The sequence below is a fragment of the Podarcis muralis genome, chromosome 18 (assembly GCF_964188315.1).
Source record: "Podarcis muralis chromosome 18, rPodMur119.hap1.1, whole genome shotgun sequence".
Lineage (NCBI taxonomy): Eukaryota > Metazoa > Chordata > Lepidosauria > Squamata > Lacertidae > Podarcis > Podarcis muralis.
Window position 1 is genome coordinate 10681311 of NC_135672.1, and position 70259 is coordinate 10751569.

At 50.1% G+C, this 70259-nt stretch overlaps 2 protein-coding genes across 3 annotated transcripts; one reads left to right on the forward strand and one right to left on the reverse strand.

Moving 5' to 3' along the window:
* Positions 1–11788: 11788 nt before the first annotated feature.
* ATP5F1D (ATP synthase F1 subunit delta) lies at positions 11789–21588 on the reverse strand. The gene is made up of 5 exons (XM_077922056.1): positions 21265–21588; positions 18766–18919; positions 15793–15881; positions 13975–14102; positions 11789–11931 (listed from the first exon to the last, which is right to left on the reverse strand). The coding sequence occupies exons 1-4, from the start codon at positions 21571–21573 to the stop codon at positions 13980–13982; spliced, it is 675 nt and encodes a 224-aa protein (XP_077778182.1). The 5' UTR covers positions 21574–21588; the 3' UTR covers positions 11789–11931; positions 13975–13979.
* A 401-nt stretch (positions 21589–21989) lies between these two features.
* Positions 21990–27250, forward strand: FAM174C (family with sequence similarity 174 member C). Of its 2 annotated transcripts, XM_077922057.1 has the most exons (4): positions 21994–22299; positions 23658–23774; positions 24361–24404; positions 25479–27250. In XM_077922057.1, exons 1-3 carry the CDS (start codon positions 22034–22036, stop codon positions 24371–24373), a joined length of 396 nt encoding a protein of 131 aa, XP_077778183.1. In that variant the 5' UTR covers positions 21994–22033; the 3' UTR covers positions 24374–24404; positions 25479–27250. The 2 variants fall into 2 exon arrangements, with proteins under 2 accessions (XP_077778184.1, XP_077778183.1); XM_077922058.1 differs by lacking the exon at positions 24361–24404 and having other exon boundaries at positions 21990–22299.
* The last annotated feature ends 43009 nt before the right edge of the window (positions 27251–70259 follow it).

Consider the following 70259-nt stretch of genomic DNA (forward strand, 5'->3'; position numbering starts at 1 on the left):
AGCAACCCTGGCTGGGGAAAAAGGGAAACCGCGTCCGGAGGAGAGGGAGTGGGGATATTTTGGATGGGCGAATACAAAGGCCCCTTTCAAGCCCTCCCCCAGAGAGGAATTTTGGGTGGTGGCGGTGGGGAGAGTGCTGAGTTCAGGAACCGCAGGCTGCCCTTTACGGCTGTCTATTTATATCTGCCCTTCTGGTCCCATCCCCTCCTGGCAAACAGAAGGGGAAGAAATGGAGGCAGTGAGAAATTTTACTTTCTTGGGCTCCATGATCACTGCAGATGGTGACAGCAGCCACGAAATTAAAAGACGCCTGCTTCTTGGGAGAAAAGCAATGACAAACCTAGACAGCATCTTAAAAAGCAGAGACATCACCTTGCCAACAAAGGTCCGTATAGTAAAAGCTCTGGTTTTCCCAGTAGTGATGTATGGAAGTGAGAGCTGGACCATCAAGAATGGATGCTTTTGAATTCTGGTGCTGGAGGAGACTCTTGAGAGTCCCATGGACTGCAAGAAGATCAAACCTTTCCGTTCTGAAGGAAATCAGCCCTGAGTGCTCCCTGGAAGGACAGATCCTGAAGCTGAGGCTCCAAGACTTTGGCCACCTCATGAGAAGAGAAGACTCCCTGGAAAAGACCCTGATGCTGGGAAAGATGGAGGGCACAAGGAGAAGGGGACGACAGAGGACGAGATGGTGGGACAGTGTTCTCGAAGCTACTAGCATGAGTTTGACCAAACTGGCAGTGGAAGACAGGAGGGCCTGGCGTGCTCTGGTCCAGGGGGTCACGAAGAGGCGGACACGACTAAACGACTCAACAACAACAACATTTATATCTGCTGATGGCTGGGGAGAAGGAAGGTCTTGTGGCCTTTGTAGCAGAAAAATATCCTGCACCATATGGCAATTCTATAGGGTGCCCCACACCCCGCCTGCCCCCAAACCTTCTCGGGTCGGCCTTCTTGGATCGCAGGCTGGGTGCGGTAGGTGGAAGGAGAGGAAGAGAAAAAGAACTGGCTGTAAAATGAACAGCCTTGGCATCTTGCCTGCGGGGAACAGGATCCGCCTAAACCCGTCGCTGGCCCGGAGGCCGGCTGCCAGTTTGGGCTGGACGCCCCAGAGAGGCGTTCGGGTGCGCCAAATCTCTGCTTGCCCTGAGAAGCTGAGCTATACCTCTTGGGGTGCGCCTAGTTCAGTGATGCCAACACTGGCCGGCAGCCGCCACACAGGGTTGCCGGCGGAGGCGATGCCAGTCTTCCTTGGCAGGTGCAAAGCCAGCGCCCCGTCGCTGCCCTTCCCTTGAAAACAAAGGTTGTAAACCTCATGACCGGGAGGACTGATTGAGACACAGAATGGCAGGATTGTAGAGTCGGAAGAGACCCCGAGGGTCATCTAGTCCAACCCCCTGCAATGCAGGAATCTTTCGTCCGGGGTAGGACTCGAACCCGTGACCTCGAGAGTCTCGACCAACGGAAGCTGCCATAATAAGCGTTCTCACCCTTGAATTACGGGCCTTAAAAGCAGAGCAGGTTTCTAGTCCTCATGAGGCTGGCGGAAAGTTTGATTTGTGTACGAAGCTGACATATGCACAAAGTCCATCTAATATCGGCCGCTCTGACCGGCAGCAGCTCTCTGGGGTTCCAGGCCGGGACGTTTGCAAAAGTGGGTGCGCCTTCTATTCGACCCATCCCTCAAATCAAGACTGTAGTCCTCATGGTTGAGAACAAAGGGCTGATCTATTAAACAGGGAGCTGCCTTATGCTGAGACAGTCCCACCGCCTGCACTGACTGGCAGCATCAACTAGGCAGCGTTTCCCCTGCGCCACCTGCCGGAAATCAAACCCATGCCCTGCTGCAGCCAAGTCATATTTTGGGGTGCGACTGCAGGTCTCGCTCAAACGCTGTGGCGCCTTTCCTAGAGCGACGTTCGCACTTTAATTCGGCATGCGCAAGGAAGCAGACCTAAAAGGGCCTCTGCACACGAGAATGCAATGGCCCATCAAGCCGTCGCTGCCTACTGTGCCAGGGAGTTCCACATGCGCCGCCGCGAACCCCACAAAGGGGGTTGCGCTAAAGGACTGGTCCCTTCCCACTCTGACGATGCTACAATTCCGCTGAATAAATAGCAAGGAATCAAAGCTATGCGCACCTTTCCCTCTCTCTCTGCAATGCGCAGACCCGCCACCCTGTCCTCGAACGCACAACACTGCCCTTCCCTGGTGTGGGGGTTGCGCATTCCTCCCTGTGCCCGTTTCTCCCCCACAAGCGCACGGCTGCGCCTCCCCCCCTCTCTGTTTCCACTGCGCACACCTGGGCCCGGCCTCCCTCCTGCGCACTCCCGAATGTGGCAGCCGGCCAGTTGCCGCGGCAACCGCCGCCAGCCCGGGATGCCTCTGTGGGAACCTGGCCTGTGGCCAAAGACTCCATGCGCCACCCTCCCGTCTGTGGCAGGCTGTCAAGAAAGGAGGAGAGGCCATGGCAGAGATGTTCCCCACACACCTCTCTCCTCCAAAGCCTGCCGTTTGCGCCTCCGCCGTGTGCCTCCAACGCCCTCCCCTCGAGGTAGGCCCTGCGCAAGTGGCGTCGGCTGCGCGTCTCCGCCTGCCCTATCTGGGGCCTGATCTGGCCCCCCTCTCGCTCCTGCTCTTAATGAGGGATCTGCGCCGGGTGTGCTCCCATTCCCACTCCCTCGCGCCTGGTACCGGCTGGGCACAGCCCTGCCAGCCGCTACCAACGCCACGCCAACCGGGCGCCATGCGCGGCACACCCAGGCCCGGCCTAGGCGGGCGGCGACTTCAGAGGCTGCCCTCGCCCGGCCCGGCGGGTCCCACGATCCGGCCTGGGCCTTCGGGGAACGAAGCGGAGCCAAAAAACCCAGTTTCGTTTGTGCCCGACGAAGCTTGCGCGCTCGCGGTGGCTTTTCGGCGCACGGCAGCCCTGCGGGGTAAGCCCATAGAGAGAAAAAGAACGTGTTGGTGAATTCGAACCCGGGTCCCTCTCGGGTCTAACCGCTGGTGGGCCGCGCGACAGCCCCGCGGGGTAAGCCGATAGAGAGAAAAAGAACGTGCGAATGAATTCGAACCCGGGTCCCCCTCGGGTTGAACCGCTGGTTGGAATCACAGAATTGGAAGGGACCCAAGGGTCATCTAGTCCAACCCCTGCAACGCTCAATGTGGGGTTCGGACCCACGACCCAGAGATTAATAGGTTTATGCTCTGTCCCGCACAGGGCCTATAAAGCCCGTATTTTAAGGCCGGAACACAAGCCTGGGTTGCTATGAAGCAGATTGTACAGTAGAAAGTTCCTCTGGGCATACGCAGAGAGCATTTTCATATCCCTCCCCCCCCTTCCCAAGGCTCCTGTGTCCTTCCTGTCTGTGCAACAGGCAGGGATTGAAACGGCGACTCCCTGGAAAACATCGAGGTGCGTCCAGGAAAGCTGCACCAGTTGGATTCCTGCCTGTTTCCTCTTTTTTATTTTTTTATTTTATCTTTTTTTGGGTGTGTTTTGCCTGCAGACGAGGAGATCGAGAGGTGATATGATGCCCATCTTCAGATACCTGAAGAGCAAGCTTGTTTCTTGCTGCCCCAGAGGGCAGGGCCCGATCCGGTGGATTCAAACGACCAAAAAGCGAGATTCCGGCTGAAAATCAGGAGTGACTTAAAAGTCTGGCATTTTGGCAGCGGAGCGGACTCCCTCGGGAGGTGGCGGGTTCTCCTTACTTTAAGCAGAGCTTGGATGGGCCATCGGTCATGGATACTTGAGCTGATATTCCTGCATTTCAGAGGGTTGGGATGGATGGCCTTCGGAGGGTCCCGTCGAACTCCACAATTCTATGAAAATGGGCCAATTTTGCGGGGGAATTTGCAACATCTGGATAGCGGAGCCACGGAGGGCTAGCTTTGCCCTGAAGCGACAGACCCTGGAAGGTATAGAACCGTAGAATCATAGAATTGTGGAATTGGAAAGGGACCACGTGGGTCATCTAGTCTCACCCCGCGCAATGCGGGGTTTTATTTTACCCAAACTGGGGTCTGAACCCACAACCCTGTGATTAAGAGCCTCACGCTCTATCGACTGAGCTATCCCAGCGAATTATCGAGCCGGAATGCAGGAGCCGTAAAGAATCGTAGGGTTGCGGAATCGGAAAGGGCCCTCCAGCGCTCATCTAGCCGAACCCACAGGCCTGCGATGCAGGCGTAACCAAGATTCTTCCACGACCTCTTGCGAGGCCGGAAAGAGGTGCAAAAAAACTGAAGCGTATGTAACCCGACGTACCACTGTATTATTATTATTATTATTATTATTATTATTATTATTATTATGTTTGTCATAAATGTGGAAAATTAATTTAAAAAATTGGGGGAAAAACCACTCCATCTACTGGGTGATTTGGGGTTGGGACAACCAGGCTCACACAGACCAGGAGGGAAAATTTGCTGAGAAAGAATGCAAACGGGTGACTTTGCGGGTCATGCGTTCTGCTTTTACACACGAGCCGCCACCTCTTCCTTTGGTCTGGCAAAAGACACAGCGGATCGAGGCCGAATAGCCGGTTCTAGCCAGAGGCTGCAGGGGCCCTGGTGGGAATGAGGTTATCTAAGCCCAAGGGCAACAGGGCGCAGGATAATGTCCTTTCCGCCCCCGCGGGAAACTGCGGGCAGAGGCAAGGGGCGGTGGGAAGTTGCGCGATCGGAACAATTAGCAAAGCCAAGGGTTACTCATTAAAAGCTGGGAATAACAGGAGGGAGGAGGAAGAGGAAGGGAGGGGGTGGGTGGGAAATGTCCTTCAGAGGCCCTGCAAGGTTGGCTTTCCTGCTCGGACCTGAGCAAAAGTTTGCCCCAGGGCAAAATTCGGCCAAATGTGGCCCTCGGGGCCTCTCTCCCCGGCCCCCGGAACCTTCCACAGGCTCTCTAGACTGTCTCTGTGTGTTCTGGCCTGGCTAGGATGCAGTAAGAGATTTTACTTTCTTGGGCTCCATGATCACTGCAGATGGTGACAGCAGTCACGGAATTAAAAGACGCTTGCTTCTTGGGAGAAAAGCAATGGCAAACCTAGACAGCATCTTAAAAAGCAGAGACATCACCTTGCCAACAAAGGTCCGTATAGTGAAAGCCATGGTTTTCCCAGTAGTGATGTATGGAAGTGAGAGCTGGACCATAAAGAAGGCTGATCGCCGAAGAATAGATGCTTTTGAGTTATGGTGCTGGAGGAGACTCTTGAGAGTCCCACGGACTGCAAGAAGATCCAACCTCTCCATTCTGAAGGAAATCAGCCCTGAGTGCTCACTGGAAGGACAGATCCTGAAGCTGAGGCTCCAAGACTTTGGCCGCCTCATGAGAAGAGAAGACTCCCTGGAAAAGACCCTGATGTTGGGAAAGATGGAGGGCACAAGGAGAAGGGGACGACAGAGGACGAGATGGTGGGACAGTGTTCTGGAAGCTACCAGCACGAGTTTGACCAAACTGCGGGAGGCAGTGGAAGACAGGAGGGCCTGGCGTGCTCTGGTCCAGGGGGTCACAAAGAGGCGGACACGACTAAGCGACTAAACAACAACGACCTGACTGGAAGAATCCACGACCAGAAGGAAGAGGAGATACAAGAGGATCGGAAGAAATTGAAAGAATATTTAGCTCAATATTGCGACATAAGATAAATAGAAAATTATTGGAAATAATAAATAGGCTTAGGGGATACAACAAGAATATACGATAGTAAACATTAAGGATTAAAATATTAATAAAGGAGAAGAGGTTAGTAAATGAAAGGAGTTAATGTTATTAGAAATATGAATTTGGAGAACTGTTACATAGGTGATATAATGAAATTCAGTTTGAGGGGATTCGAGGAAGTCTGTTACCAATGTAACATTTTTTTCTGTGTTTAGTTTATTGTTGTGTAATGCGTTTGTCTTTGTTGTGTGTTTTGTTATGTCATTTTTGCGATAAATGTGGAAAATCAATTTTAAAAATGGGGGGGGGGGGAGAATAGCATTAGCCTTTTTCGCTGCTGCATCACCCTGTGGGCTCATGGCCTACCGAGACCCCCAGATCCTTTCCGCATGTCCTGCCAGTAAGCCAGGTGTCCCCCAAAATCTTATATCTGTGCATCCGGTTCTTCCTGAATTAAGTGCAGAACCTGACATTTTGCCCCGGCTGAAATTCATCTTCTGAGCTTGGGCCCGGTTCTGCGATTTGCACAGGTCATTTCAAATCTCCGGCAGCGTTTGCTCCCCCCCCCCCACATCAAAAAACCGCAGATGTGTACAGCTTCCCCCCCCTCTCTCTTGGCTCCCCACCCGAAAGCCTCCTGTTTTGTCCAGCGGCCAGGAAGCCGAAATCCTAGCCCACCCTGCGACGTCCCGGCCAAGCGCTACCCCCCCCCGCGCGTACCCGCAATGCACACAGACGCATTCCTGCGCAAACGTGAATTTGCCAGTCCGCCCCACAAGATGATGGGGCTCCTTCTCTGCAAAGAAGATAGGCCAAGCCAGAGAGGCAGGGAGAGGACGCCTTAAAAGGAAAAGGAGAGGGGTGTTTTTGAGCGTGTGGGGCTTGGAAGAAGCTGCTGTTTCCAGGCCCCATCCGGCCTCTCGGCCCCCCCCCGCCACAGCCGCCCACATTCCAAACTTCATACCTCATTAGCCGGAGAAAAGCCATCTTAGATCAGCTGAAGGGTGTGGGGAGGGGAGAGCCTGATTCCTGGAAAGATATTCTGGGTGGGGGGCTCTGTGGGGCAGAGGCTCAGTCTGGACCGGGGCTCCTTTTGTGAGTCGTGGCGCTGTGGGTTAAACCACAGCACCTAGGGCTTGCCGATCAGAAGGTTGGCGGTTCGAATCCCCGTGAGTCGTTTGGTCCCTGCTCCTGCCAACCTAGCAGTTCGGAAGCACAAAGTGCAAGTAGATAAATAGGTCCCGCTCCGGCAGGAAGGTAAACAGCGTTTCCGTGCGCTGCTCTGGTTCGCCAGAAGCGGCTTAGTCCTGCTGGCCACATGACCCGGAAGCTGTACGCCGGCTCCCTTGGCCAGTAAAGCGAGATGAGCGCCGCAACTCCAGAGTCGGTCACGACTGGACCTAATGGTCAGGGGTTCCTTTACCTTTAGGGTCGCCTTAAAATTCCAATCCTATTAGTCTAACAAAATTTGAGCTCTTCGTAGGATATAAACGGTAGGATATCCATAGAAAACAACTTTAGGTAGATGTAACCCCATTCAGATCTATTTTATTTCACGGCGGCAGAACTGTGTCTAGACTCACTGAGATCTTGGGGGGACAAACACGATCAAATTCTTCCATGTGGAGACGGAGGGGAGAACCCTCGCTCCTGGAAACATAGCTCCTCAAGGATGCCGGGCAGAGACCCTAGCTTTCAAACGCAGAGGTACCCTCTGAATATATTTCCCGCGTTCCTGATTTCACCGCTCCATCTTCTTGCAAACTGCTTTGAGGGTCGTCGTCCAGTTTTGCAATTGAGCGGCGTATAAATTTTACGGATCGGACAAACGAATTATTTCGAGTGGCGTAGCGGGTAGGAAAACCCTCGCTTCTGGAAATGTAGCGTGTCAAGGAGGAAGGATGGGCAGGAATCTTTCTCCGGCAGCTTTGCAAAACCAAGGTGCGCAATCTGCGGTTGACAGAACTGTACGGGGACCCCAAGCGCTCATCTAGTCTGACCCCGCCCCCCGGGCCGCCAGTTTCTTCAAATTGCAGAGGAGAGATGCAGAATTTCAGAACCTCGCTTCTGGTTTAGGGAAAAACGGCGCCTCCCTTCTAAGTTTAGGAAAGCTGGGTTTTCCCCTTCTACCCTTATGGTTTGGCCGGCTTATGGCTTCCTTGTTGTCGTCGTTTAAATAAACCCCCCCCCCCCAAAACACATTGACAGCAAAACCCGCATGTGGGAAGTACAAGGGAGAAAAGGGGTGCTTTTCTTTGCTGGGGGGGCCAGACAGGGGTCTGTTGCTGGTTATTCCTGCGGATGCTTAAATTAGTCCCAGCTCCAATCCTGGCTCCATTGCACGCTGCAGGACCTGACCTTTAAAGAAGATGGAAAAGACCAGAGTGGATAGCTGGGTTTTTTTTCCTCCCCCCCCCCTTGGTGTGGGGTGGAAGTGAGAGGAGGGAGGGCGAAGGAAGCAGCCGCAATGCTTCCCATAACCATTCAGAGGCTATTAATAAACTTTAAAGCAAGGAAGCTGGTTTTTTTTTTATTGTGTCTTTTAACGCCGGGGAATCTATTTTTTGATCGCCGGCGATAAAAAGAGAGTTGGGTGGGGGTGGGGTGGGGGGGACTGCTTGGCACCGAAAGCGGCAAAGACGACATCCTGGGTGGCGAAGGCTCAAAATATCCCACACGGAGCCTGGGATGACGTGGGGAAGGCGTCACGGAGGGAGGAGAGAAGGCGAAGAGCCGAGTTTGGATCATGGGCAGGTGGAAGAGGAGGAGAGGGGGAAGAGCAGGAGGATGGGAGGCCCCCGAGTCGCTTCCCTGCGTGATCAAGGCGCATGGCCTCGGTTTGCCCGGCTGCGAAATGGGTGCTTTGAAGAGCAGGCCAGTAGCTCACATGGTAGAGCTCCTGCTCTGCAGGCGGGAATGTCCCATGGGTAGGGCTGTACGCTGAAGAGCAAGGGGGGGGGGTGCAATGGTCTCTGCCTCAGCCTGCCAGGATTGCGGTTGATTCCTAAGACAGAAGTGCTCTTTCAGGGCTGGCAGGTGTGGGGGATTCCCTGGCCCTGAATGGGGTGGCTGTGCCCCCGAAGGACCCGGTGTGCAGCCTGGGAGTCATTTTGGACTCACAGCTGTCCATGGAGGTGCAGGTCAGTTCTGCGTCCAGGGCAGCTCCATCTGGTACGCAGGATGAGACCCTCCCTGCCCACAGACGGTCTGGCCAGAGTGGTGCATGCTCTGGTTGTCTCCCGCTTGGACTACAGCCCTGCGCTCTCCGTGGGGCTGCCTTTGAAGGTGACCCGGAAACTGCAACTAATCCAGATTGCGGCTGCTGAACTGGTGACTGGGAGCGGCAGCCGGGACAATATAACACCGGTCCTAAAGGCTCCCAGGACGTTTCCGAGCACAATTCAAAGTGTTGGTGCTGACCTTGAAAGCCCTAAATGGCCCAGTATCCCTGAAGGAGCGTCTCCACCCCCATCGTCCAACCTGGACACTGAGGTCCAGCTCCGAGGGCCTTCTGGCGGTTCCCTCCCTGCGAGAAGCGAGGTTACAGGGAACCAGGCAGAGGGCCTTCTCGGTGGTGGCGCCCGCCCTGTGGAACGCCCTCCCGCCAGATGTCAAGATTTTTTCCCAGACTTTTAGAAGACATTTGCACAGGGAAGTTTTTAAGGTAGAGCAACAGAATTGTAGAGCTGTCATCTAGTCCAAACCCACAGGGGTCCTTTTGCCGAATGAGGCGCTCAAACGCATGACCCTGAGATTAAGAGTCTATTATTATTATTATTATTATTATTATTAGGCTGGAAGCCGCCCAGCGTGGCTGGAGCAACCGTCAGATAAATATGATTATTATCATTAGTGCCGGTGTTGCGTACACTTGCATACTCCCAGAAAAAGCACTGGTTGTTGTTGTTGCTATTATTATTTTCCAAATTAAACCAGCCCTGAATTCAGAACCATGAGGCCTGGGATCTTGTAGGAAGCTTTAGGGGGAGAGGTGCAGCTGGAAGATATGAGATCTTACAGTGGTGCCTCGCAAGACGAAATTAATTCGTTCCGCAAGTTTTTTCTTCTTGCGAGTTTTTCGTCTTGCGAAGCACGGTTTCCCATAGGAATGCATTGAAAATCAATTAATGCGTTCCTAGGGAAACCGACTTCAGACCAGGTCCGGGGACAATCTGTCCCCCGACCTCTTCTGAAGGCTGGGGGGGGGGGAACAAGGGCTTTTCCTCCCACCCCCAGCATTTTAAAAAACCCCGGGACAGCGGAGGGCTTCTCCGCTGTCCGGGGCGATCTTAAAATGCTGGCGGGCGGCATTTTAACATCGCCCCGGGACAGCGGAGGACTTCTCCGTTGTCCGGGGCGATTTAAAAGCCCCTGGGAAGGCAGGTAGGGGGGACAAAGACTTTTGCCCCCCGCCAGCCTTCAGAAGAGGTCCTTTCGGCCCCCGCCAGCCTTCCTGGACCTCTTCTGAAGGCCGGAGGGGGGGGGAAAGGCTTTGCTCCCCACCGCTAGCATTTAAAAGAGGTCCCCGGAGATTTCCCTATGGGCTTTCATCTTGCGAAGCAAGCCCATAGGGAAATTTGTTTTGCGAAGCGCCTCCAAAACGGAAAACCCTTTCGTCTAGCAGGTTTTCCGTCTTGCGAGGCGTTCGTCTTGCGGGGTACCACTGTATTTTGTTTCCAAGGAAAAGAGTGCTTTGTGGGTAAGGCCGGGGCGGAAAGCTCCCAATCTAGCAACCATCGCTGAAGGTCAGTGAAGGAAACATTGAGCAACCGTACACTGCAGCAGAAGCAGCCTTCCCATGCGCCTGACTCAGCCTGGCTGCTCTGAAGCAACGTTTAACGAGCTGCGGCCTTATTGGATCGTGAAATCTAGCAGTAGCCGGGAGCTAGGCTGCGTGGGGGGAAAGAGGTCCGAAAACAGCCTCGCCAGCCAAGTTCCTAGTCCACAACCCTTTACAACGCCGCTCCGTAATTAGTTAGTTAAACGCGGTGCCAGGGACGGGCTGATTAAAAAACCCCGAACACACCTCTGTGCATTTTCACGCAGAAAGTCCACCGTTTTAAACTTCAAGGGCAATTAAAGAAGCATTCCAGCGTAGCGCAGCAGCAAATCAAAACGATTTTAAGTTTTATCTGCAGAATACGGACAGGTGCTTTTTTTGAAATGGGGGGAAAGCGATGCCCGGTGCAAGGAATGCACTGCTATTTCTTGCTTCCTTTACTGATGCCTCCCTTTGCGTTGAAAAATTCGGCGCGGCGCGGGGGTGTTTTTTGTTCTGAAAGCGTGGCCCAGGGAAACAAGTTGGGTGATGGGCCCCAGACTGGGGGACGCTGCGGCCTGAGAGTGGGTGGGTATGAAAGAGGCTAGGGGCTTCCAGATGGCTAGGATACAGAGCTGAAGGCTACCCAAAGAAACTTGAGTGGGTGTGGGGAGCCTGATTTGCTGAACTACAACTCCCAAGCTCCCTTGTTACGGATATATCTATCTATCTCTATATCTCTATATCTCATCTATCTATCTATCTATCTATCTATCTATCTATCTATCTATCTATCTACACACCCACCCACCGTATTTTTCGCTCTATAAGACGCACCAGACCACAAGAAGCACCTAGTTTTTGGAGGAGGAAAACAAGAAAAAAAAATATTCTGAATCTCAGAAGCCAGAACAGCAAGAGGGATCGCTGCGCAGTGAAAGCAGCAATCCCTCTTGCTGTTCTGGCTTCTGGGATAGCTGCGCAGCCTGCATTCGCTCCATAAGACGCACACACATTTCCCCTTACTTTTTAGGAGGGGAAAAGGGAGTCTTATAGAGCAAAAAATACGGTACCTGGGAGATTAGGCTTGCTGGCATTTCCAGAGGATTTTGTGGGGCGACTGGAGGGGGAACCTCCTCTCTTTCCTGTAGAGTTGGAAGGGACCATGCGGGTCATCTGGCCGAACCCTCGGCAATGCAGGAATGCGGGACCCAAACCCGTGACCCTGATATTAAGGGTCTCATGCTCTACCAACTGAGCTAACAAGGGCTTTCAACTGAAGCAGGTGTGCAGTTTTACAAATGGCGCAAGGGCTCTTAAGCCGCAGGCAAGAATGTAAACAAGGACGAAGGTGCGGAAGGGACTTTCGCAGATTTTCCACCCGTTTTTAATTGGTCAAAAGCTAAATTGACGGGGTTTACCCAAACGATCTGCACGGACAAAGAGAAAGAGGTCCAGAGGGAAAAGAGAGACAGGGCCGTTTCCAGAAAGCAGCGGGGTATTCCTGCAACAGAGAAAACGATAGGATGAAAGAGTTGGACGGGAACCCCAAAGCTCATCGAGTCCAACCCCCCAGCAATGCCTCGCAAGAAGGAAAACTCGCAAGAAGAAAGAGTTTCCCGTGTTTCGAGGTGCTTCGCCAGACGAATTTCCCTATGGGCTTGCTTCGCAAGAAGAAAGCCCATAGGGAAATCTCCGGGGACCTCTTTTAAAATGCTGGCGGTCGGGAGCAAAGACTTTCGCCCACCGCCGGCCTTCAGAAGAGGTCCTGGACCTCTTCTGAAGGCCGGCGGGGGGTGAAAGTCTTTGCTCCCCCCCCGCCTGCCTTCCCGGGACAGCGGAGACTTCTCCGCTGTCCCGGGCGATCTTAAAATGCTGGCGGTCGGCAGCAAAGCCCTCCTGTCCCCGGAGCTTGCGGGGCGGGAGGTGGGGAGAAGGGCTTTTCTTCCCACCGCCAGCCTTCAGAAGGCTGGCGGTGGGAAGAAAAGGCCTTGTCCCCCCCCCCCAGCCTTCAGAATAGGTCGGGGGACAGACTGTCCCCGGACCTGGTCTGAAGGCGGTTTCCATAGGAACGCATTGATTGATTTTCAATGCATTCCTATGGGAAACCGTGCTTCGCAAGACAAAAAACTCGCAAGGAGAAAAAACTCACGGAACGAATTCATTTCGTCTTGCGAGGTACCACTGTATCTTGGACTGCAGGAGTTGCCGGAAGGAGGTGCACAAGGCGCCGTCCAACCACATTAGGAACTCCGCTCCAGATTCGTATAGGGTTCACTCCTGAGAGCAAGCCGGCAGCTCAGTGGGCAGGGGCTAGAGCGGAAACTCTTCCGGTCCTCCTTGGCACAAAGATTTGCGGAAACAGTGGCCTTTCTCCCACCGGGGGCCTCGCCGGACGCAAAAAAAGAAAAAACAAAAAAAATTTCCTTCCAGTAGCACCTTAAAGACCAACTAAGTTAGTTCTTGGTAAGAGAAACCAGTAGGAGAACACTTCAATCTCCCAGGACATTCTATACAAGATCTCAAAGTAGCTGTTTTACTACAAAGGAATTTCAGAAATAGACTGGAAAGAGAAGCTGCTGAATTGCAACTCATTACCAAACTTAAAACCATGGAGAGACCTGGTCTGAACAAAGACATTGGATTCTTATCTCATTATACATGACAAAGCCATTTTTCACCTTCTCACCCCTTGCTTTTTCCTGTAAGACCTACTGCAGTCGTTAAGAGTCGTCAACAGGCTCATCACAGCTATCTGCCAATCACCCATTCCCACCACCCTTCTGAGTAATACCCCTCCCCACCTTCTCACTATATAGAAGGATCTGGCAACTTCTGTTTCAGTGTATCTGAAGAAGTGTGCATGCACATGAAAGCTCATACCAAGAACTAACTTAGTTGGTCTTTAAGGTGCTACTGGAAGGAATTTTTTTTTGTTTTGACTATGGCAGACCAACACGGCTACCTATCTGTAGCAAAAAAAGAAGGCAGCAATCACTTCCCTTTTCAGGATGGAAGGCAAAAAAGGAAGATGTCAGCTGAGCGGCATAGAAGCAAAGTCACAGAATAGCCAATTAATGCACCCCTGGGCTTAGGAAGGGGAGCTTGAAAGCTCACCAAATATATTTTGCCTTTGTTTGTCTGCCAGCCTGGTGTGCCACCTAGCGGCAGGAATCTGTCTGAAGCAACAAATCTCTCTCACCGCTTCAAAGAAGAAGAAGAAGAAGAAGAGTTTGGATTTGATATCCCGCCTTTCACTCCCTTTAAGGAGTCTCAAAGCGGCTAACATTCTCCTTTCCCTTCCTCCCCCACAACAAACACTCTGTGAGGTGAGTGGGGCTGAGAGACCTCAGAGAAGTGTGACTGGCCCAAGGTCACCCAGCAGCTGCATGTGGAGGAGCGGAGACTCAAACCCGGTTCCCCAGATTGCAAGACTACCACTCTTAACTACTACACCACACTGGCTCTCTTCGAACCACCCTCAGTGCCGGGAACTGGCGTCCTGGGAAAGCGCGGCGCAACGGTTAGAGCGTGGATCTGGGCTTACCCTCCTCACTCCAAAGCTTTCACGATCGCCTCGTTGGCTTCCACGCTGATCTGCGCTTCCGCCTTGGCCGCTTCGTCGGAGGCGGACGCCAGCTGGGACAGGGCCTTCTCCAGGTTCGACTTGGCTGTCTGCGAAGGGCAGGGGCAGACAAAAGTTATCGGGATCGGATCCGGAAGAGGAAAAAAGGTGCGACGTGACAGGTGCCGGGGAGGGCATTTCGGGCGGGGGTGATGGGGACAAAACACTATCGTCTGAACATGTCACAGGGCTTGAAAGAGTCTCTGGGTTTTTCTTTAAACGATTCGGTTCCATATGGGAATGTTTGTTCCCATTTCAGAGAAACTACTGCATTTTTCCGTGTATAAGGCTATGTTTTTTTCTCTAAAAATCATGCTAAAAAGTGGGGGTTGCTCAAGCAACCTGGGTAAGGTAAAGGTAAAGGGACCCCTGACCATTAGGTCCAGTCGTGGCCGACTCTGGGGTTGCGGCGCTCACCTCGCTTTATTGGCCGAGGGAGCCGGCGTACAGCTTCCGGGTCATGTGGCCAGCAGGACTAAGCTGCTTCTGGCGAACCAGAGCAGTGCACGGAAACGGCGTCTACCTTCCCGCCGGAGCGGTACCTATTGATCTACTTGCACTTTGATGTGCTTTCGAACTGCTAGGTTGGCAGGAGCAGGGACCGAGCAACAGGAGATCACCCTGTGGCGGGGATTCGAACCGCCGACCTTCTGATCGGCAAGTCCTAGGTTCTGTGGTTTAACCCACAGAGCCACCCGCCTCCCTGGGTAATCCTCCGCAAAAAAAGCTCAACAACTCTGTGCCATCTTCCCCCATTTTCTTAAATTTGAGTCCCCCACAATAGGGGGAGTATTATACAGGGGGGCGTCTTATAGACAGAAAAGTACGGTAACTTTTCAATAAAGGGTATCTATAGACTTTGCAGGCATATGACAGGCCAATCACATGGATGGCAATTTCCGAGGCAAGTACATGAATTCATCCTGTATTCATAATGTTTGCTTTGCATTCTTTCTGCACTGGGTCTCTTTCTGTAGCACCATCTAATTCAATGTGCTCTCTCTTGAGAATGCACTTATTAGGTTTTCTGAAATAATGGTTGTGAACCCTAGTTTTTCCCTTTATTTTATTTCACCTTTCCTACCGGACTGTTACTTTATAATAAAGTATTCTTTCACTACAAACTCTACTGAAAATTTTAAAAAAAGGAATGCACGCACAATTGTTAAAGTCTTGCATGCAGTCATCCCTGCAGTATTGAAACAAACTTGGAAAATATTTCACGTTACAGATGAAAAGGTAAAAGACCCCTGGACGGTTAAGTCCAGTCAAAGGCGACTATGGGGTTGCGGCGCTCATCTCGCTTTCGGGCCGAGGGAGCCGGCGTTTGTCAGCAGACGGCTTTCCGCGTCATGCGGCCAGCAGGACTAAACCGCTTCTGGCACATGATGGAAACCAGAGCGCACGGAAACGCCGTTTACGTTACTGATTAAGCTCACACCCGCAGGGTATACTTCGAACTAAGGTGTCAAAGTGATAAAATCTCTTCTAAAAATGGCAAACCCCCTGGGCCAGCACAAAATTAGACTACAGATGGGGAGCAAGTCATGCTCCCGTCTGTGACGTCGCTGATGCCACACACTGGACAGAAAAATGCGAAGTGTTTTCAAATCAGAAGAATCTCTGCATGACCGTGGAGCAGACCTCTGATATTTTTAGGGATTTTAAGGACAGGCTCCAGCTGGGTATGTAAGGAAGTCTCTGGGGGAAGAGGAAAGAGGGGGCAGGCACGCCACTCACCGCAGCATCGAGCTGATCCAACATTGCTACTTCCTCAGCAAGCAGCTGGACCGAAGAGTCTGCGTTCACTGTGATAGAGCCGCTGCTAACTGCAAAATTTCAAGGAAGTCGAAAAGAAGGTGGGGGAAAACACACACAAAGCTGAGAACAGGGCCAGGAACCATTCTTTACTCCTTCCGTTTCAACCAAGGAACTCGAAAGATGGTGCACATAATACAAACAAACAAACAAACAAGTTTATTAAATTTGTGAGGTCCATGCCTTTACACAAAATACCATAAAACATTGTTAAAAGATAAACAATAAAATTATAAAAGTAAGCTAAAATTCATGTCATGCTATCCCAGCAAGGAAACTACCCAAAAAACCCCACCATTCAGGAAAGAAGATACAGCAACAGGTTAGGAGATCAATGGAAGGGACCTCACCGTTTCATCCAGGAACCGTACCCTAGTTTTCATAGCCTTCACCACAAAGACTGCTACCACGTGAGAAATCCGTGGATCAGCGTCCACTAGTAAAAACTTTACTTGGTCCTCAGAGTTGACTATTGATTTGGGAATAGTTTGTAACATCGCATCCCTGAAGGCCGAATAGATGGGACAATACAACATGTAATGTATGAGATCCTCTTTGGTTCTCATATGACAAGGACATATACGCTGCTCTACTGGGATTTTTGCATATCTGCCTGACAGATAGGCCGTAGGAATGGTTTGAAAACGGGCCATGGTGAAGGCTCTCCGAAGGGTGGGATTGGTGATATTCGCTAAGTAATTGGCGCAGGTTTTGACTGTTTTCAGTCGGGGAAGCCAGTGGGAGGACCCTGGGTTCTGTATTTTTGTGATATCTAACAGAGCGTCTCTCTGCAGGATCCATTCCCGAACTTTGTCCGGGCTCCACAGTTTGAGGATATTAAACTCCGGTAGGGTGTATCTAACCAGGATCTCAGATAGGTTTTGACGCCAAGTGGTGTTCTTTTGAAGAGATACAAAGGCTTGTTTGGCTAATAAGGTGTTTGAGGTATTTGCAAGGTTGATGTAAAATCGTAGGAATCTTAAATGGGCCCTGGCAGACACAGAGGGTAATCCAACCTCCACCCTCAAGAAAGCTGCTGGGGTTCCTTGAGGAAGGCCTAGAATCCTCCTGAGATAATAATTTTGCAAAATTTCGAGCCGTTCCATCAGCCTCTGGTTCCACCCCCAGAGTTCTATCCCATATAACATCTGGGGAATAGCTTTCCCAACAAAAGCTCTTAATGCTGGGATCACCAATTGTCCTCCCCGGGTATGAAAGAAATTAAGCAGGACACCAATTGTTCTTTGTGTTAGGATGGTTACAGCCTTAAAGTGGGCTAACCAACTAGATGTAGCCTGGAATGTAACACCCAGATATTTAAAAAAAGGGCACTGTTCAATCACATGTTCATCTAAAGACCATCTAAAGGTGTGGCGAGCTCTAGTGAACACCACAATTTTTGTTTTGTCATAGTTTATCTTTAGTGAGTTATGGGAACAGTAGGCTGCGATCCCCTCCAGCATGCTGCGTAGGCCTCTTCGGGTGAGTGCCATTAAAGCCATGTCATCGGCATATAGCAATATATTCAGACGTTTACCTTCAAGGGCTGGAGCCGATGACTTGTACTTTGCCATGTACTGCACAATGTCGTTTATATAAAAGTTAAAAAGAAATGGGGCTAGCAGGCATCCCTGTTTGACCCCTTTCCCCAATGGCAGTGGGTCCGTAAGAGTTCCCGATGGCCCAGTTCTGATTTTGACTGTAATATCTGTGTGTAACTCTCTGAGAATTTTTAAAAGTCGTCTGTCAATATCCGTTTCATATAATTTTTTCCATAGTCTATCTCTACAGATTGAGTCAAAGGCAGATGTCAAGTCAACGAAGGCCACGAAGAGTCTGCTCTTATACGCTTTTGCATATTTAGCTACCAGGGTCTGTAGTACCATACAGTGACCTATCGTATTGTGGCCCTTTCTAAATCCTGCCTGTTCCTGGTTGAACAGGTTAGAATGGTCCGCCCAATCTACCAGCTTGTTTAATAAGTACCGGGTATAAAGTTTGTATGCAGTGTCCAGAAGGCTTACAGGGCGGTAGTTTGCTGGATCTTGAATGTCTCCCTTCTTGTAGATAGGGGCTACCACACTTAGTTTCCAATTTGCTGGGATTTTACATGTGTTGTTTATTGCCGTAAAAAGTTTGGCCAAAAAGATGGCCCACCATTGGGCATTTGATTTAAAAACCTCAGGGGGGATCATATCCTCACCAGGTGCACATAATAATAATAATTTATTATTTATACCCCGCCCATCTGGATGGGTTTTCCCAGCCACTATGGGCGGCTTTCAACAGAATATTAAAATACAATAATCTGTTAAACACTAAAAGCTTCCCTAAACAGGGCTGCCTTCAGAACCCACCTGAAGTCTTGCTTTCCTGGCTTCAGCGAAAGGAACCCGAAGCCTCCGGAGCGCAGCGGCTATCTCTGAAGCCTTCGCAGCGCAGCGCAAGTTCCCGCTGCGCTCCGGAGGCATTAGGTTCCTTTCGCTGAAGCCAGGAGAGTCTTGCTCTCCCGCTGTGCTCCCGCAGCTATCCCTGAAGCCTGGAGAGCGAGAGGGGTCAGTGCGCACCGACCCCTCTCGCTCTCCAGGCTTCAGCGAAAGCAACGCGTAGCCTCCGGAGTGTGGAGGGAGCGCTCCCTCTGCGCTTCGGAGACTTCGCGTTGCTATCGCTGAAGCCAAGGAGCCTGCATTCGCTCCATAGGACGCACACACATTTCCCCTTAATTTTTGGAGGGGTAAAGTGCGTCCTATAGAGCGAAAAATACGGTAAGCTTTTTCTTAAACCAAGGTACCACTGCACCTGAGTTTCTAACACTGTTTGTGGCCACAAAGTTTCACTGGGGTTCTCATGGCAAAGGACCTGAAACCGCAACCCTGCCTCAGCTTCCAAACGTACTGAAGTATTTCGTGGAAGAGCCGTCCTCGGCAAAGACCGTCACAACTCCGGGCTTCAGGACTTGCAAGGTGGGAACGTGGGCGGCCAAGATACCGAAGGATCCACTCATCGTGGGGACGTCGACTTGCTTCACATTGGCCGCATTGTAGTAAACCTGAAAAAGGGGACAGGGAGCGTGTGAGAAGAAGCAGAGAGGTCCTTTACAGACTCACCTGAGCTTGCTAGTCATTTCAAGAAGCTACCGTATTTTTTGCTCTATAAAACTCACTTTTTCCCTCCTAAAAAGTAAGGGGAAATGTGTGTGCGTCTTATGGAGCGAATGCAGACTGCGCAGCTATCCCAGAAGCCAGAACAGCAAGAGGGATTGCTGCTTTCACTGCGCAGCGATCCCTCTTGCTGTTCTGGCTTCTGAGATTCAGAATACTTTCTTGTTTTCCTCCTCCAAAAACTAGGTGCGTCTTGTGGTCTGGTGAGTCTAATAGAACGAAAAATACGGTACTTTTCTGCATTCAGCCTTCCAGCATATTTATACGGCTCTGTCTTTCAGTCAACTTGGGCAGGTCGGTACAGGATCATGTTGCTGGAGGTTCCATAGCCTTTCCCCGCCCCTCAGCTTGCCCTTTCTCAACACCTTCCCCCAAATTTAGCCCTCCACCCCTATTTTTAAAAGGCCCCGCAAAGACTCTTTGGCTGCAAAACACACACTTTATACGGGCTTAGCTACCGGCAAGTTAATTTTGTCGATTTATTTCAAAGATGTGTCTATGTTCTTATGTTCTTTTAAGTACACAACTAACACAGAAGATGTTATAAAAGGACAAATAAATAAATAAATACAGGAAGTCAATTGAGACAATCCAGAAGTACAGAACCACCAGATACGCTCCATTTCCAAGGTTCCAGTTTCAAAGCATTGAAAGAGACGGATTTTAGTGATGAACTGAATTCTAAACGGGAACCAGAACAAGCTTGTGCAGACTTTTCTTTCGTGCTTTTATATCTTTAAACTACACATGCACGTTTTTCAGAAAGGCAACCTCGCGGACTAGCGACGAGGCTATGTACCCAGAGGTTCCCCTGGCCCTCCAAGTTAACCTTTTAAATCTCTCTCTGCCCCCTTTCAATCCGGCGACCTTGTGGACTAGTGCCTTGCCCAGGCTAAACCACATTAAGCAGGTTGTTCTGCAGGTCAACAACTCCTCTCCAAAGTTGTTGTTTAGTCATGTCTGCCTCTTTGTGACCCCCTGGACCAGAGCACGCCAGGCCCTCCTGTCTTCCACTGCCTCCCGCAGTTTGGTCAAACTCATGCTGGTAGCTTTGAGAACACTGTCCCACCATCTCGTCCTCCGTCGTCCCCTTCTCCTTGTGCCCTCCATCTTTTGCAACATCATGGTCTTTTCCAGGGAGTCTTCTCTTCTCATGAGGTGGCCCAAGTCTTGGAGCCTCAGCTTCAGGATCTGTCCTTCCAGTGAGCACTCAGGGCTGATTTCCTTCTGAATGGAGAGGTTTGATCTTCTTGCAGTCCATGGGACTCTCAAGAGTCTCCTCCAGCACCACAATTCAAAAGCACCTCCTCCCCAAAGTAACCCTCTTAAATCTCCCTCCTGTTGATCTTTTTCAAAGAAGCGAATGCAATTATTCGAAGAAAGAATAATTAAAAATATTATTATTATTACGTAAATCCTATAAAATCAACAAATGAAGTCATGAGTGACCTTGTCACAGACTAGCAACTTGGAGCAGGCTGACGAACCACATACTACCCCCCCTCCTTAAATTAACCCTTTAAACCTCCTTAAATTAACCCTTTAAACCTCTTTAAATTAGAATTAATTAAGTGGTAACATGTGGTATGTATCTCTTTTCTCTTTTTCTCCTATTTTTTGTTTGTCTTTACTGTTGTTAACCTCTTCTTTTTTATTATGTTTATCTACTGAAAATAATAAATATTATTTGAAAAAAATAAACCTCTTTCAATTAACCATTTAAACCTCTTTAAATCAACCCTTTAAACCTCTTTAAATTAACCATTTAAACCTCTTTAAATTAACCCTTTAAACCTCTTTAAATTAGAATTAATTAAGTGGTAATATGTGGTATGTATCTCTTTTCTCTTTTTCTCCTATTTTTGTTTGTCTTTATTGTTCTTAATCTCTTCTTTTTTATTATGTTTATTTACTGAAAATAATAAATATTATTTGGGAAAAACCCCTTTCAATTAACCCTTTAAACCTCTTTCAATTAACCCTTTAAACCTCTTTCAATTAACCCTTTAAACCCCTTCCAATTAACCCTTTAAACCCCTTCCAATTAACCCTTTAAAACCCCTTCCCCCTTCCAATGAAGCGACCTTGTGGACTAGCAACTTGGCAGCTTGTCACGTAGCTGGGGGTTCCACAGGCTCCCCCCCACTGCTGCAATTTAACCCTTTAAAGGCCAGTCTTTAAAGAAGTCCCCCCCCAAATCCTCCCCCCCCACTTTGGTTGCCATGGCGACTACCTGGGAGGGCGAGGCGAAGGTGAAGGCCATCTGGGCCTGCCCGGCAGCGGCGGCCTCGGCATAGTGCCTGGCGTGGGACCGGGAGCCCAGGGCCCAGGCGCGGCGGGCGAGGAAGCGGCCGAGAGGGAGCATGGCGACGCCAAGGGCACAGCGGAGACAAGCAGCGGGGAAGGAAGGCGCCGGGAGAAGCCTGGGACTACAGGTCCCGGCATGCACCGCGCCCAGCGGAAGCGGGGCCTGACGGGGCGCTTCCCAGAAGCCACCGCGCCTCCTCATAGGCAGCTGAAAAAAGCCAATTACGGACTCCATTTCCCGTCATGCATCACACCGGAAGCGGGTCTTTAAAAAGGCCGCCTCCTCCTTCATTCTCCTCAGGCGCTGCTACCCCCCACAATGCACCGCGAGCGCCAGGACTGCATTTCCCGTCAGGCACCGCGCCGGCGATAAATTCTTCGCCAGCGCTGCCGCCCGCGCTATGCCACATGGGAACTGTAGTCCCATTCCCCCCCCCTGACAAGACACTGTTATTGTTTGACGTCTCCCGCTTTCCCCTCTACTCTTAAAGGAAATCCCAGCTTCTGCTCGGCCTTTCCCTGAGGGAAAAAGACTCGGGTCCATAGAGGAAAAACCAGGAGCGGAGGGCTGAGGAGATGCGCCGCTCTAGCCGCTCCCCCAAACTCTCTCGTCGGTCGACCGGAAGCCGTTCCGTCGCTGCACCGCTTCCCCGCCGCCACTTCCGGCGCGGCCTACCCGTACCGCGGAGCCCCGGATGGCGGCTGCGGCGAGGCTCGTCTGGGTGGCGGCGGCGGCGGCGGCGCTGCTGACCCTCACGGCGGCGGGGAACAAGACCTCTCCGGCCGGGGACACCGCGGCTACGGAGGCGGCGCCGACGACATCCGGGTCCTCTTCCTCCTCTTCCTCCTCGTCTTCTGGGCTGCTGGGCCTGCATATGCCGGCGCTTCACCGGGCGCTCTACGTCATCGCCGGCGTGGCCGGCATCGGCCTCCTCTACTACCTCGGGGGCCGGGCGCTGCGGTGAGGAGGAGGAGGAAGACCCCACCCCAAAAGGCACTTCCGGCTCGGGACCCGGATGCGGCCCCCAGGCCCCTTCGCCCGGCCCTCGGAACCTTCCCACGAAGCCACGCCCACTCCCCACCTTTCCCATTTTCTGCCTTGCTTATGATCGCAATGGGATGTGGGTTAAACCACAGAGCCTAGGGCTTGCCGATCAGAAGGTCGGCGGTTCGAATCCCCGCAATGACGGGGTGAGCTCCCGTTGCTCGGTCCCTGCTCCTGCCAACCTAGCAGTTCAAAAGCACGTCAAAGTGCAAGTAGATAAATAGGTACCACTCCGGCGGGAAGGTAAACGGCGTTTCCGTGCGCTGCTCTGGTTTCGTCAGAAGCGGCTTAGTCCTGCTGGCTACATGACCCGGAAGCTGTACGCCGGCTCCCTCGGCCAATAAAGAGAGATGAGCGCCGCAACCCCAGAGTCGGTCACGGCTGGACCTAATGGTCAGGGGTCCCTTTACCTTTACCTATTATCGCATAAACTGTCATCGCCCTTGAAAAGTCGCTCGGGCGGCAGAGCACTAGACTCTCCGTCTCGGGGTCATGAGTTCAAATTTGGGCAAGAAAATATTCCTGCCTTGCGGTGGGTTGGGCGAGATGACCCTCTGGGATTCCAGGGGTGTGCGGAAACTGGTGTTTTAGTCGTGTCCGCCTCTTCGTGACCCCCTGGACCAGAGCACGCCAGGCCCTCCTGTCTTCCACTACCTCCCGCAGTTTGGTCAAACTCATGCTAGTAGCTTCGAGAACACTATCCAACCATCTTGTCCTCTGTCGTCCCCTTCGCCTTGCGCCCTCCATCTTTCCCAACATCAGGGTCTTTTCCAGGGTTTGTCATTGCTTTTCTCCCAAGAAGCAGGCGTCTTTTATTTCGTGGCTGCTGTCTCCATCTGCAGTGATCATGGAGCCCAAGAAAGTAAAATCTCTCACTGCCTCCATTTCTTCCCCTTCTGTTTGCCAGGAGGTGATGGGACCAGTGGCCATGATCTCCGTTTTTTTGATGTTGAGCTTCAGACCATATTTTGCGCACTCCTCTTTCACCCTCATTAAAAGGTTCTTTAATTCCTCCTCACTTTCTGCCATCCAGGTTGTGTCACCTGCATATCTGAGGTTGTTGATATTTCTTTCGGCAATCTTAATTCCTAGGCTCTGTGGTTTAACCCACAGCGCCACCCGCGTCCCTAACCGAAGAGTAGACCTGCTGAAATGAAATGTCGCTAAGCCGGCCACCTCCGCAAATTTCTACGGGTCTGCTCTGGGCTTGCTTAACGTCACACACAGCCCGTGATGAGCACAACCGTAGCTGAACGCAGGCCATTTTTTTGCAGGACGAGGAAGCCGCCGCGGAAAAAGTACGGGCTCCTTTCCAACTCGGAAGACCCCATGGAGATGGCCTCCCTCGAGAGCGACGAAGATACCCTGTTTGAAACACGGAATTTGAGGCGGTGAGTGCCAAGTATGAATGTCCCTTGGGGTTGTGGGTGTTAGGCTGGTGACACCCAAGTCCTGCTGCAGGACTATATCAAGGTTGAACAGTCAAGGATGTGTTTAACTCCCCCTGCTTCTATGGGGTGTGTATCTTTAATAATCGCTGGGTGGCTCCCAATCGAATATTAAAAATACAATACAGCATTAAGCATTAAAAACCTCCCTAAACAGGGCTGCCTTCAGATGTCTTTTAAAAGTCGGATAGTTGCTTATATTCTTGACATCTGACAGGAGGGCATTCCACAGGGCGGGCGCCACCACCGAGAAGGCCCTCTGCTTGGTTCCCTGTAACCTCACTTCTCACAGTGAGGGGACCGCCATCTTCAAGTTCACAAGGGCCGGTGCAGATATTAGTGCTGCGTTCCTCAGCCCTCTTGGGCTGGGGTATTGTTCGGTCGGGGTACTGGGAGTTCTTGTCATTTATATTAACTTTTTACCTTTACATCTTACCCTGTGGAAATGGTTTGATTTGGTTGCGTGTTTTTGATTGCTTATTACCAACTTTCGTATGTTGCAATTGTGTATTTCTTTTTCATTCTTTAGTAAGCTGCCTTGAGCGTGGGATGGCGGCCTGCAAATAAAATTATGTATGTATATATATATGTCAGGAATGATTGGTGGGTGCTAGTAGAGATAAGAGTCCGGGAATCCAGCCATATTTACAAAGATTTATTGGTTTCTTCTTGCTATATACAAGAGCTCAAAAGCCCGTCTCCATCATGGTGAGTCAGTTGCCTCGAACTGAAGGAGCTTTCCGTTTCCCCCAGCATATCCGTTTCCTGAGCCCAACCCCGTTCCTTCCTCTGTTACAAGAGTGGCTGGGCCCCGGAGGTGGCTCCCCCCTTTCAGATTCATTGCCTCCTGACAGCCCTTCGTCACCTTCCTCGTCCGAGGAAGAACAGCTGCTAATTAACGGAGCCTGATCTCTGTAAGTCCCCAGTCTCTCCCCCTTCTCTGCCTCCAATTCCCTGACAATATACAACAACAACAACAACAACAATTTATTTGTACCCCGCCCACCTGGCTGGGTTTCCCCAGCCACTCTGGGCGGCTTCCATAGAAACCAAAAAACACTAAAATATCACACATTAAAAACTTCCCTGAACAGGGCTGCCTTAAGATGTCTTCTGAATGTCAGGTAGTTGTTTATCGCTTTGACATCTGAAGGGAGGGCGTTCCACAGGAACTCTCTCGTCGGCCAACAGGAAGCCGGTCCATCGCTGCACCGCTTCCCCGCGGTGTTCCTTGCTTATGATCGCAATGGGATGTGGATTAAACCACAGAGCCTAGGATTTGCCGATCAGAAGGTCGGTGGTTCGAATCCCCGCAATGACGGGGTGAGCTCCCGTTGCTCGGTCCCTGCTCCTGCCAACCTAGCAGTTCGAAAGCACGTCAAAGTGCAAGTAGATAAATAGGTACCACTCTGGCGGGAAGGTAAACTGCGTTTCCGTGCGCTGCTCTGGTTCGCCAGAAGCGGCTTAGTCCTGCTGGTCACATGACCTGGAAGCTGTACGCCGGCTCCCTCGGCCAATAAAGCGAGATGAGCGCCGCAACCCCAGAGTCGGCCACGACTGGACCTAATGGTCAGGGGTCCCTTCACCTTTTAGCTGAGTCCTTAGAGCAACTGGCAGATTCCCTGTAATTTTGCTTTCGTTTTCTAGGTGATGACGGGACCAACGGCCTGAAGTGACCAGAGGGGTGGAGAGCCATCATCGGAAGCCATGTTTATCAATTCCCTTTCTGTCGTTTCTTTTTTAAAAACTTAAAAAAAAAACCTGTTACCTGGAGCTGCTTTCGATGCTGCTTTGCCCCACCCAAACTTCATCCCCGGGGCTTTTGCAGAGGAGAGCTGGCGTCCCCTCTTTTGCCCCGCGGCCGACGAGACGAAAGTAGTGACTCTGGAGATCGAATCGCCAAGCCCTCCAGGGCCGTGTTCCTTCCACATTCCTAAAAACAGGCAGGACGAGAGTTTCGGATCAGAATTCCAGCTTGGGGCAGGGGTCCCGTCACCGGTGCAACGTCGACGATCCGCCGCAGCCCAGGGGCCAGGAATTTCCTCTCCTTGAGAAGGAGGGGCCCACCAGCGACGTTTGCTGCGGCTGCTCTTCTTGGGTCCTGATGTGGCAAACTTGAACGAGATCGCCACTGTTTAAACCCAACCCCTTTCCCCGCTGGCAGTTCACCCGCCTCCGCCGCCGAGCGGGAAAACCACGCAGTTCTTCTATCCTCTCCCCGGCGTCGGTATCGCCTCACCCTTTCGTGCGGTCGCCTGCAGCTGCATTCCACAAACTGCTTTCGAAATACGGCCCCAGCAAGAACTGGTGGCGGCTCAGGGGTGCCGAAAAACCCAGTGCTGGCGCTTAAGGAATCTGGAAAGGTGCTTTTCTGTTCCGGGACGAGGGACTGGCCTGATGTCGTTGCACTCCGATTCCCATCGGCACTGGTCAGTTTAGCCGGCGGATGTGGGGAATTGTAGACCCACTTGTGTTTGGATGTCCTAAAGGTTCCAGACCGTTTTTTGGTTTCGTTTCTGTTTTGTTTACATCCAAGCGATGACCCCAACTTTGGACTCATCCGTTTACCGCTTACAGCAGGCGGCATGGCCGCCTTCGGCTCTTTTGCAGCGTTGCAACAGATCGCAATTGGAGAAAGCGTGTTCGCTGGCGAAGGAAAACGGCAGCCAGGAAATGCCGTTTCGACAAAACCGCCCCCTCCGTGACGATATCACCTAACGGTGTAGGTTGTGCCGCAGGTCAGGCTAAAATGGGGGAACCGCGGTTATTTAAAGCCGTCGGTTCTTTCCTTTCCGTGCTACTGATGAGAAGGAGCATTCCCTCCCTTTCCTTCGTCACCCCAAGAAGTCAATCTAGGCCAGCTTTTCCCCTAAACGATTTGCAGTTCCTTCCTTTTTTCCTGTGGCATTGTATGCTACAAACAGCCTGTTTCTAAATACATCCCTGCTCAGAGTCGACCAGCGCTCATAAGTGTCATTTTTGCCTATTCTGGGTAGGATTAACATTGGCCGTAATAACCCAAGAGTTTTCCAAATGGGACAAACAGTCGGCGAGAAAACACGGCTTTATTGGTGGGCCGCAGGTGTCTTTGTGTCGAAACGAATCTCCTTTCCCTGGGGACCCATAAGGCAAGGCAATATTCGAGAAACAGGACTGTCAGAACGAAACTGGGGCTCGCCCTTCGATTTGGGACCAGCAGCTGTGTGTTGGTGTATGGAGGTGCCTGGTGAAACAATTCTGGGAAGATAACAGTTTTACTCTGGTTCCAAACCTGAAAATTTCAGTTTGAGAAACAAATACGGGAACAATTATTTTATTAAAACTCTGACTGATGCGTTGCGGGGATATTATTTTCTCTTTTTCAGTAGTTCTGGAAAAACCAACCCTTCGGCTGATGCGTAATAAACATTCCATCCTCGCCTGCGTTTCTCTGCTTCAAAATTCACTATTTAAAACCGGGCGTGGGCCGGGGTTACCTTGGGACGGTTTTTTGCACCCTCTTTAAGCCAGTGGCAGGGACGCGGGTGGCGCTGTGGGTTAAACCACAGAGCCTAGGACTTGCCGATCAGAAGGTCGGCGGTTCAAATCCCCGCAATGACGGGGTGAGCTCCCGTTCCTCGGTCCCAGCTCCTGCCAACCTAGCAATTCGAAAGCACGTCAAAGTGCAAGTAGATAAATAGGTACCGCTCCGGCGGGAAGGTAAACGGCGTTTCCATGCGCTGCTCTGGTTCGCCAGAAGCGGCTCTGTCATGCTGGCCACATGACCCGGAAGCTGTACGCCGGCTCCCTCGGCCAGTAAAGCCACCCGCATCCTTCTTCTTATTACTCTTGCTGTAAATACCCTCACCTCGCACCAAAATGATCTTATGATTGGGCAGTTAATCGTTTTGTTTGCATTTTTACTCCCACATCTCCAGCAGTTGTCTGGGGGGTGGGTCGGACTAGATGACCCATGAGTCCCTAATGCGCAAAACACTCACAAGCATGCACACTTTCCATTCAAACCCCTGCGCATTATTTAAAAAATGAAAAAATAAACCCTGGCTGTGCTCGCCCCGTTCCCCCTAGGCTCAAAGCTTATTCTCCCAGCTTCAAAAGGTTTGCACTAATTACCCTAATGAGGTCAGGGGAGACCTGGGATTTCTGCCATTAAAAAAGACAGGAACGAAAAAGTGAGTGAGCGAGGATTGGAAAGGGAGAGAGCAGTCTGATGGCTGCTTTTGTTATATATTTTAAAGCCACATCTGTCTGCGGAAAGATGGAGCCTGTCTGAATTTCTTCACGCCCCCTTTCGACCCCAAAGCTTCTACTTTTAACCTTTTTAAATAAAAAACACACACCAAACCATTGGCAAAAGGTATATAAATCTCCGCCCTGAGAGAACCAGACACACGCTTCTTTCCTTCCGCCGCAGAATTTCCTTTCTCCCTGTCAAAAGCGCAAATCGAAACGACCCCATCCACGAAGGCGGTCAGAAATTAGTGTCAGGGTAATTGCGGAGGCTCTGCAAGGTTAATGCACCATTAGCAACCGGGTCCGGCGTAGCTAAAAGCCGGAAATTGACAGGTTGTCAAAGGCCGGCCGGGAGATTAAAGAGCTGCCCTCTTCATGGCTGCATCCCCTAGTGGGTGCTCTTTAAATACCGTATTTTTTGCTCTATAAGACTCACTTTTCCCCTCCTAAGAAGTAGGGGGAAATGTGTGTGCGTCTTATGGAGCGAATGCAGGCTGCACAGCTATCCCAGAAGCCAGAACTGCAAGAGGGATCGATGCTTTCACTGTGCAGCGATCCCTCTTGCTATTCTGGCTTCTGAGATTCAGAATATTTTTCTTCTTGTTTTCCTCCTCCAAAAACTAGGTGCGTCTTGTGGTCTGGTGCGTCTTATAGAGCGAAAAATACAGTGCTTTATGCACCAACTACGTTATGCACAGTCCGCTCCAGGTCTTGTTTTTGCGGACTGTATAGAGCTTCTCCATCTTTGGCTGCAGAGAATATAATCAATCTGATTTCGATGTTGCCCATCTGGTGATGTCCATGTGTAGAGTCGTCTCTTGTGTTGTTGGAAAAGCGTGTTTGTGATGACCAGCTTGTTCTCTCGGCAGAACTCTATTAGCCTTTGCCCTGCTTCGTTTTGATCTCTGAGGCCAAACTTGCCAGTTGTTCCTTTTATCTCTTGATTCCCTACTTTAGCATTCCAATCCCCTATAATGAGAAGAACATCCTTCTTTGGTGTCACTTCTATAAGGTGTTGTAAGTCTTCATAGAATTGGCCAATTTCAGTTTCTTCAGCACCAGTGGTTGGTGCATAAAGTGGGTGTAAAGCCCTGAGTGCTCACTGGAAGGACAGATCCTGAAGCTGAGGCTCCAAGACTTTGGCCACCTCATGAGAAGAGAAGACTCCCTGGAAAAGACCCTGATGTTGGGAAAGATGGAGGGTACAAGGAGAAGGGGACGACGGAGGACGAGATGGTGGGACAGTGTTCTCAAAGCTACAAATATGAGTTTGACCAAACTGCGGGAGGTAGTGGAAGACAGGAGGGCCTGGCGTGCTCTGGTCCAGGGGGTCACGAAGAGTTGGACACAACTAAACAAGAACAACAACTTTGTGCCGCGGAAGCAGCCAGAATCCCCCCAAATTCCCCTGGAAACAGCTCCGAACTCTTAAAAAGCGTTGCTTGTTTGGGTGTGTAGATTAATCAACTTGCAGTGGACTGGTTGCAGGTTGATTAACTGCTAAGATCACGGGTAGGCAAACTAAGGCCCGGGGGCCGGATCCGGACCAATCGCCTTCTCAATCCAGATGCGGATGGTCCGGGAATCAGCGTGTTTTTACAAGAGTAGAATGTGCCCTTTTATTTCAAATGCATCTCTGGGTTATTTGAGGGGCATAGGAATTCGTTCATCCCCCCCCCCCCCCAAAATATAGTCCGGCCCCCCACAAGGTCTGAGGGACAGTGGACTGGCCCCCTGCTGACCCCTGGCTAAGATGTTTGCTGCTGCTGTTGAATATCCAGCATACTCAGGGCTGGATTTAGGTTTGATGAGGCCCTAAGCTACTGAAGGTAATGAATTTAGTGTCATAATGAATGGAAAATGTCATTATACAGTGGTACCTCGGGTTACATACGCTTCAGGTTACAGACTCCGCTAACCCAGAAATAGTGCTTCAGGTTAAGAACTTTGCTTCAGGATGAGAACAGAAATCGTGTTCTGGTGGCACGGCAGCAGCAGGAGGCCCCATTAGCTAAAGTGGTGCTTCAGGTTAAGAACAGTTTCAGGTTAAGAACGGACCTCTGGAACGAATTAAGTACGTAACCAGAGGTACCACTGTATTTAAAAATCTTGGAGATTTCTTTTCCCCAGCTCTGTGTGGCAGGGCTAGGTCCATTTCGGTTTTATTTATTTCCTAAAAAAAGCTCAACTTCCATCCTAAAAAAAGGTCAACAAATTGGGTTCGCCCCCACGGCCCTTCACTTCATCAAATCTGGCCCTCTTTGGGAAAAAAGTTTGGACACCACTGCCCTACGTTTAAAAACCAGTGGCTTCCACCAGAGCCCCCCAGAAACCATAGTTCTCAGCGGGCACCGAGAACCGCAGCACCAGGCGGGCGAGAAACTACAGTTCTCGTTCTCTGCACCGTGGCTCTTAATTCAAGCCATTTCATTTCCACCACACTTTCGCCTGCGAATATTCACACGTCGTTCTCCCCCCCAGCCCCCCCCCGGCCGTATTTGATTTGCCGCTACCCAAAGCACAGCCCCAGGCGGAGAGATCCACAGCCTCCCAGTCGCCATAGGAACCAGAGCCTGCCGTTCTTTCGCACCCGGTCCCCGGGGGCCCCAGATCCTGCGGCGGTGTCGTAATTAGCCTGTGAAGTCGGAGCTTAGGGGGGAAATGCGCCCGCCCCCCCCCCCCGCGGCCTCTAACACTTTTTCATCTCCCCCCGCAAAGTGGAATTGCACAAAGGTAAAGGTTATTAGAGTCAAATAACTTCCCGGCTGAGAGGCTAAACTGCTATTATATTCTGCTTTATCTTCTGTGCCTTTCTGGCCCAGAGACCCAGCAGCAAAATACCGTATTTTTTGCTCTATAAGGCTCACTTTTCCCCTCCTAAAAAATAAGAGGAAATGTGTGTGCGTCTTATGGAGCGAATGCAGGCTGCGCAGCTATCCCAGAAGCCAGAACAGCAAGAGGGATTGCTGCTTTCACTGCGCAGCGATCCCTCTTGCTGTTCTGGCTTCTGGGATTCAGAATATTTTTTTTCTTGTTCTCCTCCTCCAAAAACTAGGTGCGTCTTGTGGTCTGGTGCATCTTATAGAGCGAAAAATACGGCAATTCAAAGGTGGGGGTCCCAGAAACACCATCCACAAAAATCCTCTTTTCCCCACTTTTAAATAAAGACCTTTTTTTTTTTGGAAGAGGAAATGCTACCCTAGCGCTGCAAAAGGGGCGGGGCGACTTTGTGCGCTATGTTGTAGCCCCTCCCCTCGCAGGACATGCCCCGCCCAGTGGAGGCGGAGCTTCTGTGGAATCAGGAAGCTGGTCAGATCCCCCCCCCCCCAAATGAAGCCCCCAAGTAGGATCTGACTGACTGAGGAATCGGGTAGAATCCTGCCTACATGCCTGGCTGTATATCTCCTCCATTAATAAGGACTAGAAACTTGGGGTTTTTTCTGTAAAGGAAAATGGAGCGTCGTGGCATTGGGCTGACGTAAGGACTGCAGGATGAGACCAGAGGGGACCCATTTGGGCCCGCATTCTGTTCTCACAACAGTGGCCAACGAGGTGCCCCGGTTGGAAGTTGGCCAGCAGGACACGAGTGCGAAAGATGCAGCTCTCTGTGCTTTTGCAAGTGACCAGCAGGATCCAACCGAACGAGCCAGTTTTGTATTTGATAGATGCTCTCAAAAGGCAAATTAACTCTCCAGTCCTCACGGTTTGAATGCAATCTGTGGTAATGATCAGGAATATGGCAGAGAATGAATACTACAGTGGTACCTTGGGTTCTCAAACTTAATCCGTTTCGGAAATTCCGTTCCAAAACCAAAGCGTTCCAAAACCAAGGCATAGAAAGGAATGCAAAACGGATCAATCCATTCCAGACTTTTAAAAACAACCCCTAAAACATCAGGAGGAGAGTGCAAAATATGGTTTGAAGCTCAACATAAAAAAAAACGAAGATCATGGCCACTGGTCCCACCACCTCCTGGCAAATAGAAGGGGAAGAAATGGAGGCAGTGAGAGATTTTACTTTCTTGGGCTCCATGATCACTGCAGATGATGACAGCAGTCACGAAATTAAAAGACGCCTGTTCCTTGGGAGAAAGGCGATGGCAAACCTAGGCAGCATCTTAAAAAGCAGAGACATCACCTTACCAACAAAGGTCCGTATAGTTAAAGCCATGGTTTTCCCAGTAGTGATTTATGGAAGTGAGAGCTGGACCATCAAGAAGGCTGATGGCCGAAGAATGGATGCTTTTGACTTCTGGTGCTGGAGGAGACTCTTGAGAGTCCCATGGACTGCGAGAAGATCCAACCTCTCCATTCTGAAGGAAATCAGCCCTGAGTGCTCACTGGAAGGACAGATCCTGAAGCTGAGGCTCCAAGACTTTGGCCACCTCAGGAGAAGAGAAGACTCCCTGGAAAAGACCCTGATGTTGGGAAAGATGGAGGGCGCAAGGAGAAGGGGACGACAGAGGACGAGATGGTGGGACAGTGTTCTCGAAGCTACGAACATGAGTTTGACCAAACTGCGGGAGGCAGTGGAAGACAGGAGGGCCTGGCGTGCTCTGGTCCAGGGGGTCACGAAGAGTAGGACAGTCCATGGGACTCTCAAGAGTCTCCTCCAGCACCAGAATTCAAAAGCATCCATTCTTTGGCGATCAGCCTTCTTTATGGTCCAGCTCTCACTTCCATACCTCTCCCCTTACCCTATTTGATTTTCCACCCACTGACGAGTAAGGGAATTGGGCACGTGATCCAGGAGGAAACACTCTATTCCAAACCCGGCCCGTGAAAATATAACAAAGCCCCGCGGGATCGGAAGCAGCTCTTTGCCTAAGAACGATGCTGTTATATTTAGACAAGGAAAAACGGGCAGGTCCCCGGCGGACGCGTCAGGAATACAATATTTTCTGTCTAATGATTCCATTATTGCATATAATATCGGACTGTAAGGTTTAATGAAGGCCAGAGGGAGTTTTATTCTTTTTTGGGCAATGTTTAAAACACGGTGTATTTTTGGGGGTGGGTGGGTGGGAGGGATGTCGAAGGAAGCGTGGTGCTAGCAGGCCTCTGAATTTAACTGGAGTCGCATATTTATTCCTGCAAAAGAAAACCGGAAAAGAAAATAATAATCTAGTGGAATTAAAATGAGAGATTATGAAGAAATCATCCCAAAGTGAGGGGTGCCTTGCCAGGCCGGACCGATAAAAAACTCTGAACTGAGCATGGGTAAAATGTTAGGCTTAGCCTTAATGAGGGTGAAAGAGTAGAGTGCAAAATATGGTCTGAAGCTCAACATAAAAAAACGAAGATCATGGCCACTGGTCCCATCACCTCCTGGCAAATAGAAGGGGAAGAAATGGAGGCAGTGAGAGATTTTACTTTCTTGGGCTCCAGGATCACTGCAGATGGTGACAACAGCCATGGAATTAAAAGACGCCTGCTTCTTGGGAGAAAAGCAATGACAAACCTAGACAGCATCTTAAAAAGCAGAGACATCACCGTGCCAACAAAGGTCCGAATAGTTCAAGCTCTGGTTTTCCCAGCAGTGATGTATGGAAGTGAGAGCTGGACCATCAAGAAGGCTGATGGCCGAAGAATGGATGCTTTTGAATTCTGGTGCTGGAGGAGACTCTTGAGAGTCCCATGGACTGCAAGAAGATCAAACCTCTCCATTCAGAAGGAAATCAGAAATCCTTCCTTCATGGAGCAAAATAAAAGTGGAACGGTACAGATCAGATGTAGGGGTGATTTTCTATGAATTTATAACAGAAGCATCGCGTATGTTGTGTGTGTGTTTGTGTGTGGAGTTTGTACAAACTGAATGATGGGGGGGGGGAGTTTCCTGCAACAGTACCACTGGCCAAGGTACCAGTGGCCTTGTGGGCCTGATGGTTTTCCTTCGCTGGGCGCAGTTAAGCTGCAGACTCATGGCCTGCCTGTCAGGGGCGCTGCAATTCGCAGGATTCCCGCGTGGAATGGCGGGTTGGGTTCAGATGTCCTCTAACGCCCCTCTCCGCTTTTACAATTCTATCCTTGCAAACTTTGCAATCAGAGAATGTGTAAGAAGAGCTCTGCATCTTGCCGTGGCGGCGAGGAAAAAGCTATATAAATGCTAAGATTTAAATGCTTAGGTACCCAATCGCTCACTGAGCTCTGCAGGAGATAGTCTCCCGCGGGCATGGCCTCATCAGGAAGCCTGCTCGTCGTGATGTGCAGACTGTAGATTTCAAGCACATACAGAGCACTTTGCAGTCTCCTCGAACTCGGATCCCGCTTGTCCGGAAGCGGGGCAGAGAGGGAGGCGGGCGAGTGCGTGTCGAAACCCGCCAGCCGATTGCGCAAAGCTAAAACTTGCATCCATTGCCCTGGCCTTTTGTTGTTGTTGAGCCGTTTAGTCGTGTCCGACTCTTCGTGACCCCCTGGACCAGAGCATGCCAGGCCCTCCTGTCTTCTACTGCCTCCCGCAGTTTGGTCAAACTCATGCTGGTAGCTTCGAGAACACTGTCCCACCATCACGTCCTCCGTCATCCCCTTCTCCTTGCGCCCTCCATCTTTCCCAACATCAGGGTCTTTTCCGGGGAGTCTTTTCTTCTCATGGCCAAAGTCTTGGAGCCTCAGCTTCAGGATCTGTCCTTCCAGTGAACACTCAGGGCTGATTTCCTTAAGAATGGAGAGGTTGGATCTTCTTGCTGTCCATGGGACTCTCAAGAGTCTCCTCCAGCACCAGAATTCAAAAGCATCCATTTTTCGGCGATCAGCCTTCTTTATGGTCCAGCTCTCACTTCCATACATCACTATTGGGAAAACCATAGCTCCATCTTTCCCAGCATCAGGGTCTTTTCCAGGGAGTCTTCTCTTCTTATGAGGTGGCCAAAGTCTTGGAGCCTCAGCTTCAGGATCTGTCCTTCCAGTGAGCACTCAGGGCTGATTTCCTTCAGAATGGAGAGGTTTGGTCTTCTTGCAGTCCATGGGACTCTCAAGAGTCTCCTCCAGCACCAGAATTCAAAAGCATCCATTCTTCGGCCATCAGCCTTCTTGATGGGGGAACGAAGCGACACACGTTCTGCCGCCGCCTCCCAAGCCATGCAAAAGAAAAAAGGAAAGGAGGACAGGGGAAAAAACACCCCGATCCTGTCAAGACGCTGCTTTAAAATACTGCCACTCATCTCCATCTGAGTTGCTTTCCGTTTGAGGGCTTGCCAGTCAAGCGCTGTCAGGCTGTCAGATATGACACGAGCCGCTCCTGGCTCGATTCGGCTGTTGCAATTCAAAGTGGATTAACTCCTCCGCTGCAGCTTCTTGCTGAGTGAGCAGGGCCCATCCAGGTCTTATCCCCCCCCTAAAAAAAATAAAAAAATACACACCTCCCAGGTTCTCGAAAACCTCCTTGCTTCACTCGGTTGCTTTTCCATTTTACGTGGTTTACTCTTCCGCTCCGCTGGCAAATCTTCAAGGGAGGTGTTGTTGGGGGGGGGGAGAGGTCTCACATCAGTTCCTCAAAAACAATATTAAAAAAACTCCCCCCAAAACCTCTACTCTTCGGGGGGGGGGGGGAAAGAGGGAGAGAAGTTTTACGCTACAACACCGCGCTGCAACTATGGGGGGTGTATTATTATTCTTTATTTGTTGCTGCCTTGTGTGTTTTTGTGTTTCTATACTGTATTTATTTTCCCCAATTTGAACTATAAAATGGTGGTTTTCTTGAGTCAAAATGAGAGTACCCCTAAGCAATTTTTATTTTTTTTTAGAAAAAAAAATGATGTGAGAATGACTGACTTGGGCGTTTGTTTGCTTAATTTCCATTCTGCGCCTTCATCCAAGGACCACAGGGTGGTTTGCAAGATAGAAGCACAAAGATACACAACACAGCAACAAATTGGCTCCTACACTGGCTCCCAGGACGTTTCCGAGCACAATTCAAAGTGTTGGTGCTGACCTTGAAAGCCCTAAACGGCCTCAAAGGCCCAGTATACCTGAAGGAGCGTCTCCACCCCCATCGTTCTGCCCAGACACTGAGGTCCAGCTCCGAGGGACTTCTGGCGGTTCCCTCATTGCGAGAAGCCAAATTACAGGGAACTAGGCAGAGGGCCTTCTCGGTGGTGGCGCCCGCCCTGTGGAACGCCCTCCCATCAAATGTCAAGGAAATAAACAACTATCTGACTTTTAGAAGACCTCTGAAGGCAGCTCTGTTTAGGGACGTTTTTAATGTTTGCTCTTTTGTCATGTTTTTAATATTATTAATATTAATTTTAATATTATGTTGGGGTGGGCAAGTGTGGGGGACTCCCTGGTCCTGAATGGGGTAACCGTGCCCCAGAAGGACCAAGTGCGCAGCCTGGAGGTCATTTTGGACTCACCGCTGTCCATGGAGGCGCAGGTCAGTTCTGTGTCCAGGGCAGCTCCATCTGGTACGCAGGATGAGACCCTCCCTGCCCGCAAACTGTCTGGCCAGAGTGGTGCATGCTCTGGTTATCTCCCGCTTGGACTACTGCCATGCGCTCTCCGTGGGGCTCCCTTTGAAGGTGACCTGGAAACTGCAACTAATCCAGAATGCGGCAGCTAGACTGGTGACTGGGAGCGGCCGCTGAGACCACATAACACCAGTCCTGAAAGACCTACATTGGCTCCCAGGATGTTTCCGAGCACAATTCAAAGTGTTGGTGCTGACCTTGAAAGCCCTAAACGGCCTCGGCCCAGTATCCCCAACGGAGGGTCTCCACCCCCATCGTCCATCCCAGACACTGACCTCTGGAATAACACAACCTCCCACATCTCCTAACCACAGGGAGAGAGTTTTGACATTATGAAGAATGGAAAAGCAAGTTGGAGACGAGCGGCGGATCCAGACTAAACGCTTAATATAGGAGCCCCACTGCCAAAATAAAATCCCAGAAGAATATTTTTTAAGCGGAAGGGAGATAACTGAATGCCTTATTTTCAAGGAATCCAGGAGGGGTCAGTGTTGTATTAATCTATCCCATGCTGGCGGAATTCTTTTCTTTAAAGGAGTCTTTAAATGCTGAAATCAAGGGCAAACAAGAGTTTTGTGGCTGGTGATTAACACACACACAGGCCCACACTTCCAATTATAATATTATTTGTTGTTATCGGCATTCATAATCCGCTCCCCTCCCCTGCCAGAAACCCAAGGAGCTCGAGGTATTGGGTTCAAGTTTCTCCTCCCCGTCCTCAGTTAATCCTCACAACAACCGTGCGAGGCGGTGACTGGCCCCAGGTCACCTTTTCTGAAGGAAAAAATGAACAAATTCCTGTGCCCCACAAATTACCCAGAGATGCATTTTAAATAAAAGGACACATTCTACTCATGTAAAAACACGCTGATTCCTGGACCGTTTGTGGGCTGGATTGAGAAGGTGATTGGGCCGGATCCAGCCCCCGGGCCTTAGGTTGTCTACCCATGAGCTAAGCCATCAATAAAAACGTTGGAAAATCCCCTTGGCGCGTTGGATTGTTCAACTTTCCCAAAAAGCAAGGAGTGCTGATAAGCTGTAACGTGACTTGGGAATTCAAAGTTCGTTTTGGTTCAGTTAATATATACTGTATTTTTCCGACTATAAGACGCCCCCATGTATAAGACTCCCCCTATTTTGGGGGACTCAGATTTAAGAAAACGGGGGGAGATGGTCCAGAGTACAGTGGTACCTCAGGTTACATACGCTTCAGGTTACATACACTTCAGGTTACAGACTCCACTAACCCAGAAATAGTGCTTCAGGTTAAGAACTTTGCTTCAGGATAAGAACAGAAATTGTGCTCCGGCGGTGCGGCGGCAGCAGGAGGCCCCATTAGCTAAAGTGGTGCTTCAGGTTAAGAACAGTTTCAGGTTAAGAACGGACCTCCAGAACGAATTAAGTACTTAACCCGATGTACCACTGTATAAGACGCCCCCTAATTTTTGACATTATTTTTTAGGGGGGAAAAACCTAGTCTTATACACGGAAAAATATGGTACTTCAGTTTTCCCTTGGTAAGGAAAATGTGTGTAAAATTGCATAGCAATCATTAAAAGTGATTGCCAACTACTCGTCCTATTATTATTATTATTATTTAGCATTACCTGACATTTTCAGAAGGTAAAATTAAAACCTTTCGCTTTGCCTGAAAGCAGTTTATGCACTTCTTCATTAAATGTGGACATACCAAGCGAAATTCCACCCAATCACAAAAATAATAGCAGATTTGAATTCCTCACACCCAAAACTGTATTTTTTAAGACACCTCCCTGAAGAGCCTTAAATGGAGGCAGTGAGAGATTTTACTTTCTCGGGCTCCATGATCACTGCAGATGGTGACAGCAGCCACGAAATTAAAAGACGCCTGCTTCTTGGGAGAAAAGCGATGACAAACCTGGACAGCATCTTAGAAAGCAGAGACATCACCTTGCCAACAAAGGTCCGTATAGTTCAAGCTATGATTTTCCCAGTAGTGATGTATGGAAGTGAGAGCTGGACCATAAAGAAGGCTGATCACCGAAGAATGGATGCTTCTGAATTCTGGTGCTGGAGGAGACTCTTGAGAGTCCCATGGACTGCAAGAAGATCAATCCATTCGGAAGGAAATCAGCCCTGAGTGCTCACTGGAAGGACAGATCCTGAAGCTGAGGCTCCAAGACTTTGGCCACCTCATGAGAAGAGAAGACTCCTTGGAATAGACCCTGATGCTGGGAAAGATGGAGGGCGCAAGGAGAAGGGGACGACGGAGGACGAGGTGGTGGGACAGTGTTCTCGAAGCGACCAGCATGAGTCTGACCAAACTGCGGGAGGCAGTGGAAGACAGGAGGGCCTGGCATGCTCTGGTCCAGGGTGTCACGAAGAGGCGGACATGACTAAACGACAACAACAACATCAACAAGGTTAGCTCCGTAAAATCACATGCCCTGCCGGGAGAGCAGAGCCCAGGATGGAAAGTTGGCAACCCCAGATTCCTCCTGGTCCATTGCTTCTGCTATTTTGAACCCAGTCTACGGCGCTCTGCAGGTTCACCTGCAGCCGTTTAGGCTTCCAGTAAATTATTTTGTTTTGTTAAGGTTTAAGGTTGCTCGTAATGGTGATGAGGGATGGTTTTTGAAATTCTGCGGACAGCCTCTGAAGAGTCGGGGGCTTAAAGGGCTTGTAATGCTCTCCTGTTGTTAAAATTAATTAGGTCTCTTCTTCCAGGGCTAATCGCCGTGAAATGCTCGTAAACTCGCCGCCCTGGGTAGGATTTATTGAGGGCTTTTCTGAAAGCTCTTCCTTTCTCTCCCTCTTTCCCCCCCTCCTCTCTCCTCAATGTACGCCCATTCCCCATATCTCCACATCACCTCCCTAAAACACACTTCAAGTTTCTAGCCCTCATTTATTAAACTGTGGGGTTGCGGTTCTTTGCCCCATTTATCGAGCGGCGTTGCCCTCCTGCCACTAGGGGGCGGTGTTGCCCTCCTGCCACTAGGAGGCAGCGCCGCCTGCAAAGCGAGAGGAAGTCGAGAAAACGCCCAGCTAGGCTGGACAGGAAGCTCCACCCTGACGACTCGCTGGTCAGGAGGAGAGGGGCGGGGCTAACAGGGCGGTGTTGAGCATCATGCCAGCAGGGGGCGGGGTCAAAGGAAAAGTGGGTGAGGCAATAGTAGGGCCCTGTGAAAAGATGATGCCCCACTTCCTTTAACCCCTTGGGCTCCTTCCCACAGAATGTCCCCATAGAGGGCCTTCTCGGTGGTGGCGCCCGCCCATCAGATGTCAAGGCAATAAACAACTATCTGACTTATAGAAGACATCCGAAGGCAGCCCTGTTTAGGGAAGTTTTTAATGTTTGATGCTTTATTGTATTTTTCATATTTTGTTGGAAGTAGCCCCAAAGGGCCGGGGAAACCCAGCCAGATGGGCAGGGTATAAATAAATTATTATTATTATTACCACAACCTTCTAGCTTGCCCTCTTGATAAAGACTTGAGGAATGAGATTATCACCCCTCTTTTATCGTCCATTCCGGGTCGCCACAGTGTCCTTTCTCTTGGCAGATCAAGATGAGCAGGTGACAGCAAAGTGGCAAGGCTTTTAGCTGGGGCAATCAGAATAAGGTCCACTGTTGATTCAAAACCCTAAAATGTATTTTGTATAATTGACTTTTTATTTCTGTTCTTTGTATATCATATTGTTGTTTTATTGCTATGGTCAACGGCTGGCGCAAATAAAGATTCATTCATTCATTCTTATAGAGGAGGGGAAAGGGGATTCTGGGAAATATGGGTCCTCCCTCTTCCCCCCTCCTCTCCATCTATCATAGCTAAGATAATTTTCGTATCGCAATAAACAATAGTGCCTCTGAGCACGTCTAGAGCACACGTGCACAGCCAGCCGCTACACACCTGGCATGCACAATACATTATCTTCCACCGATATCTCTCTTTCTCTCTCTCTTTTAAAAGGAACCCAGACCCCAAGTCCAGCTCATTTCAGGGTGAAGGATGAGGCACCTGAGAAGAATATCAGGCTCTCCATAGCGATTGCCCAGCAGCCATCTCTGAAGAACGGACGCCAACTTGCTAGCAGCAAGATTCCAGACAGTCCAGATGCCCTGTCTCCCTTCTTTTTAAAACAACCACCAAGTCTCTAGTCCCTATTAATTGCAGAGATGTAAATTGAAAAAGAGAGCGCAGAAGGAGAGTGCAAAATATGGTCTGAAGCTCAACATAAAAACACCTGAAGGTCATGACCACTGGTCCCATCACCTCCTGGCTAATAGAAGGGGAAGAAATGGAGGCAGTGAGAGATTTCACTTTCTTGGGCTCCATGATCACTGCAGATGGTGACAGCAGCCACGAAATTAAAAGACGCCTGCTGCTTGGGAGAAAAGCAGTGACGAACCTAGGCAGCATCTTAAAAAGCAGAGACATCACCTTGCCAACAAAGGTCCGTATAGTTAAAGCTCTGGTTTTCCTAGTAGTGATGTACGGAGGTGAGAGCTGGACCATAAAGAAGGCTGATCGCCAAAGAATGGATGCTTTTGAATTATGGTGCTGGAGGAGACTCTTGAGAGTCCCATGGACTGCAAGAAGATCCAACCTCTCCATTCGGAAGGAAATCAGCCCTGAGTGCTCACTGGAAGGACAGATCCTGAAGCCGAGGCTCCAAGACTTTGGCCACCTCATGAGAAGAGAAGGCTCCCTGGAAAAGACCCTGATGTTGGGAAGGATGGAGGGCACAAGGAGAAGGGGACGACAGAGGACGAGATGGTGGGACAGTGTTCTCGAAGCTACCAGCATGAGTTTGACCAAACTGCGGGAGGCAGTGGAAGACAGGAGGGCCTGGCGTGCTCTGGTCCAGGGGGTCACGAAGAGGCGGACACGACGAAACGGCTAAAGAACAACAAATCGAAAGATGCCAGTGGGGTTCTACCCAATTCCACAGTTTCACACTAGATGGGCCTTTTTGGGCTTGATCCTGACCCTTCGTAGGCAGCCTCCAGCCTTCGTAGCCCGATCCACAGCCGGCCTCACCTTCTGCCTCCTCCTCTCCCATCTGCGAACTCCTGTCGCCAAGCCCTCCCTCCAGGGCTGCTCAACCTGGCGCCTGTGGGCCCGCCGCCCTCTCCCTCTGGGCTGCGGGCTTTCCCCCGGATCAGGGCCTTCCTAGGCCACACCCCTATTTCCAGACCACACCCTCTTGCGAGCACGACTTTGCACCTTCCTGGGAGCATCTTCGACCTAACCAAAAAGTGCCCTTGCATTGCTGTCACGTCTCATGTGCGAAAACCTCCGGTTATTTCCCCCCATGGTTGGAATTGCGCCAAGATCAGAGTGGCTCCACCCACAACTGTGCCTAGCCCATCCCACAGCCAGCTGGCGGCCCCCGGGAGATCACCCTCCAACGGGAAGCGGCCCTCGTTCCGGGAGAGGGCTCCACCAGTATCTCCATCATCGTGTTAGCCTTGTAGATCCTGCCGTTTTCGACCTAGAATTTACCTCCAAATTGCTGCTTGCCGTTTGTTTTATCTTCCTTCCTTACTACACTGTCCTGCCCCCCCTCCTTTGTTGGCAAGCCTCTCCCCCCCCCGAAAGACCTGACCCCCCGCACCTCTGGCCAGCCCAAGCCGTCCCCTCCGGACGCAAACTCTTGACCGCAGTTCCTTCATCCTCTGACCTCCTCCGTGATCCGCCACATTCCCCGGCCACAGGACCTCGGCAACAGCTGCCAATCTGGCCTTAAATCTGCCACGGGCTTTCATGTTATGGAGGAGCCTTTCCAGCGAAAAACACACACACACACACACACACACACACACACACACACACACGCCAGGGACATTTGTGAACTCCTGGCTTTTGCAAAAGCGCAGCCTTCTCGACATCTCGCTCACCAAACATTTTCCTGGCATGTCTGATTTGGCATTTTTCTCCCAATCCCCTTTTGTAAAGATTTTTCTGTATCCCCCATTTCGTTTCGCGATGTAAAACAGAGAGAACCGTTCTAAAACTGAAAGACGCAAAGCAAGACAACAGACCCACGAAGACAACTGTGCAGGGGTTAAAATAGCAAAGTCCGACTAGAGAATACAATCGTATTCCCAAACGCCTTGGTTCTCGGACGTTTTGGCTCCTGAATGCCGCAAACCAGTGAGTGTTTCGGTTTGCAAACTTTTTTTGGAACCCGAACGTCCGATGGGGCTTCCGCGACTTCCGATTGGCTGGAGGAGCTTCCTGCAGCCAATCAGAAGCCGCGCTTTGGTTTCCGAACGTTTTGGAAGTTGAACGGACTTCCGGAACGGGTTCCGTTTGACTTACGAGGTACGACTGTATCAGCATTGCTTTTATGGAGGTCTAGCTCCAGATTTGCAAGGCTGAAGGTGAGGGTTGTCTTGAAAAAGATGGCTCTGTTGTGTATTTATAATAAAAGAACGCCAAATCATATAAAAGATGGAAGGTCTAGTCCCAGTCAAAATCTCAAATTACCCATGGTTTTCTCCGTTACAACTCTATTCCAGAGTGCTTGTTATCAAGCGCCCAGTCTCAGATCTTTTCTATCGAGTTGCAATTCCATATTTGAGCTGCCAATATCATATATAATTCTTTCGACAATACATATTCATCAATGCCATCAAAAACGTTCAGTCACATTAATTTTAGACGCCAAATTTTGGACATTTGTGAACTCCCAGCTTTGCGAAATCGCAGCCTCCTCCCCTCTTACTTGGAAACCGCCAAACTTTGGCAAATCAGACCTGATTTGGCCTTTTCCGACTGAGATTTTTGCGGTTATGCCTGCGACCGTCTTTCAGAGTGAGGCCTTCTCCCTACTGCCCTGTTCCATCTGTGGGGAGGACCCACAAAGAAACACCCCCCCCCAGATATTTAGTCTTTAAAATGATGCTTGTGTGTCTGTGTGCGAGAGAGAAATCTGTCGTTTATTTGGCACCAAGGTTTGGAGTGACAGAAAGGACTCGCTGGTCCTGAATGGGGTCACTGTGCCCCCGAAGGACCAGGTGCGCAGCCTGGGAGTCATTTTGGACCCACAGCTGTCCATGGAGGCGCAGGTCAATTCTGTGTCCAGGGCAGCTCCATCTGGTATGCAGGATGAGACCCTCCCTGTCCGCAGACTGTCTCACCAGAGTGGTGCATGCTCTGGTTATCTCCCGCTTGGACTACTGCAATGCGCTGTCCATGGTGCTACCTTTGAAGGTGACGCAGAAACTACAACTAATCCAGAATGCGGCAGCTAGACTGGTGACTGGGAGTGGCCACCAAGACCATATAACACCAGTCCTGAAAGATCTACATTGGCTCCCAGGACGTTTCTGAGCACAATTCAAAGTGTTGATGCTCACCTTTCAAGCCCTAAATGGCCTGGGCCCAGTATACCTGAAGGAGCGTCTCCACCCCCATCATTCTGCCCGGACACTGAGGTCCAGCTCCGAGGGCCTTCTGGCGGTTCCCTCCCTGCGAGATGTGAGGTTACAGGGAACCAGGCAGAGGGCCTTCTCGGTGGTGGTGCCTGCCCTATAGAACGCCCTCCCATCAGATGTTATGGAAATAAACAACTATCTGAATTTTAGAAGACATCTGAAGGCAGCCCTGTTTAGGGAAGTTTTTAATGTTTGATGTTTTCAATATTCTGTTGGGAGCTGCCCAGAGTGGCAGGGGAAACCCGGCCAAATGGGTGGGGTATAAATAAATTATTATTATTATTATTATTATTATTATTATTATTAGGCACCAAGGTTTGGAGTGACATACATTGATCAGGAGGAATAGAGAGGAAATCTTTCCAGGGTAGGGTTGGGTCACCTGTCATCCCCTCCCCAGATCACCTGGGCTGACTCCCCTGTGAGGAATCATTGGGGCTTTCCAGTTTTGGGAAATGGCGACAAAGAATTGACGTGGTAGAAACTTACAAAACAATGCATGTGGAGAACAAAGGAAAGTTTTTTCTCTCCCTCTCTTGTTACATTAGAACTGGTGACATCCAGCGAAGCTGAACAGGTCATATAAGGTCCTCCTTCGCACAGCTGAACTGTGGAACTCACCGCTACAGGATAGCTTCAGAAGAGACTGGCGGAAGGGCCTGTTGGTGGCCACAAGCCACAATGGCTACGCTCTGCCTGCAAAGTCAGAGGCTTCTGAACACCAGTTGCTGGAAGTCCGCACACAGGCAGAGGGCTTCTGGGTGCGAATCCTGCTCGCCCCTTCTGATATTATTACGTCTCCCTGGCATTCCCTTACCTAACGGTTTCCGTGCTGTGGCTCGGAAGGTATGCCAACATTTCCACATTGTGGGCAAGCTCCCGGGGGCCGGACGCCAATCGTGGGCAGGGCCAGAGGGGAAAAGTGGGTGTGTCACGGGATGCCATGTTTACCTTGCCGCAAGAGGCGAGTTTCGACTTGCAAATCCTCCCGCCAGGCAAACAGTGTTGGGATTTCAGTTCTCACCAGCTGCGAAGAGTCGAAGTGTGAGTCGAGTCGTAGCTGCTCAGGAGAGCAGTCATGCTTGTAAGAGCTGCTTGTGTTGTTGTTGTTTAGTCGTTTCGTTGTGTCCGCCTCTTCGTGACCCCCTGGACCAGAGCACGCCAGGCCCTCCTGTCTTCCACTGCCTCCCGCAGTTTGGTCAAACTCATGTTGGTAGCTTCGAGAACACTGTCCAACCATCTCGTCCTCTGTCGTCCCCTTCTCCTTGCACCCTCCATCTTTCCCAGCATCAGGGTCTTTTCCAGGGAGTCTTCTCTTCTCATGAGGTGGCCAAAGTCTTGGAGCCTCAGCTTCAGGATCCGTCCTTCCAGTGAGCACTCAGGGCTGATTTCCTTCAGAATGGAGAGGTTGGATCTTCTTGCAGTCCATGGGACTCTCAAGAGTCTCCTCCAGCACCAGAATTCAAAAGCATCCATTCTTCGGCGATCAGCCTTCTTTATGGTCCAGCTCTCACTTCCATACATCACTACTGGGAAGACCAGAGCTTTAACTATATGGACCTTTGTTGGCAAGGTGATGTCTCTGCTTTTTAAGATGTTGTCTAAGTTTGCCATCGCCTTTCTCCCAAGGAGCAGGCGTCTTTTAATTTCGTGACTGCTGTCACCATCTGCAGTGATCATGGAGCCCAAGAAAGTAATGTTTACCTTGCCGCAATAGGTGAGCTTCGACTCGCAAATCCTCCCTCCAGGCAAACAGAGTGGTAATCAGAATTAAAGGCCAGGCATAAAAACCCAAAGTGAGGACCGGCGAGGGGGGGTGGTCTACAGGAGAGCACCGAGGGCCGTCTAGAGAGGCCCGGAGGGCCACATCCGGCCCCTGGTCCAGAGGTACCCCAGTCCTGGTCCAGGCAAAATCGAAAATTGAGGCATCAAAGTCCTTTCCAGTGTGTCCCAGCCAGGTGATTGTGGAAGCCAATTTGCCTATGCAAAGATTTAAAAAACCCATTTCCCCTCCCTTTACATACATTAAAAGCAAAACCTTTCTACCTTGCAAAAAAATAAAATAAATAAAAATAAAAATTTGCATATGCAAAGGACCAACCCAGAAAGTGTGTTTTTCTCAATCCCCAAAAGTTAAAAAGTCAGGATGGCTTCTTTAGAAAGAGATACCAGAATCAACAAGAAATTACTTCCTCCGAAAATAATCTGACAGCAAAATGAGCTACCCCCCCTTTCTCCGCAAAATTATCATCCCTTCCACGGTCACACCCCTCCCTTCTCCTTTTTTTGTAACGAAAAGGTAATTTCCATCTCCGTAACCTCTTCCGGGACCTTTCCTTGGCTGCGCCCCCCCTTCTCTAGTCGGATGCTTTTGCCAAAAAATATAAATATATATCCATCCGTTTTTCTTTGCTGTAAGGTCTGGAGAGGGGGGGGGGGTGCCAGTAATGCGGCAAGCGATGAGTTTGATTCTCTAATCCTGCAATTGTCCCCCTCATCGGTCTTACATCTCTTTCCAAAGCTCTTCATAATAGATTTAATTTTTAAATAAATCTCCGGAAGGTTATTATCGGATATTTTGGCTTTTAATTAAAAACTATAAACTTGCTATGAAGCTGGGGGGTGAAGTGAAGGTGGGGAAAAAAGAGAGGTTTTTGCAGGCTCTAGCAGACATGCGAAAACATCTCTTTCAAGCTAAATGGGGCCTTCTCTGTGTTTTTTTTACCCCAGATGAGGATTTAACTCAGAACGCACCTATATATCCTGCAGTTTTCATGCATGAAGTTGGATTTGGTTTAAGAGAGAGGTGGACATGGAGCGTTGCGGATTAGGCCGGTGTGTGTGTGTGAATTAGAAGCAGAAATGAAAGCAAGAAATGATAGCAAACAAGTAAACAAATAAATACAGCGGTCCCTTGGTTCTCAAACTTAATCCGTTCCGGAAATTCCGTTCCAAAACCAAAGCATTCCAAAACTGAGGCACGCTTTCCCATAGAAAGGAATGCAAAGCTGATTAATCCGTTCCAGACTTTTCAAAACAACTCCGAAAACAGAAATTGAACATGGATTTTACCCTCTAACGAGACCATTGATCCACAACGTGAAAGCAATAATTAATGTGCTGCACTATAAAATAAATAAGACAGTATTGTAGATGATAAGAATTAAAATTATTATTATTTTCTTCCCTGCACTGATGATAGTCATTGTTTGGATGGGGGGCTTTTATCCATTTCCACAGTCGCACCATCAATCAATCAATCAATCAATCAATCAGTAGCTTAAGTGGGTTCCACACAGTTGCAAAAACAAAGGAAAGCCTCAAAAACAAAAATGCAAAATAAATAGCAAAAACAAAAGCGCCAAACTTAATCCATTCCGGAAGTCCGTTTGACTTCTGAAATGTTCGGAAACCAAGGCACAGCTTCTGATTGGTGCAGGTATCCCAGAAACAATAGCTGACAGCCTCATTGGACGTTCAGCTTCTGAAAAGCGTTCAAAAACCGGAACACTTTCGGTTTTTGGCGTTTGAGAACCAAGGCGTTTGAGAACCAAGGTACCACTGTACTCCAGACACACAGGGATGAATTTAAAGGAATGCCAAGCACCAGAGATGACTTTCAAAATCAGGACGAGAACAGGAGGGGGCCAAACCACAGAGTGGCCTAAATTGTTGGTTTTTAAAATTAAAAATCATCATTGTTTAAAATATAATTATTTCACCAGCAGGGAGCGCCTGGGAATTCGAAGAAACTGCGCCGAATTGCGATTTTCTTTTCAATGGTGAAATATAGTCGGAGTCGAGTGTGGATTTCATGCTCTTTATTCAGCTCATAGTAGTGAGGAATGAAAGTTCTTCCAAAATATCTGCTTTATATACATTATTTACACAATGGGCCGCACGTGATTGGCTTATTCTGGGATTCTCCTGTGGGCCAATCAGGTTGCGGATTCACTTCCACCTGGAGCTGGATTGGGTGGCTCCTGCAGACCAATCATACTGCTGCATTGTTCTAGGACCAATCAGAATGCTGCATTCTGGACCCTATTGTTCTAGGACCAATCAGACTGCTGCATTCTGGATCCTATTGTTCTAGGACCAATCAGACTGCTGCATTCTAAATTCTATAGTTCTAGGACCAATCAGACTGCTGCATTCTGGATCCTATTGTTCTAGGACCAATCAGACTGCTGCATTCTAAATTCTATTGTTCTAGGACCAATCGGACTGCTGCATTCTGAATCCTATTGTTCTAGGACCAATCAGACTGCTGCCTTTTGGATCCTATTCAACTCAGTACATAACAAATGGGTAGTGTTATTTGTGACTTTTGTGGGGGGGCTTCAATCCGGCCGCGCCCCAAATCAGCCCCTTCCTCTTCCAGCTCAGGGAACCTCATTCGTAACCACCATGCCAAACTGGGTGAAGGCGCATCGAAGCTGTGTTTGGGTCCGCCATCTTGGTTCAAAATGGCGGCCCGTATCCCTACGGCGGCAAAACGCGGCCGCCCTCCACTCAGCAAGAATTGGGATTTTGGACCCGTCATGCGCAAAAGAAAAGAAAAAATGGGACGAAATTGTGCCCAAGTCACTTGCAGGATCTGTAACTGACTCAAATCACAGCTCAATTTGTAGAAAAAGAGGTGGCGGTGCCCACGGGCAGCATGGCCAGAGGTCATGGATGATGGGCATTGTAGTCCAGGAAAATCTCAGGGTCTGGGATGAGCGCGTGACCTACCCGTGAGTTTGGGAGTCATGCCTGCTTGGAAGAGGCCCCTTTTGGCCTGGAACCCCTCTGTTCTCTGATCCCAGTGGGCACTCTGTACATGCTCAGTGGCACCCTTATTCCCTTGTGCGCATATTGGCGATAGGGGCCGCAAGGGCTCAGTTCCTCCTCGGGCCACATCTTCTGAGGAAACGAGGTTGTGGGGCTGAAACCGAACCTTCAGAGCAAGGCGGTAAGTGATGCCGTTAATGAGACATAAAGCGGGGGAGAAATAACTTCTCCTCGCATGTCTGTTCTGTGACGAGGGGGGGAAACCTGGCAAAAAAATCTTATCCGTATCGCGCGAGTCAGCAGAACTGTCTCCCAACTGCACAGGGAAGAGGAGATGTGCTGACTCGTGAGGAAGAGGCTCGCGCATAGCTGTCAACTTACAGATTAGAAAATAAGGGACCAGCAGCCTCGAAAATAAGGGATCAGCAGCCAAAATAAGGGATTTTCGGAGCACAGGTATGTTCAACTTCTCAGCCCCCCCGAGCCAAAGGCAGAAAGCCCAGCCAGCAGCCAAGCGAAGCCTCAAGCGGTGGTTCCCACAGCGCAGCAACCCGGCAAAGGGGACGCAGCAAGGAAAACCACCATCACCTCTCCGCTGGGAAGCGCTGAGCAAAGGCGAGTCCCCAGGCAACGCGGCCGATTTGATCGGCACAAGGCATGCAAGCTCCACCCCCCAGTCGTTCTTAGACTCCTTATTGGGTGAGCAACGCAGCCAAGCAACACAGTTGGAGCCTCCCTCCTCCCTGGCCGGCAGGGAGGGAGGGAGAGGAGCTGCTTCCTTTGAAACCCGGGAAATTTAAGGGACATCATCAATAAGGGACAGCAGCGGCACACAGCGATGGGATAAGGGACTGTCCCGCCAAATAAGGGACGGTTGACAGCTATGGGCTCGCATCATGCACTCGGTTTCCAAAACCAGAGTTGCTTTCGCTCGTTCTCTCCCTCTCCTTCTGAGCAATTGGTGCCTCTCTTTTCCGCCAACGTCCTGCCCAAACGTAAGGGCTTTGCTGCCCCCCCCAAAGGACTTGAGGCAGAGAGAGAGAGACCCCCAGGACTAGGGACGGGCAAATCTGCAAATTCCAGTCATTTCCCCCATTTCCGTCCTTCCCCATTGCCACGTCAGCCAGCGTGGTGGATCGCCGAGGTTGAAAAAGGCAGGAAATAATAATAATAATAATAATAATAATAATAATAATAATAATAATAATAATAATAATAATTTATTATTTATACCCCGCCCACCTGGCTGAGTTTCCCCAGCCACTCTGGGCGGCTCCCAATCAAGTATTAAAAACAATACAGCGTTAAATATAAAAAACTTCCCTGAACGGGGCTGCCTTCAGATGTCTTTTAAAGATAAGATAGCTACTTATTTCCTTCACATCTGATGGGAGGGCGTTCCACAGGGTGGGCGCCACTACTGAGAAGGCCCTCTGTCTGGTTCCCTGTAACTTGGCTTCTTGTAGTGAGGGAACTGCCAGAAGGCCCTCGGAGCTGGACCTCGGTGTCTGGGCAGAACGATGGGGGTGGAGACGCTCCTTCAGGTATACAGGACCAAGGCCGTTTAGGGATTTCAATGTCAGCACCAACATTTTGAATTGTGCTCGGAAACGTCCTGGGAGCCAATGTAGGTCTTTCAAGACCAGTGTTATATGGTCTTGGTGGCCAGTCCCAGTCCCCAGTCTAGCTGCCTCATTCTGGATTAGTTGTAGTTTCTGGGTCACCTTCAAAGGTAGCCCCACGGAGAGCGCATGGCAGTAGTCCAAGCGGGAGATAACCAGAGCATGGACCACTCTGGAGAGACAGTGCACAAGCAGGTAGGGTCTCATTCTGCGTACCAGGTGGAGCTGCCCTGGACACAAAATTGACCTGTGCCTCCATGGACAGCTGTGAGTCCAGAATGACTCCCAGGCTGCGCACCTGGTCCTTCGGGGGCACAGTCACCCCATTCAGGACCACGGAATCCCCCACACCCGCCCGCCCCCTGTCCCCCCAAAACAGTCCTTCTGTCTTGTCAGGATTCAACCTCAATCTGTTAGCCGCCATCCATCCTCCCACCGCCTCCAGACACTCACACAGGACCTTCACCGCCTTCACTGGTTCTGATTTAAAGGAGAGGTAGAGCTGGGTGTCATCTGCATGTAAACATGTCAAGGAGTTTACGGCCGGGAGAAGCACACACACACTAATCCTGCTCTCCAAACACTCATAAGTGAATGAAGATACATAAGGAGTTAGTACCCAAACCTCGCTATACACACTCGCGGGTTCAGATATCCAAACAGCCGATCGTGAGGGCTAGAACCTCACATCATCTTTTCGGGAAAGGACTAGAACAGGCATCCCCAACCTGCGGCCCTCCAGATGTTTGGGACTACAACTCCCATCATCCCTAGCGAACAGGACCGGTGGTCAGTGATGATGGGAATTGTAGTCCAAAACATCTGGAGGGCCGAAGGTTGGGGATGCCTGGACCAGAGGTTTAGCGGTCGGGGAGCAACTACTTTGTATGCAGAAGGTCTGGACATCTTATATATAGAAATGAGCAAACCAGTGATATTTTAGGGAGCAGGCTAGCAGGTGGGGGCCATGACTTACATCCTAGGAGCCTTGTTGTTGTTGTTTAGTCGTGTCCGCCTCTTCGTGACCCCCTGGACCAGAGCACGCCAGGCACTCCTGTCTTCCACTGTCTCCCGCAGTTTGGTCAAACTCACGCTTGTCGCTTCGAGAACACTGTCCCACCATCTCGTCCTCTGTCGTCCCCTTCTCCTTGTGCCCTCCATCTTTCCCAACATCAGGGTCTTTTCCAGGGAGTCTTCTCTTCTCATGAGGTGGCCAAAGTCTTGGAGCCTCAGCTTCAGGATCTGTCCTTCCAGTGAGCACTCAGGGCTGATTTCTTTCAGAATGGAGAGGTTGGATCTTCCTGCAGTCCATGGGACTCTCAAGAGTCTCCTCCAGCACCAGAATTCAAAAGCATCCATTCTTCGGCGATCAGCCTTCTTGATGGTCCAGCTCTCACTTGCATACAACACAAAACACTGTTGTTGTAGGTAGGTTTTATTTTATTTGTTTTCATTTTGGAAATGTACATCCAGGTTTTTCCCCTTTAATTTTTTGGGGGCCCCCAAGAGAGCGGGGCCCTAAGCTATAGCTTGTTTAGCTTATATGTTAATCCGGCACTGGGCACCACCGAAATATTATTCTGCATTTGCAAACGGTGTGTTCATGCAGCCGCTCCTCCCTCTGTTTTGCAACTATCACCAGAGGCAGTGGCAGAGGCGAGCCCGTCTGAAGTGGTCTTCAGGTGTGGACAAGGTGAAGGTCCCTTAGAAGGACGAAGGAACGGAATGGAGGAGGGTCTCCTCCTTCTCTGGGTTCGTTTCCGCCCGGCGGGTTGGACAGTGTCCCAGGGGACCCCGAGAGCTTTTGAAGAGCGGTGTCAAAGGAAATCTTTTCTCTCTTCTCCCTCCCTGCTTTCCGCAACCTCCGAGGTGCAGAATTGTTTTGGTATTTATTTTTTTGCGCCAGCCACCAGAAGCAAGAGCGCGTTCCTTTGCTCATAGCTCCCCGCTGCGTCTCCAGGGAGCCTTCGCCAGTCGTCCTTGCAGTAAGGTTCTTCTCCCCTTCACAGCTCCTAGGTGCTTGCAGAGGCAACGGGAGATGCCGCCTTGCGCCAAGCCGGGCCAACTACCTCAGCGCTGTCTGCACGGGCCGGCAGCAGCTGCCAAAGGTTTCAGGCAACTGGTGCTCGGCAGCGTTGCTGCTTAAGGAGGCGGTGCATAGCCATGGAGCTGTCTACCAGCTCCATCTGGGACGCAGGCCGAGACCCTCGCTGCCTGAGGACTGTAGGTGTGTGTGGGGGCCTCCCTGGTCCTGAATGGGGCAACTGTGCCCCTGAAAGACCAGGTGCACAGCCTGGGGGTCATTTTGGACCCACAGCTGTCCATGGAGGCGCAGGTCAATTCTGTGTCCAGGGCAGCTCCATCTGGGACGCAGGATGAGACCCTCCCTGCCCGCAGACTGTCTGGCCAGAGTGGTCCATGCTCTGGTTATCTCCCACTTTGACTACTGCAATGCGCTGTCCGTGGTACTACCTTTGAAGGTGATGCAGAAACTGCAACTAATCCAGACTGGGGACTGGGGACTGGGAGCGGCCGCCGAGACCACATAACACCGGTCCTGAAACACCTACATTGGCTCCCAGTACGTTTCCGAGCACAATTCAAAGTGTTGGTGCTCACCTTTCAAGCCCTAAATGGCCCTGTATCCCTGAAGGTGCGTCTCCACCCCCATCGTCCAGCCCGGACACGGAGGTCCAGCTCCGAGGGCTTTCTGGCGGTTCCCTCCCTGTGAGAAGCGAGGTTACAGGGAACCAGGCAGAGGGCCTTCTCGGTGGTGGCGCCTGCCCTGTGAAACGCCCTCCCATCAGATGTCAAGGAAATAAACAACTATCTGACTTTTAGAAGACATCTGAAGGCAGCCCTGTTTAGAGAAGTTTTTAATGTTTGATGTTTTATCGCATTATTATTATTCTGCTGAGAGCCGCCCAGAGTGGCTAGGTAAAGCCAGCCAGATGGGCATGCTATAAAGAATAAATTGTTATCGTTATTCGTCATTACCCTGGCTAGGAGCCATCGATAGTCCTCTACTCCACCATGAATCTGTCCAATTCTCTTAAAATCTGACTTGGGGGCTTTCACTGCCTCCTGCATAAAAAAGCCTACTTTCATTTATCCATCCTGAATCTTCCAACATTCAGCTTCGTTTGAGGTCAGAGCGAAAGACTTTCCTGCAAGGTCTCTCTAAGTGAGCTTCATGTCCGAGTGAGGGGATCTGAACCCGGGTCCTAGCCCCAGACTCTTAACCATTATGTCTTCTGTGGCTGTCTTTTGGAAAGTCCAGGGCAGGCTTCACCTTTGCTGCCAAAAGACAGCCACAGAAGACATAATGGTTAAGAGTCTGGGGTCCCTTCCAACTGTACGGTTTTGCCTTGATCCGCCACTGCCGGTTTCCTTATGGAAATTCAGGTTCTCCAAAGTTTTGCTGCCCTGTCTCCTTCGCCTCTGTGCTTTCAGCAGTGGGGTCAACCACCCAGAAGACTTTAAGAGACTCTCGAAGGCTTTTCAACGCCCCTTTCGGCCCATCGGTTTGGGCAGATGGAGGACGGGGCGGAGGCGAAAAAGGAATTTAATTTGCATCTACCCCCATAACCCAGAGATGCCGGATTATGGCACCCTTCCTCCGCCTTAGCCGGAGAGCTGTAATAAGGAGAACCTCGTCTCCAAACCGCAGAGACCCTGATTCCTCTTCCCTGATTGTTTTTCTCTGTAGGTCGCTTGTATTACATTCGGACCACTGGCTGCAGCATGTCCCTTATGAATGTTGCACAGCGCGGCATGTAAAAGAGACCGAGGCCCGTGAGAGAGTCGCCCCCCCTGCTTTTAAGCCCATCTGTTCTTCAAGGAGCGAAAGGAGGAGGGGAGGACAGGGTGGGAGAAGGGAGCAAAAGGGGTCCCCAAATCTGCCGTGTCTTGGTTTTGTTTTTTTTTAGCTTACATAACAAAATCAATTCAAAATACCATCCGATTTACTTCCCCCCCTCCTTCCCCACTCCAGCCCTTCCTGCCCCCCGGTCAGTCCTTCCTTCTTCATATCTTTATCCATGTACACAGTCTTCTCATCCGAGTTTGTATGTTAGGCTTGGCTTCCCCTCTTCCTACCCAGTTCCTATAAAATGCCCATTGATTTGTGATTCTTTGGCATTTATTTTCCCATCTATCCTCTGCCACCATCTGCACGAATATTTCTGATTGTATGTGTTGGCCACCCCTGTCTTAGGGCAGTGTTCCCCAACCTTGGGCCTCCAGCTGTTTTTGGACTACAACTCCCATCATCCCTCGCTAGCAAGACCAGTGGTCAAGGATGATGGGAATTGTAGTCCAAAAACAGCTGGAGGCCCAAGGTTGGGGAACACTGTCTTAGGGGAAGTCCCACACCACACCCAGTGCCAGATTTACATATAAGCTAAACAAGCTATAGCCCTCTGGTGGTTCCCTCCCTGCCAGAAGTGATGCTACATGGAACCAGGTGGAGGGCCTTCTCAGTGGTGACACCCGCCCTCCTGTCAGATGTCAAGGAAATAAACAACTACCTGACTTTTAGAAGACATCTGAAGGCAGCCCTGTTGAGGGAAGCCTTTAATGTCTGATGTTTTATTGTATTTTTAATATTTTGTTGGAATGGCTAGGAAAACCCAGTCAGATGGGCGGGGTATAAATAATACGTTGTTGTTGTGTTTTTGCAACCGTGTAAATCTTTCCTCATGGGACGCGGGTGGCGCTGTGGGTAAAAGCCTCAGCGCCTAGGGCTTGCCGATCGAAAGGTCGGCGGTTCGAATCCCCGCGGCGGGGTGCGCTCCCGTTGCTCGGTCCCAGCGCCTGCCAACCTAGCAGTTCGAAAGCACCCCCGGGTGCAAGTAGATAAATAGGGACCGCTTTATAGCGGGAAGGTAAACGGCGTTTCCGTGTGCTGCGCTGGCTCGCCAGATGCAGCTTTGTCACACTGGCCACGTGACCCGGAAGTGTCTCCGGACAGCGCTGGCCCCCGGCCTCTTGAGTGAGATGGGCGCACAACCCCAGAGTCTGTCAAGACTGGCCCGTACGGGCAGGGGTACCTTTACCTTACCTTAAATCTTTCCTCACTGGAAGCCGCCTCGAGTGCAGTTTCAACTTTGGGAAAGGCTGCGTAGAAATAAGCCACAAGGTGAGGATTATTATGAGGTTATGGAGTACGCAGAAATAGCCAAATTAACAGCTAAAATTCGAAACCAGGGCGATGAAACATTTCAAAAAGAATGGGGAAAATTTATGTTATATATAAGGAAGATGAAGTGAAATAGTGAAACCAGTAGGATTGAAACAAACCTCACGACAGGAAAATACAAAGAAGAAATAATAAGAAATAAAAATGTGTATTATGACTAATGTAACAAACAGTATTTGTAAATGAAGATAGACAGACAATAAGAACTGTATATATAGGAAGATTATTTGTTTACAGACGTTTCACGGACAAGAATGGAAGAACAACAACTACATACAAAACCGGTAAAGACAATGCGAAAAGTTGGAAGGAGGGAAGTCAGCCCTCAAGAGCAAGTGTAAATGTAAAGTGTAATATATTATGTGTATGTATAAAAAGGTAAAGGGACCCCTGACCATTAGGTCCAGTCGTGGCCGACTCTGGGGTTGCGGCGCTCATCTCGCTTTATTGGCCGAGGGAGCCGGCATGCAGCTTCCGGGTCATGTGGCCAGCAGGACTAAGCCGCTTCTGGCGAACCAGAGCAGTGCACGGAAACGCTGTTGACCTTCCCGCCGGAGTGGTACCTATTTATCTACTTGCACTTGGACGTGCTTTCGAACTCCTAGGTTGGCAGGAGCAGGGACTGAGCAATGGGAGCTCACCCCGTCGCGGGGATTTGAACCGCCAACCTTCTGATCGGCAAGCCCTAGGCTCTGTGGTTTAATCCACAGCGCCACCCGTGTCCCATGTGTATGTATAGTATGTAACTTAAAGAAGAAGACTAATAAAGATCATTACAAAGAGGTTGACATCTCGCACGGCGGACTCATTCGATGTTCTTAAAGGTAAAGGTAAAGGTACCCCTGCCCGTACGGGCCAGTCTTGACAGACTCTAGGGTTGTGCGCTCATCTCACTCTAGAGGCCGGGAGCCAGCGCTGTCCACAGACACTTCCGGGTCACGTGGCCAGCGTGACGAAGCTGCATCTGGCGAGCCAGCGCAGCACACGGAACGCCGTTTACCTTCCCGCCAGTAAGCGGTCCCTATTTATCTACTTGCACCCGAAGGTGCTTTCGAACTGCTAGGTTGTCAGGCGCTGGGACCGAACGACGGGAGCGCACCCCGACGCGGGTTTTCGAACCGCCGACCTTTCGATCGGCAAGTCCTAGGCGCTGAGGCTTTAACCCACAGCGCCACCCGCATCCCATTAGCCTGGCTAATGTTCTTATCTCTATTTTAAAATTTAAAACCTCGCCAACTCCTCATTGTAGCGGCCGACTTCAATGCACCGCACCTGTAGGTCCACGGCCATTTGTGATATCAGCCGGTCTGGCACAGAGGATGCTAAACGGGTAGGAGTGGTCCCTGTGCGGTTTGGTCTATTTTTCATTCTCTCTCTCTCTCTCCCCCCCCCCCCCCCATCTTGCAGTGAAGACAAAAGGTTGAGGGAGAGGAGCTGGCTATAGGCAGGAATCGAGGCATCCCTAGTTAAAATGATTTATTGTTTGAAGATCACGGGTAGGAGGTTTTTATAAAATATGTAGGGTTACTAATGCTAACAGCGTCGAGGAAGGAGAACGGCCCGGTTGTATATTATTTTGGAGACAGCCAGTGAGGCTGGAGGGCTGCGGCTGGAGAGTACCAAGTTTGTTTATGTCTTTGGGGCAACTCCAGGGACCGATAAATCAAAAGCACTTTTGGGGTGGAGTGGGGCGAAGGAAGAAATTAAGTCGCGTTCTCTGCCTGTCACAGCTAAGCCAAGGTTGTGCTGAACGAGAGAGGAGTCGAAAAGGAAGCGTTCCCGTCAATTCCATCGCAGAACTTTCCCAGGCATTGGGAAAGCTCCCGGAGGACTGAATAACAACACAACAGCATTCCACACTTTTTGGGACGATTGGAGCGTCGGCGTCTCTGGAGGAAATGCAGAATAGAGTGGATTGCAGATCTAACCAAGGACGGCTGCCTCGCAGCGCGATTCTGCGATGGGAAAGGGTGGATTCCGTGATGGATTTAAACCCAGCGAGGCCAACTTGCAGCTGGATTAAATTAAATTTGAGTTATTTTTCATGATTCTGCTGAATTCAGATATGGATTTCTGCTTAATTCAGCTATGGGCATGAAGGGTATGGGGAAAAAATACATAGCAGAGGTCGCCAATGTGATGCTTATAGGCACTATAATTTTCATTTAACAAAAGTTTTATAGCGCTTATTAGAATCCTAGAAGTGTGGTTGGGAATCTTTCGCCCAAACATAGGAATCGAACCCACGGCCTTGAGATGCTCTAGTGACTGAGCTATACAGTTCGATTGTAGGCAAACCTTCAAGCCCTTTGCAGAAATACAAACTAAAACTATTTTTTTTCAAGTTAAACGCAGGCCTTGAAAAAAGCATCCGAAAGATTATTGCAATCGACAGCGGCTAAGAGGAAATGAAATGCGGATAATTGTTTACAAGTCGAGATAAGCTGAACTGCGTTCCACACAGTCACAAAAAAGCAAATGAACCGAAAAAGCCTCAAGAAGAAAAACGCAAAATAAATAGCGAAAACAAAAGCGCCAAACTTAATCCGTCCCGGAAGTCCGTTTGACTTCCGAAATGTTCGGAAAGCGAGGCGCGGCTTCTGATTGGGGCAGGTGCGCCGGAAACAATAGCCGACAGCCGCGTCGGACGTCCGGCTTCTGAAAAACGTTTGAAAACTGGAACACTTCTGGGTTTTTGGCGTTTGGGAAACATGGCATTTGAGAACCAAGGTACCACTGTATATGTGAACTCCGGAGGTGCAGAGGGGGAAGAAAGGATTTCGGTCTTTGGCAAGCAACGTGAAGCTTTTAGGAATTCATTCGAGGGATGCGCCTCCAGGCAATGAGGTTGCGGACGTGACATTATTAAAGGATTATCAACTTGTCCCCACTCCTCAATGGGAGATAAGTGCCATATTCAGCACTATGTTTTCAAACGGAAGACAGAAGGGGGGGTTGCGGGAACGCCAGAAAGAGACAGAGAGAGAGAGAGAGAAAGACAACATCCCAAGGTGTCGCGGCCTTCAGAACATTATTAAGGGTAATTTGTCTGGGACGGTGGGCGAGTGAGCGAGGAAGCGGGGGGCAAGGGGAAAAAAACCCCCGATGCCAGCGGAGTCGCAGAAGCCGGGAGGATTAAAACTAAGACGAAGAGATTACGAGGGAGAAATATGAACTGTATTCAAAGTCAGTCCGGCGGGGAGGGGAAATTGCAAGGAAGGCAGAGCGGCCCGCGTCCAGAATGCGAACCGCGAGGATCGGAAGCGCCGCAGGCAGAAGGCGAGACGGCCCCCGCCATGCCGCACGGGGTGAAGGCCAGCCTGTTTGCCACCCCCACCCCCTTCTGCTCCATTCCGGACAAACGGCATGGGGGTGGCCTGGCTGGGGCAGCCGCAGAAATGGCCCCCGTCTCCCCAGGAAGGGAGATATTCTGGGACAGAGGCAGCATTGAGGCTACGGAAGAGGAGGGAACTGACCAGCAGGTCCACCCCTTGGATGTAAATAAATTATTATTATTACAGTGGTGCCTCGCAAGACGAAATTAATTCGTTCCGCGAGTTTTGTCGCCTTGCGATTTTTTTCGCCTTGCGAAGCACGGTGTCGGGAAAGTTTTGGAAAAGCTTCAAAAATCACCAAAGTCTTCAAAAACCTCAAAAAAGGCTACCACACCGCGTGCTATGAGTTGCTCCTCGAAGTCAAGTCGCAACTGTGTTAACGGTGTTAAGAAAAAGGAAACAAACTTGCAAGACGTTTCCGTCTTGCAAAGCAAGCCCATAGGGAAAATCGTCTTGCGAAGCAGCTCAAAAAACAAAAAACCCTTTTGTCTAGCGAGTTTTTTGTCTTGCGAGGCATTCGTCTTGCGAGGTACCACTGTATTATTATTATTATTATTAATAATAATAATAATAATAATTATTATTATTATTATTATTATTATTATTATTATTATTATTATTATTATTTATATCCCGCCCATCTGGCTGGGCTTCCCCAGCCACTCTGGGCGGCTTCCCCCAAAAATATTAAAATACTGTAATACACCAGACATTAGAAGCTTCCCTAAACAGGGCTACCTTCAGATGTCTTCTAAAAGTCTGGTAGTTGTTGTTCTCTTTGACATCTGGTGGGAGGGCTTCCACAGGGAGGGCGCCACCACCGAGAAGGCCCTCTGCCTGGTTCCCTGTAGCTTTGCTTCTCGCAATGAGGGAACCGCCAAAAGGCCCTCGGCACCGGACCTCAGCGTCCGGGCAGAACGAAGGGGGCGATACTTTTGCCCCAAAGCGATGTGCACCCCTGCACCCCACAGAACCAAGCCCTCCAGATCGGATCTCATTTAACAGCCTCCTGGCCAAGTTCCCTCGCTCTCCCCTTGGCCTACCTCGCAGGCTCGTGGTCGAAGGCAAGGCAGGAATATGACCACCACCCCTCCGCCCCTAGTTGGATTTGACCCCGGAGGACAACGCAGGCGACGTGCTACGATGTGCAATGGGACTCCGGCAAGGAAATTAAGTGGGGAATGATTCCCGCGACGCCACAAGGAGCTGGGCTCAATTGCATGTTTTAATCTGCGGCGAGGAGGCACCCCTGGTCTTTGTCGCTTTGCCAGAACGGTGATTTTGTGCAAATCCATTTTCTCCTTTCATGACTGAATAATCATCCTTATCGTTCGGGGGTCCTGGGGCAGCTTTTTCTGCCAGCGGACCGAGCGCTCCTAATGGTTACAAAGCGAGAAAATAAAAAAACAGAGGGCTGCCCTCTCGACAAGAATACTAAAACGTGCGCTCCTTCGGAGAGCCCTCGCCTTCAGCACAGTCTCTGCCGCCGAGGCTGGGCTGGGGGGTCTGTCTCCTTAAGGGACATCCGAGGCCCCATGCCCTTGCCTGCATGCACAGCTCCACGTTAAAAATAAATAAATCCAAAGTCGGGTTTCTAGTCCACATGACTCACAGAGGCAGAAGGCGATGCACGGAGGCAGAATTCGACCCAGTGGATCGCATGGCACTTGAGGAATCTGTTCCAATTGACCGTTCCAATTTTCTAGCCCTGTTTTCTGACACTGTGGGATGCCTTATGGAAAAGTCGCTGGTGTGAGTGACAGAAGCCGTGCTTCCCCCCCCACTAAAAAAATGTTTAGGGGTACTCTCACTTTGGGGACGTGGGTTAAACCACAGAGCCTAGGACTTGCCCATCAGGTGGTCGGCGGTTCGAATCCCCGCAATGACGGGGTGAGCTCCCGTTGCTCAGTCCCCGCTCCTGCCAACCTAGCAGTTCGAAAGCACGTCAAAGTGCAAGTAGATCAATAGGTACAGCTCCGGCGGGAATGTAAACAGCGTTTCCGTGCGCTGCTCTGGTTCGCCAGAAGCGGCTTAGTCCTGCTGGCCACATGACCCGGAAGCTGTACACCGGCTCCCTCGGCCAATAAAGTGAGATGAGCGCCGCAACCCCAGATTCGGCCACGGCTGGACCTAACGGTCAGGGGTCCCTTTACCTTTTACTCTCATTTTGACTCAATAAAATCACCCTTTTATAGTTCGAATCGGGAAAAATAAATACACTAAATGGGCAAAAGTACAGAGGTTCGCAAAATGTTTAGGGGCATGCGTCCCCGCAGAAAAAGAGAACCGGAGAGACGTCGTTCTTCAGGGGCCAGCCCTGCTGGAAACCACAGGAGGCGAGAAGGCTCTCGAGTTCGAATTCTGCTTGCAGGTTTCCCCACAGGCTGGCCCCTGTGTGAACAGGATGCTAGACTAGATAGGACATTGGCCAACACAGCAGGGCATCTTCTGTTTACATAAAAAAATTGGGCACAGAGAAAGAAGCCAGGCGGCCGAATGCCCCACAAGTTCCTCTAGTTTTTTTGGGGGGAAATATAACCAGCTTGGCTCGCCTGGCATTATTCTATCTGCCGATCAATCGGGAAATAAACTCCCCCACCCCCCCAATCCCCTATTCCTTTCCCTCTGGTATTGATTGGTGGAGATGACTTTTTAGGATTCGGATAATGGGAATATGCACCGGGAGATGAAATCAAATGGAACAGCTAATACGGAGATCACTGATACGGAGAGGCAGGGGCCCTCATTTGTGGGAGTAGAAATCCTGTTATGATATTCTACATCTGCCCCAAATCCCATTTCAGCTTCACTCGATCTCTTAATTCGCTGCCTCCCCTTTACCGCCCTGGCCAGCCTGCATGTCTCTCCCCCCCCCCCTCTCTCATACACCTCACTGACTTTCCCCTTCTCTCTCAAAGCCTCAATGTCAATTTCTGTTTATTAACTCGGAACTTTGCACACAAGGAAACCCACCGCCGTGAAGGCGGCTTCAGACCTTTCTTCCGTGAGAGATTTGAGCGTTCAGCCGGTCAAGCACCCGAGAATTGGGGTGTATGTGTTTGTGTGTGTGTTTCTTTGCCCCATTTTGCGAAGGCTGCAGCTGCTGAGCTATGTGTCGGTGTTGCTTCAGCAGCGACGGACCTCCTACGAAGGCAAGGAAAGCCTAGCTGCTGGATCGGGTCCAAGCAAGCCCATTTGGTCCAGCGGCCTGTCCTCATAGTGGCCAAATACCCCATCGAACTTCAGGATCAAAATCTTCTTCTTCTTTGGCGATCCCTTGTAGCCGAGTAAGATTGTCTTCCAGGAACACGGTCTTAACAGTGAGTCCAGCCAATTCTGGATCCACACGTCCTTCCACAGTGGGGACATAGGTTTCCGGGTGGGAGTTGATCATGGTGAGGGTTTGCCAAGCGTGCCTTCCTCTTAGCACGTTTCTCCCTTGTGTCCTGAGTTCGAGCGTCTTCAAAGCCCACGACACCTTTGGTCAAGGCTGTTCTCCAACTGGAGCGCTTGCAGGCTAGTGTTTCCCAGTTGTCGGTGTTTATACTACATTTTTAAAGATTTCCCTTGAGAGAGTCTTTGAACCTCTTTTGTTGACCACCAGCATTACGCTTTCCGTTTTTAAGTTCTGAATAGAGTGGTTGCTTTGGAAGACGATAATCAGGCATCTGCACATGACCTGTCCAACGAAGTTGATGTCGAAGAATCATCGCTTCGACACTGGTGATCTTTGCTTCTTCCAGTACACTGGCATTAGTTCGCCTGTCTTCCCAAGTGATGTGTACAAATTTTTGGAGACGTCGTCAATGGAATCTTTCGAGGAGTTGCAGATGGCGTTTATAGACTGCCCCTGCAGGCTCCACGAGGATTGTTTAAACAGGAACATTTCAGATAAAACATGCCCAAACAACACACACACACACACACACACACACACACACACACACACACACCCTCTTCCGACAACAGCCAGGGTTAGAAGAGAGGGGCCAGGAAGACGTCTTCTGCACCCCACAACCCAAAGTGGAAAAACATGAACATAAGAGTTTGCCCCATCAGGACGAAGGAGGCTCATCATCTCTTCCCAGTGGCCAAATGTCCTTGTTGTTGTTGTTTAGTCGTTTAGTCGTGTCCGACTCTTCGTGACCCCCTGGACCAGAGCACGCCAGGCCCTCCTGTCTCCCACTGCCTCCCGCAGTTTGGTCAAACTCATGCTGGTAGCTTCGAGAACACTGTCCCACCATCTCGTCCTCCGTCGTCCCCTTCTCCTTATGCCCTCCATCTTTCCCAACATCAGGGTCTTTTCCAGGGAGTCTTCTCTTCTCATGAGGTGGCCAGAGTCTTGGAGCCTCAGCTTCAGGATCTGTCCTTCCAGTGAGCACTCAGGGCTGATTTCCTTCAGAATGGAGAGGTCTGATCTTCTTGCAGTCCATGGGACTCTCAAGAGTCTCCTCCAGCACCAGAATTCAAAAGCATCCATTCTTCGGCCATCAGCCTTCTTGATGGTCCAGCTCTCACTTCCATACATCACTGCTGGGAAAGTATTCAAACTTATCAATATACCCGTATCTTTCGCTCTATAAGACGCACCAGACCACAAGACGCACCTAGTTTTTGGAGGAGGAAAACAAGGAAAAAAATACTCTGAATCTCAGAAGCCAGAACAGTGAGAGGGATCACTGCGCAGCGAAAGCAGCAATCCCTCTCGCTGTTCTGGCTTCTGGGATAGCTGCACAGCCTGCATTCGCTCCATAAGACGCACACACATTTCCCCTTACTTTTTAGGAAGGGAAAAGTGAGTCTTATACAGCAAAAAATACGGTATATTTTTTCAAATTTATTTTATTCCCCATACACACACACCCCAGCTTCTTTCCTCCAAGGAGATCAGCGTGGCACAAGTAATTCTTTTTCCTCTCCCCCTCCTCCCATTTCAACCCCACAACAACCCTTTGAGGTAAGCAGTCTCCCAAGGTGACCCAGCAAGCTTCATGGCTGAGTGGGGATTCGAACCCTGCTCTTTCCCCCAAATCCCATTCTGACACTCAAACCCTCACACCACCACTGGCACACTGCTGGTGAAAATGAGGTCCAAAAATACTGGAATCTGCAAAAATATGTGCATCTTCGAGCCAGTGTACTGTAGCGTATGTACATTTTATGAATGAATGAATCAATGAATGATTTGGAAGGGGGGGGGGACATGCACATCGCCTTGAGCCCCTTGCAGGAAATGTGGGGTGCAAAGGCAACAGTTAATTACGACAAGTAAATAATCTATTAGGTAAAGGTAAAGGACCCCTGGACGGTTAAGTCCAGTCAAAGGTGACTGTGGGGTTGCGGCGCTCATCTTGCGTTCAGGCCGAGGGAGCCGGCGTTTGTCTGCAGACAGCTTTCCGGGTCATGTGGCCAGCAGGACTAAACCGCTTCTGGTGCAATGGGACACCGTGCTGGAAACCAGAGCGCACAGAAACGCCGTTTACCTTCCCGCCGCAGTGGTACCTATTTATCTACTTGCGCTGGTGTGTTTTCGAACTGCTAGGTTGGCAGGAGCTGGGACAGAGCAACGGGAGCTCACCCCGTTGCGGGGATTCGAACCGCCGACCTTCTGATCGGCAAGCCCAAGAGGTTCAGTGGTTTAGACCACAGCGCCACCCACACCCCTATAATTAGAAGAGATACTCCATAAAACACCGTTGTCTTTTGGCGAATCATCACCATCAACCTGTTGAAGTCGGAATGTGACAAACTGAACTTTTCGCGAACAGAAACAGATGAACAAAATTTTTGATAGATGGGTGAATATTTCTATGCTGGTTTTCATTCAATGAATCCCAAAGCGGCTTACAAACCAGAAATAACCGGAACAAAACAAATAATCAGACAAAAGCTGGTACGTATTATCGTTTGCGGCGGGAAATGTGACTTGTTGCGAGATGTTTGGAAGCGGGGGATTCCGACAGACAGGATAAATATTACTAAAGCAAGTTATCGCTCGTTGTCCGGAGTTAATGTTACATAATATGCTTGATGGCACCAATGTTGTCATAAGAATTGTTCTCCTGGGTGACCTTGGTAGCTCTGACGGTAATTGCGACACGGTGGAAAACAGCCCCAAATCTTACACTTAATGCTTAGTGCCGCTTACTCTGGAAAAGTGCTATAAAGGAGAAAATGAGGCATAATTTGAGTTTTCAACAAGGTCTAGAACTCCCAGGCACTTTTTACATGATTTGGCATTCCTATTATACATATAAGTGCCGGAGTGGCTGCCGGGACCACATAACACCAGTCCTGAGAGATCTGCATTGGCTCCCAGGACGTTTCCAAGCACAATTTAAACTGTTGATGCTGACCTTGAAAGCCCTAAACAGCCTCGGTCCTGTATACCTGAAGGAGCGTCTCCACCCCCATCGTTCTGCCCGGACACTGAGGTCCAGCTCCGAGGGCCTTCTGGCGGTTCCCTCATTGCGAGAAGTGAGGTTACAGGGAACCAGACAGAGGGCCTTCTCGGTGGTGGCACCCGCCCTGTGGAACACCCTCCCTTCAGATGTCAAGAAAATAAGCAGTTATCCTATTTTTAAAAGACACCTGAAGGCAGCCCTGTTTAGGGAAGTTTTTAATATTTAATGCTGTATTGTTTTTAACATGTGATTGGGAGACACCCAGAGTGGCTGGGGAAACTCAGCCAGATGGGCAGGGTATAAATAATAAATTATTATTATTATTACTCCAATATTCTTTACTTCGCTTATTTTGACACCTCTCTGTGCACCCCTTTTTACATGCAGGTTTTATGGCTCTGTTCTTCATTTCCCAATCTTTCATCCGTTGCCGTAACTGGTAGATACGCATTTTTAAAAAAATCTACCAGCAACAACAACGACGAGAAGAAGAAAAAACTGTGCTCCTAAATGTGTAAAAACCGCAACCTGAGACCTTGAAATCGAGGTTCCTGGTGCCTTGGTGTTAAACGGCCGTCCTTGTCGCACGCGGCCTTATCCATTTGCACGTGGGCACCTGCAACACGCGCACGTGTGCAAGTGTGAAAGTGCACATCACAAAGGCGCACGGCGTCTCCTGTTCCCTCCCCCCCCACCTTTGAGCCCCCCCCTAGTCTCTTTGTCAATTCACTTCACTCCCTAGCGCAAATGGGTTTAAACTACCATAAGTGTTTCAGCAGGGAAGAGCCTCTGGCTGCGTAACGATGTATTACCACAGCATTACGAGTGAAGGATCAATCGTAATCCCTCGGTTCAAAAATAGGATTATTTAAAATAAAACATGCCAAAACACACACACACACACGCCTCTCCTCCCGGGTTAGAGGAAGACTCCTTACGAACGTAGGAATAACCTTGCGGATCGGGCCAACGTAGGCCCATCCGGTCGGCGCCGCCTTATCACAGTGGCCAAAGGCCCCATCGAACCTAGGAAGTGAGGTAGACTGCCCCTGGACTGGAGGTTCCACTAACTCGGTGGGTGGAGCGTAGAATCATAGAATTGTGGGGCTGTAAGGAGTTCTGACCTAATTGATGCTTCTGAATTGTGGTGCTGGAGGAGACTCTTGAGAGTCCCATGGACTGCAAGAAGATCCAACCTCTCCATTCGGAAGGAAATCAGCCCTGAGTGCTCACTGGAAGGACAGATCCTGAAGCTGAGGCTCCAAGACTTTGGCCACCTCATGAGAAGAGAAGACTCCCTGGAAAAGACCCTGATGCTGGCAAAGATGGAGGGCACAAGGAGAAGGGGACAACAGAGGGCGAGATGGTGGGACAGTGTTCTCGAAGCTACCAGCATGAGTTTGACCAAACTGTGGGAGGCAGTGGAAGACAGGAGGGCCTGGCGTGCTCTGGTCCAGGGGGTCACAACGAGGCGGACACGACTAAACGACTAAACAACAACAAAGTTTGAATACCAGGAAAGAGATGATTGGAACTTTCCCTCGCTTCCTCCTAATGCAAGAACTGAACAACGGAGAGGACAGGCAAAAAAAATCTCTTTGAAATGACCAGGAAAACCAGGCATAGGCAAACTCCGGCCCTCCAGATGTTTGGGACTACAATTCCCATCATCCCTGACCACTGGTCCTGTTAGCTAGGGATGATGGGAGTTGTAGTCCCAAACATCTGGAGGGCCAGAGTTTGCCTGAGGAAGACGGAAGGCAGAGATGGCTGGATGAAGAGCGCCGCTTCATCGCGTGCAATGCGTCTCCTCCCTCATGTGGACTAGAAACCGCTCCCCGCAAAATGAAAGCCACAAAGTCTCAGCCGCACGCCTCTCCGATCCCACAGATCATGCTGCGTGCCTGCTATGGCCGATGGCGAATAGCCCGGACTTTAAGACTACTTCCAGGAACAAAAGTAATTAAGTTATTCCCCCCCTCCCCTCCAGCCCACGGATAATTCCCCCTCCCCTCCAGCCCACGGCTTCCGAGCCTCCCCAGTTTTCTTCGCACCACAGCCGGGAGACCATCGCTGGTCTCTGAGCAAATTAGCATCCTGAGCTTTGCGAGTCGCATTTCGAATTCCTTATTCCACCCCCCAAAACCCTCCCCCCTCCAAAAGTAAGAGAGAAAGAGAGAGAAATCTCCGCTAGGCCCTAATAAGGACAGAGCTGTCGTTTAATTCGTAATTAAAGCTGGATGGAAACAGTTGTTCTTCGGAGTCCAGGGAGCTCGCCGCAGAGAGCCCCCGAGCCAATTTGAGGGAGAAAATAGTTTGGAGAACGTCTCCCGGACGCCTCCTGCCAAAATCCCTCGCCACAGAGCAGCGGCGAACAGGTGGCAGTCAGGGCAAAGTCCCTGAGTCTCGCTCGGAATACAGTCTTCCCAATACAGTGGTACCTCGGGTTAAGTACAAAGCGTATATAACCTAAGGAACCACTGTATCTGGCTTCCTTTGGTAACAGGTTTGATCCCTGAATTGGGTTGTCTCACCAGAGTGGTGCATGCTCTGGTTATCTCTCGCTTGGACTACTGCCATGCGCTCTACGTGGGGCTCCCTTTGAAGGTGACTCGGAAACTACAACTAATCCAGAATGCGGCAGCTAGACTGGTGACTGGGAGTGGCCACCGAGACCACATAACACCAGTCCTGAAAGACCTGCATTGTACGTTTCCGAGCACAATTCAAAGTGTTGGTGCTGACCTTGAAAGCCCTAAATAGCCCAGTATCCCTGAAGGAGCATCTCCACCCCCATCGTCCAACCCGGACACTGAGGTCCAGCTCCGAGGGTCTTCTGGTGGTTCCCTTCCTGCGAGAAGTGAGGTAACAGGGAACCAGGCAGAGGGCCTTCTCGGTGGCGGCACCCACCCTGTGGAACGCCCTCCCACCAGATGTCAAAGAGAACAACAACTACCAGACTTTTAGAAGACATCTGAAGGCAGCCCTGTTTAGGGAAGCGTTTAATGTTTGATGTATTACAGTATTTTAATATTTTTTTGGGAAGCTGCCCAGAGTGGCTGGGGAAGCCCAGCCAGATGGGCGGGGTATAAGTAATAAAATTATTATTATTATTATTATTATTATTATTATTATTATTATTATTACCAAAAAACAACAACCACCTCTCTCCCCACACACCCAAACACAGAGAGAAAACGTGGCAGAATATTTAGAAACAGAAGCGTTTAAAAAAACACGTGGATTTGCAAGGAAATAAGTGCGCGGATCCCAACCCTCTTCATTGTAAAGACCCCCCCACCATTTAAAAGCCCCCCTTTTAAAAGCTCCCAGCACTGCTGACATATCGGTAATTAACTAATTGAGAAGCCCGAACGGTGCTCGAAAGAGACAAAGGCTTTTGTCGGATCAATAAAGTTTGCTGTTATGTTCTGCAAAGTGCTTCATTTATTTTATTTCCTCGGTGGGGCTGGGGGGCAAATCTGTGCTTTTAGCAGCCAAGGCAAAGGTGGGAGTCACAAATGCTAGGTTTATTTCCCTGCAAAACACACACACACAAACATACACACACACAACCCTATAACCATCGCCTTGGATTGCCCAGGATCGGGGATAAAACGATGGACTCTCCCTGCCGCAAGGTATGTTTTGAGCACAGGTGGAAGTAAGTAGAGCTCTTCTGCACGGGTTCCTGTGCTGGAAAAATGACCCCCTCTCCCCCCAAAATAATAGAATGATAGAATTGTAGAGATGGAAGGGTGTATTGCGAGGGATAACCAGCCTCGTAACCAACATGTTTAAGTCTAATTAATGCACGAAGAAAGTGAGGAGGAATTAAAGAACCTTTTATTGAGGGTGAAAGAGGAGAGTGCAAAATATGGTCTGAAGCTCAACATCAAAAAAACAAAGATCATGGCCACTGGTCCCATCACCTCCTGGCAAATAGAAGGGGAAGAAATGTCGGCAGTGAGAGATTTTACTTTCTTGGGCTCCATGATCACTGCAGATGGTGACAGCAGCCACGAAATTAAAAGACGCCTGCTTCTTGGGAGAAAAGCAATGACAAACCTAGACAGCATCTTCAAAAGCAGAGACATCACCTTGCCAACAAAGGTCCGTATAGTTCAAGCTCTGGTTTTCCCAGTAGTGATGTATGGAGGTGAGAGCTGGACCATAAAGAAGGCTGATCACCGAAGAATGGATGCTTTTGAATTCTGGTGCTGGAGGAGACTCTTGTGAGTCCCATGGACTGCAAGAAGATCAAACCTCTCCATTCGGAAGGAAATCAGCCCTGGGTGCTCACTGGAAGGACAGATCCTGAAGCTGAGGCTCCAAGACTTTGGCCACCTCATGAGAAGAGAAGACTCCCTGGAAAAGATATTGGGAAAGATGGAGGGCACAAGGAGAAGGGGACGACAGAGGACGAGATGGCGGGACAGTGTTCTCGAAGCTACCAGAATGAGTCTGACCAAACTGCAGGAGGCAGTGGAAGACAGGAGGGCCTGGCGTGCTCTGGTCCAGGGGGTCACGAAGAGTTGGACACGACTAAACGACTAAACAACAACAACAACAAATGCATGAAGGGGTTAATACCACAGAGTGAGCTATCCTGCCTGGTTTAGATATGTCACTTCCCTTCCCTTGGGGGGGGGGGATAGGTAATCCAGCCTATTGTTCCCACCTCACCCCCCAGTCTACCTGAGAAGCTCAGCATGCAAAGTCTACTCCAACTCCTCTCACCATCCGCTCTCGAGTTCCTGGGAAACCCAGCCACATTTTACTGCCCGTGCAACTTTTCTCAACGCTGTATGGAAAAGCACACGAACCTGACCTTTGGAGAGTTTGTAAGTAAAAACGTATTTAACTTAGCAAGCGTGTGGTCTTTTCCTACTCTGCGGGAAGATTTTTGGAACTCACTTGGAAGGCATATTTGAGCAGCTTATATTTCCATGCTTTGCTTTGCTGCGTAT

What these genes read in the sequence shown, in the direction of transcription:
- ATP5F1D (XM_077922056.1), bottom strand. Translation starts at nt 21,573, where the DNA reads ATGGAGTCCGTAATTGGCTTTTTTCAGCTGCCTATGAGGAGGCGCGGT. An exon ending in CCTTCGCCTCGCCCTCCCAG is followed by an intron (nt 18,920 to 21,264) that starts GTAGTCGCCATG and finishes CCCCTTTTTCAG; the next exon opens with GTTTACTACAATGCGGCCAA. An exon ending in CTCTTCCACGAAATACTTCA is followed by an intron (nt 15,882 to 18,765) that starts GTACGTTTGGAA and finishes GAAATTTTGCAG; the next exon opens with TTAGCAGCGGCTCTATCACA.
- FAM174C (XM_077922057.1), top strand. Translation starts at nt 22,034, where the DNA reads ATGGCGGCTGCGGCGAGGCTCGTCTGGGTGGCGGCGGCGGCGGCGGCG. An exon ending in CTCGGGGGCCGGGCGCTGCG is followed by an intron (nt 22,300 to 23,657) that starts GTGAGGAGGAGG and finishes ATTTTTTTGCAG; the next exon opens with GACGAGGAAGCCGCCGCGGA.